Here is a 72,089-nt window from a genome sequence, read left to right on the forward strand (position 1 = left end):
TTCTAGCTCACTTTTAAATTATAGTTTTTCATAGTTATCAAAAGTACCAGGATTCATGTGTGACGTCATGCTGTTTCTAAATTTTATAAATTCAAATGTAGCATAACGTTTGCCTTTTCGCCATCGTATGTGACGTCATATTTTAATTGCGTTAACGCCTGGACTGATTCTGGTGTGTCTATGCTGTATTGAACTTAGCATCATGTATTCGGGTTTAGTTTTCTGTAATAAGCTAATACTTTAGTTTCATTATGAATATATCTTTTACATTCATTTGTTAAAATTTACTGTTTGCAATAGCATGAATCGTTCTATATAATAGTGTTCTTATCCCGGGCATAATACAATGCCGTATTTAACAAAACCTTTTCAACTTTTGATCTTCAGTGCTGTACAACTTTGTACTTTTTTCACTTTCGATCTTGTATATCTGGGCGTTATGTATTCGGGTTTAGTTTTCTGTAATTAGTTTTTACTTCAGTTTCATTATGTATATCTCTTTCATATTCATTTGTTAAAATTTACTGTCTGCAATAGTGTGAATTGTTTTATATAATATTAATGTTCTTGTCCTGGGCATACAAACAATGCCGTATTTGGCAAAACCTTTTCAACTTTTGATCTTCAGTGCTGTACAATTTTGTATTTTTTTCGTCACTGGTGAGTCTCGTGTGGACTAGACGCGTTTTTGGCGTATTGAATTTTAAACCTGATGCTTTTTGTTATCTATTAATCATGCTTTTCTTTGTCTAATATGTTCTGCTTTTTATTTGTATTGTAGTCCTGTAATATTTTGTTTTCATTTCAATGTTATATTTAACTGTGCCATTAAAGTGCGAGGTTTGGCATGCCTTAAAACCAGGTTCAACCCACCACTTTTATTCCCCTTTAAAAGTGTCCTGTACCAAGTCAGGAAGATGGCCATTGTTATAATATTGTTCGTTTCTGTTTTCTCTTATTTTTGAGATAAGACGTGGCACGATACTTGTCTATCCCATATTCATGTATTTGGTTTTGATGTTATATTTGTTATTCTCGTGGTGTATTGTCTGTTGCTTGGTCCGTTTCTGTATGCTGTTGCGTTTCGGTGTTGTGTCGTTGTTCTCCTCTTATATTTAATGCGTTTCCCTCAGTTTTGGTTTGTTGCCCCGATTTTGTTTTTTGTCCATGGATTTATGAGTTTTGAACAGCGGTATACTACTGTTGCCTTTATTTGGATGGGTATCGCCAAAGTTAAAGTTCGAATTAAAGTTCGAGTGGTTGTTCAGAGTTATTTGGTATGAAAAAGGGGAACGGCAGATAATAATAAAAAAAATAAAATCCTAAAACAAACCACTTGGTCCTGTTATTTGATCCGAAGTTCTCAAATAGAAGCAGTATTATAATAAATTTGTAAAATAGTCCACGGAACGCTGTGTCTCGCCTGATATTGCTGCTTTCAGTGTAAAAGCGTAATGTTGATCGGCTGTATATTCATCAGTCAAGAAAAATAAAAAAAATATTTTTCTGTAGATGCTTTTTCTTGATATTGAGGAAAAACTCCTATACAAGTTTTAAAACACTTCATGGAGGTAATAAATTTATCATGTCAAAACAGTTTAATTCGGTTTTATTTAACTAAAACAAAACTGTATCGTTTTTAACAATGAGCAAAACCCATACCCCATAGTAAGCTACAAAAGGTCCCGAAATGACGCCACTTTCGACGACGTTGTTGTGTCTTACTGACGCTACATTGATGTCGCAGGCTCGACACAAATCAAAAGACTAATACTTTTCGTAACAAATGAGACACTTCAAATCAACTCACACTTAGGTCACAGGAAAATCGGGGGATGGGAGATCGGACTAAGCGACAAAGCATAAATACTATAAAATAAGGATTCTCCGATTTTTTAATGATCATTTGAACATATATACGAATATCAATCTTTTACTTTTAATCAATTGTATTCTATGATCTACCTCGCACTAATTGAAAAATAAACTTTTTGGAATATCTGTTTCGCATGTGACGACGACATGTTCAAGTTGTCGTAAACATAATACCTTCATCTTTTACTCGAATGTGAACTTCCAAATAAAACCAAATCACCGGTTTTGAAATTTCGCGAATAACACGATGGGTGCCACACGTTGAGCAGAATCTCCTTACTTTCCATGCGGAACCTGAGATCACCCCGATGGATTTAAATTACCCAGGCATACCGATCTATTGAGTCAGTCAATTGAAACTGTTTTTCAAGCCACCACAACTTTACCGCAACTGACAGTTAGGGGCATAGTGTTTAACCTCTGTCCGTCCGTCCGTCTTTTCGTCCCATTATGGGTATATAGTTATTCCGCATAACTCCTCAAACAGTTTGAATCCTAGTAAGTTTTCTCTTTACTGTCTGTTTGTACATATATTGAGGTTGTGCTGCATGTGGTCAGGGTTTAAATTTTTTATTAATAAGTGCTCTTTCGGGAGAAAGTTGAACTTTGTCATTTTTTGGAAATTTACTTGCATAAGTAGCTATATATAGGGAGTTTCCAGATAACTCCTCCTAAAGTTTGAATGCTAGGAATTTATCACTTTGTTTGTACATGTATTGAAGGTGTGCATGTTGTCAGGGTTTTTTCTTTTTATTATTTTTCCTCTTTTGGGAGAAAAATTGAACTTTGTCCATTTTGGGGTATAAGCGGTTTAATAAATGAGTGGAGTGCGGGGGCTTCACTTTGTCTAGTTAACATTTTTTTCTCGTGTTGTGCTGTTACACTACTGTTACAGTCTGGTGTTCGCTCACATACATACTAAACTCCGCCACGTGCACTTTCTTTATGTGCCTGCCCCAAGTCAGGAGCATGCAGTTCAATTGTTGTCGTTGTATACATATGTGTCATATTTGTTTTTTTTTTGTGACACAACCATATTAAATAATGGTGAAACCACATCGAGTAATGACAAAACCATATTGAGAAATGACAAAACTATATCAAGTCAATACGAAACCATATCGTGTAATATCGAAATATCATTAAGTAATGACTATTCCATATTGAGTTATATTAAAACATCATTACGTAATGTCAAAACCATATTAAGTAAAGACAAAATATTATTAAGTAATAATAAAACAACATAAAGTAATATCAGATTTCCACATAAGACAGCTGAGGCGTTCCATATCAAATGGTCCAAAAATTTATGTATATGTCAATTATCAAATGTTTCAATCGTGCAATTTAGTTTCAACCTTTAGTTAAAACAGCACTATGTTTCGTCAGAGTATTTTTTTTCTACGTCCTCAATGCTAATTGGTTGAATTAGGGATGTGACCCCCCCCCCCCCCCCCCCCCCAAATTTCAAATTTGCGTGTAAAAAGGTCTTAAAAAGGTAAAACAGATAACAATCGTTAAATCAAAGATCAACAGACAACAACATTGTTATTGTTGAGTAACCCTCAGGTAATTTTAATATATGATTGCCTTCTTGCATTATCGATTAAAAAAACACGACTACTGCTTTATAATAATAATGGTAAATTGATAAGTACTATTGACTAAACTTTGTGCTTTTTTTAAGTGGAATATGAAACAAGCAGTCTTATTGTTGCTGGCGGGAAAATGACATTCAAGAAATCCTTTGTTACATTCCAAACGGACAAAGTTAAGAAACGATTTCAACTATCTGGCATATTTGAATTCTCTAACATAGAAGACATTGCCAAATTTCAAAAGACATATTAAGTAAAATGCTCTAGAGATATTATATAGACCAATGAGTCAATAAATAGTAATATAAAAATACAAAATGTGCAATAAAATGACAATTTGTCCTAATCAATACAATTGTGTGTGATATTTTAATATATACTTGTTAAAATTATAAGTATGGTATTTTGTTAATTATCCTGTTATTTTTTAATTGTATTTCAATTTTTGTTTTACATTTAACTTAAAATAAAATTCACTTATTTATCGTTGTCATTAATATGCTCCATTTAAAAAAAAAATAAAATACGGAGTTTACCTTATCCGCGTTGCAAAGGGTTTTAAACATTCAATAGATATATATGAAGATGTGGTTTGAGTGCCAATCAGACAACTCTCCATCCAAATAACAATTTAAAAAAGTAAACTATTATAGGTCAATGTACGGCCTTCAACACAGAGACTTGGCTCACACCGAACAACAAGCTATAAAGGGCTCCGAAATTACTAGTGTAAAACCATTCAAACAGGAAAACCAACGGTCTAATCTATTTAAAAAAAAAACGAGAAACGAAAAACACGTATAAATTACATAAACCAAGGCAACTACTGTACATCAGATTCCTGACTTAGGACAGGTACAAACATTTGCAGCGGGATTAAACGTTTTAATGGTACCAAACCTTCCCCCTGTTTTCTGAAACAATAGCATAACATCACAACATAGAAAAACACACGATAAAATATCAATTGACAGGCTTAGCTCAATCAAAAAACGTAAATTAATACACTATGAACGGATAAATTTGATCTGCGATAAATGTATGTATACGATTCATCCAAGAAAGACAATGTAATGAAACTATGGTACGGAGGAACCTATTCTTTTGCGTTCTATGTGACGTCGTGTGTACTTTTGTTTTTCTGTTTGTCTTATTCTTTTTAGTCATGTGTTGTCAGTTAATTTTTGATCTATGAGTTTGATTGTCCCTCTGGTGTCGTTCGTCTCTCTTCTAGAGCTGTTAAACAATGATTTCTATAGTAATCACTGGTGCTTACTCCGACTTAAAAGCAACAGAGGTAAAGGGATAAGTAAGAATATGTAGCTAGGAATAAAATCCCAATCAACTGATAAAAGTTGATTTTAACATGGTGTACGCATAAAAATGCGTCTTCCAAGAAAAATGGAATTAAGCGTCGCGCTGATAGCTAGTTAAAATAAAACACAAATGAACATACATGTTATTTACTATCTGCATTCTCCGTTCTAATGAAAATAATAAAACACAAATTTTGAACTTGCGCCGATCTGCTCTTCACTTTTTATTCTTTTACTTGCGCCGATTTTGACTTTCATTTGCGCCGATTGTGTACAGGTAAATTATAGGTGAAAGATATTTTTTATTTATCATAATTATAATCCTCTTCCGTTATTTAGTTGTAAATAATTATTAAACCGATACGCAATACGTTTAGAATATTCGATATACTGGCAACGAATGCATGTTGAGATTAACTTATTTCTGGATGATTCTCGTAAAATAATGTCTGATTTTGAATGAGGTTAAATTCTATTTATTCTGCATAATTAATAAAGATTCGTTGTCTTTTGTTATTTGTTTAATTTCATTATGTCTTAAGGAGAGTTAATAATGATTTCGCCTGATCCAAATGAAACTAAAGACAACAAATATAAGAAATCAATACTCGGTGAAAGTGAATTAAAAATAAAAAAAAATACGGGGTGTAGAACTAAACTGGTAGTAAAAAATTTATTATGACAAAAACAATTGCTTAAAGAATAAGATTTAACATACAATTTCTCACTTTCAAAAATCTACAATGATCGGAAAGATTGAAAACAAATTTCTATTTTCAATGCTGGCAATCTATACATGCATCAACCTTGTCTTTGTTTCAATTTCCAAAACGAGCAATTTTGATGCATAATATTTCATCCTGTTTTGAGAAATACTTGATAGTTTTCACGAAAATCATTTCTTAGATTTTAAATTATATTTTAATTAAACACTTAATATTTGGATATTATATTTACTGTCTCGTTTATTCAAACAATATAGTATTAACGGGGATCTATTTAATGATATGTATAACGTTTAAAATCAACAACTTTAATCCATTGAGTATAATAATAATTTACATTCCTTATATTTCAAATATTCAGAAATAATGAATCCACAAACTGAATGAAATAATTTGCATACGCTCCTCTGAGTCGGAACACATACTGAAATAAAGAATTCCGTGCTCATGTCTGTCCGTCTGTCAAAACAAACCTCCACATATGTAGTCTAATATAGTCAAATAGTCTGTTAGTTCGCCATTGTCATCTTTCATTTCTTTTTTAATTTTCAATTAGTTTGCTCATGAGAGGGAGAACACAAAAATAGACTTAGGTGGCATAAAATGTTATTTCGAACAATTTTCCATTCCGACGGACGGTATTTCTGAAGAATAATTTGTGCGGCAACAACATCCTGTGACTCACACTGATACATACATGTGATATTTTATATTACCGGAAAATAAAGTAGGTGCATATAGCTGTTGTTCTTGAAAATTTAAATGTGGGTTTTACACGTCCAATTTGCGATTTTATCAAAAAGTGCGCCAGCAAGGAAAACTTGTTCTATGACGTAAGATTCAATGTTCTGAAGTAAGACAACTCTTTTTTTCAAAACGAACGAAAACACATGAAAATTACTCATAAAGATTTTTGAAAGGTCGGTGACATATTCATTTCTATATTTATTTTGAAGAGTACGCATGGCACTTTCCTTTTCTTGAATTTGTTGTGAAGAAATCACAGGTAGATATTGTTTAATACTGAAAACGTTTTTCATTCTTTTTATTTTGGGCGGGAATGAAATAAATCATGTTTTTTAAGATCAAAACAATAAGGGTCTTAAACTCTTGAACCTGTATTTGATAGATACAAATCTACTGTTTCACGTGAAATAAGAGTTATGCTTGAGGGTTTTAAATAATTGGATTTTTGAGAGTTTAGATATCAAGCAAATATCATGTTAATATTTGAGAAAACACAAAACTGAGGTTGCTATAGTGACAAAACTAAGTCGGTGACCCCAATTGTTTTCATCATATTTTGTTCCTTAAATCACAAAATACCTTGACACAAAATTATAAGGAAAAAACACTGGTAGAACAGAATAGGCTGTTTGGTCTTTAAATACACGTGACAATCGATTCCTTATGTCATTGTCCTCATTTTATAGATTATTCGCAGTCGACATATATATATATATATATATATATATATATATATATATATATATATATATATATATATATATATATATATGATGACCAGTATATCATATACGAAGACTTCCTCTTTTAGACGAAATAGTTGTGAATGATTTATTGTTATGGCAATTTTTACATTGTCTGAATGAAATTTTATAAATAAGGAAATGTTTTAAGATAAATCATGTCAAAAGTTTTGACAACATACATGCGTTAGTATACAAATTAACATGTCAAAACAAACGTATGTTGTATTTCTGTGAATGTGTATTTGAAGGTATATTACACACAGTGCTACAAGTTGTGTATATTCAACTCTAGGTTTATATGACTGTGCAAGCTATAACTTTTACGATGACTTCAATCTCAGTGTATCTGTTTTGTTTTTGTTTCATCAACTTCTCCTTTACGTTAGCTGAAGGAAGACATAAGCGTCAAGCAATAAATTTGACGGAACTTGATATAACCAGTGTCAGAAGTAAGTTATGAGATTATTTTGTTTTACAAACTGCATGCAAATGTTATCTCTCTGTTTGTTGAGATTTAACATGATATACAAAATTCTTTAAAAATAATATGAAGAAAAAGCACTTTCTTAAATATTTTCAAGTAAATTTCTTTTTTCTAATCACCTAGTTTTGCAATTTAAAAATTTTATCATGATGATGATGGAGGACTTCCTGAACGTTAAACTGCAAAGTTAATTTTTGTGGTTAAGATTAAGTATATTTGAAATACTCGTAGGAATAAAATCAAAAGCAAAAAAAAAAAAAAAAATAAGAAAGGAAGTTAACCAGCAGCGGCAACAATTGAGTGGAAGTAATAGACAATGAAACCGATTGTTCTTCTAACAAAACTTGTTTCGTCAATGAATACGCCTTATCATGTAGGCTCGAGGTAAAAGGTTTTGAGCATACAAAAACCTTGAACAGATCAGTCCACATTGGTTCAAAGGTAAACTTAGACGCATGTCGTTGGGGCTTTTGTTTTAGAACAATGATATTATTTACAAACCGAGTGAATGGTCGTAAATGACACTAAATATACAATATGGCAACCTGCGGTTAACCAAGGTATATGCACTTATAATTGATCCTTCCTGTTTCCATTAAATCTACAATAGGCATTAAACGAGGAGCGAAAGATACCAAATTGACAAAGCCATGGCTAAAAATGATAAAAATGATAAAAAGACAAACAGACCAATATTAGCAAACAAGAAACAACATAGAAAACTAAACACGAACCCCACCAAAAACCATTAAAATTTCTACATTGTACGAAGAATGTTAGAAATAGTTAACATTTTTCTTTCAGATATTGACAAGGAAGCCAGGAAACAGCTGATGTTTTTGATAGCAGATCGCTTAAATGATACTGTAGTTACACAATCTGACTTGGCTGGAAGCTGCCAAAGTAAACTAAATCATACAATAGATGGATGTACTACGTGTAAAGCAGATATCTGCGCTAAGTATGTGGATTTTGTACAATTATGAAGAATAATTTTAAAAACAAAAACTTTGTAAGAATTAAAAAGAATATTATCTAAATCAACTTGATTCAAAGGATACTTTTAGATATACACTAACTTCCTACAGTGATATAATGTTCCGTTATAATATACTAATAAGAGTATTATTACGCTGAAATTACTAGTAACAAATGCCAGTTACACATCAGCGGGTTAAGTCGCTCTTCTGATATGTAGGTTCGTTGGTTTTTTCCTAAAAATATTGAGAATGCCTTCGGAATATACAAATATGTCAAACTTGGTAAATAACAGTTAAGTACCAGTCTATTCTTCTTAGCACACGCTATCAAAACCAATAAATAAACTCATCATAGATTCCAGGATTAAAATTTAAGCATATATGACTGTTCAGTCATGAGATCTACACTTGGAACTTCATTTGACTTTTTGTAAATTTTGATCCGAGCGTCACTGGGGTAAATGGAGACGCTCTGGAAAAATACGCAAAATCTCTTTAAACGTTTTTTTTTTATCTGAGCGTCACTGGTTATTCGTGTGTTTTTTGTCCTACATGTTCTCCCATTTATTATATTTGTAGTCCTGTCATGTTATGTTGTCGTTTTAATGTTATATTAAACATTGCCATAAAAACAGGAGGTTTTGCATGCTACAAAACTATGTTCAAACCACTATTTTTTCTTACAATGTCCTGTACCAAGTCAGGAAAATGGCCATTGTTATATTATAGTTGTGTCGTAGTTTTCCTCTTATATTTGATGTGTTTCCCTCAGTTTTAGTTTGTAACCCGGATTTGTTTTTTCTCAATTGATTTATGAATTTCGAACAGCGGTATACTACTGTTGCCTTTATTTACAAATTAAATGACTGTTAAAACGGTAAACAATTGTTTTGAAATATCGTACTTGTAATTATGAGGTAAATTTTATAGTAAAGAAGATCGAATTCAAATCAATATCATTTCTTTTTTATCTATAACATAATATATAATAAGTATATAATATTTGAAATAACAAGGATTTTCTACCTTAGCTGTATTTGCCACATCTGAAGGGAATTTTGGGTTCTCAATGTTTTCAACTTTATACTTGTTTGGCTTTCTAACTGTTTTGATCTGGGCGTCACTCATGAGTCTTATATAAACGAAACGGGCGTCTGTTGTTTTAAATTATACGCATTTTACCATAGATAACTATTTACGGCATTTGTAATAAAAAATAAATGGCAAAATTGACTAACGAATACTGATACCGTATAGCAGGTTATTTTCGCGGATGTAAATTTTCGCGATTTTCATTGAAGAAGATATACGAAATATTTTGGCGGTAGTTATTTGGCGGATTCAAATCTTTTACAATTACTTAATATTTATTACACATCAGGATGTCACATGATGCTAAATGAATGTTTACATTAATTTTGTTTCAGTGTAGAAATTCCATCTTTGTCTGAGGAAGTGTTTAATAGAATTTCAAATGGCAACTACCGTCCGATTACCTATGCCGGGGAGGTTATGAAGGACATTGCTCAATGGGCAGTTGGAGCTAAAGACTTCTTGGGAGATCGAATGGGTCCGTTTCTTAAAAACATAGGAGAAGATCTGCTAGAAGTTGCTAAGGTGCTTATAAAAGGTGGAAAATATATAGCAAAACCTGCAGTTAATGCGTTCCAAACACTTGGAGGAACAATTGCGAATGCAGGAAGGGAGATAATTCAATCGATTAGTGGTGATGTAAACAATGTCATAGGCGATATAAAGGGGCTAGTTGGTAAGCCTTTCGAAGACTTTGAAAATGCATTGAAAACAGTTCGTCAGACAGTATCAGAAAAGGCACCTGTCGTTTTAAATGCCATCAAAGATGCAGTATTACCTGTCTGGGAAAGTAAGTTTTTAATTCAAAAGATATTTTAAATAATATCAATTTTTTATATATAACATTCAGCCAATAAGAAAAGAATTAGTTCTCTAATGTTTCACCAGTCCGGTTGCCTACTGTGCTTCGGAACGTCTTAGTGAAACTTGCTATTATGTAATATTTAAATCTTTTGAAATCCAGGAAGTATCTGACTCTGGTTTTTGGAAACTTTGTTGTATCAGATATTCGTCGTTTTGGTTAAGGTGTTTGATTTTTAATTATTAGTTAAACATAAGGGGCAATGATCAATAATGCTATCATTACTGAAAAAAAATAGATAAGTGACATCATTAAGGAAAACTAAATGGTATGCATATTAAATTTAAGTCATATGGTTTTTCTGAATTGACAAGAAGCCCTGAGAAACGATGTACTGTTAGAACCAGTTCCATAAGTGAAGTTGGAATTTTAACCTTCCAAGCAATTGAGTTCATCGCCATTTTTGTATGGCGCTCGTGATGTTTTTTTCTGTAAAGTATTTGTCTGTTTGCTCTTCCTTTGAAATGATTTTGACATGATGATGCATGTCTCTCTTTAGGTTATGTTATTGATTGCCCTCGATCGTTAATACCCATCGTCGTTTTACACAAACTGACTTTAAAGAAAGGAATGAATACGGCGAATTGTATGGTTCTTAGTCTGATAAATGACTTTATATGAATTCAAAGTAATTAACTTAGAATAGTATTACTGCCTAACAGATGTGTAACATAAGTTCACAAACGGCTATATATATAAAAAAAAAAAGAAGAGGGTGCCAATGAGACAACTGTCCACAAGAGACCAAAATGACACAGACATTTACAACTATGACCATCATATGTACCGTTTAGGAACAATGTTTGGCATTTTTATTCTATTTTCTATGCAAAAAAATTCCTCCGTTAAAAATGTTCAAACACCTAATAGAGAAAAAGTACATAGATAATTAAATATTGACATTTTATTCAAGACTGTGTTGTAAGCGACAGGAACATGCATATTATAAATCAATTAGTTAAATAAAGAATCAACATATCATTATAAATAGTAACCAACGATGTCGAATTGTTTCAAACATAGATTTTAAGTTCAGACATTTAACACCATACTGATTTTTATAGAGTAAACAGCCAAAACATGACACATGAGTTGACGTATTCTTAACATTTATTACAGAGACACTGGGAAAATTGTTCAGGAGAAAACGTTGTGTATCATCTTGTCCGTCTTGTGACAAATTGGACATTAAGAAAAACACAATAAGTCAGATCATCGATTCAGGTGGGTATTTGGTTAAATTAGTCTCCAAGCACAAGGAGAATAGAACTCGTATGAATTCCTTTTTAAATAATATTACCTCATTTAAATCTAAAATGCCCCTACCATTTCTTTTAGGAAAATTCATAAATCATTACTTGCTATTATCATTCTGTTAACTTGTTTTACATTTCTGATAGTGAGGTGTGTCTGTTGAATAAAAATGGGTATTTAGCATTTCGGAACAAGTATGAAAACAGAGTTAACAAGTGTAAAGAAGTACACATCTGAAGAAGTTTAAGTATTCCCGTAATAGATGGGACTGTGTCTTGTAGATTAAGTACAATTTCGATGAATCAAAGCTGACTACCATAAAATATCTTCAAGTTCTGTATCTAATCTATTTATAATAGTGCAGTTTACATGAAATTTGAATTATAATCAGCAAACAATAAACTTTCAGAAGGCACCCAACATAACCATCAGATTTATATCTATCCATTCTGGGGAAGCCTTTATTTACCATAATCAATTCTTCATTATTAAATATAATTGTGTGAACAATTTTGCGATCATATTGAATGTTATATACCTTAGATCAATGACAAGTACTTTTTATCATAGTTTGTGGTGCAGATACAACAAAACAAAAGAAACAAGCAATGACCGAAATCACATACCTCAAAGACCTGTACAATAAAACAAAAGACAACGAACAGATAACAAAGGTATGCACCTATAATGTCTTTCATAAATACAATTTGTATTTTACTCAACTTAACTACACAATATTACAAACTGAAAAGGTAAAGATTTGATTTGTTTTCAAGTAGTTTACTTGATTTAACAGTTTATATATTTTCAACTGCATTTCATGAACATAAAATGAATACTTTGTCGCAAGAGTAACAATATTTGTACTATTTTCTCCTGTAAATGTATGTCGGTCTTGGCTTTAAACAAGACAGTTTTTCCCTGTTCTGTGAATGACTTAAGAGTATGAAAGCTTATGTGGAAGTACAGCAACATATTTTAGATTGTACGCCGGAACGATTTGGCATCATCTGTTGAGTACTTAAATATAAAAAAGGCTACCTGTTCAAGAACTATTATCTTCATTTAAAACGGCATGAGCTTGAGATGGCATTGTTGTGACGCAGTGTTACTTTTGTTTAATAATACAATAATATTATATTACCTCATTTCCCAATTAACTGATCGAGATTTAAAATGGGACGAAATGACGTTAGGTATCTTTTAATGCCATGAAGCACCCTTTCGTGGAAATACTAGTACTACGAAAAGAAGTAAATCCAGCCATGTGTTAAGTAATGACGTTTTACCACCACACATAATTCTTAAAACCAACAAATGAATACATGTCGTTGTATTCTGTCTCCATCTACTTTCAACCTATGACATTGGAATTCATGCTATGTTAACAATTAATAATAGCTTACTTAACGGATACTGACTAATGTCATTTTGTATTTCAGATTGAGTATGATTTGTCCTCAGTTGCACCTGATAGTCCAGATCAGATTTATATGGACTCGTTTTTCACGATCGGAGGATTACAGATGCAATTGTTTGCAGGTGTTCTGAACATTTCATCACCTGAAGAAACAGGAATGTCAATAGCACACCAGTTTTTCGCTACCGAAATAGCTGATAGACAATCACGCACGACAGTCTAGTAAATTGGATGCGTTTCATGTAACTTGGACGAACCATTTGTATCATTTTCTGTCATACAGATTTTTTTAGAATAAAGTATTGATTTTTATCAAAATGGTTTTGGTTACTTTGCCTATTGTAATTATGATCTACTGATAGCTACTGATTGTATTTCATCCGCATGAACTTTAATATATTATAACCTTAACCAAAACTGATAATTGTAAGTTAATTTCTCCCTATATGTGAGAAAAAAAAGGCGATCTAACGGACTTGTCCTCAAATGGGAATTTCACGAAATTCAATTTTAGATGACTTTTAGAGATTATGGTTTTTTCAATCATTTTTTGTTCCTATCATTTTAGTTCGAGTGATTTATAACAACGGGTATGTAGCGTGATGCCATTACACTGATCATTTTGACGCCAATTTCAGTTACCATCTCAAATCAAATGATTTCTACTGACAACAATTATTACAATGACTAAAAATGTTTAATCAGTTAATGGACAAGTAACCATATCATCCGGAAGAGTTTTTCGGAGCTTTCAAAAGAGAGACAAAGATGCGTACATGTAAATAAACTGGTAATGCCATAGCAGAAATACTAAAAATGACAAAAAGACAAACACTATACATAAGACAACATAGAACACCAACAACTGAGAAACATGATCCCAATCGAAAAACGGGAATGCCCTTTCTTGTGTAAACATCGGCGTAAACTAGATAAGGAGAGTAACAAACCTTTGTATTATTATTTGAATAAATTTGTAAAAAACGTGTATATTCGCATGCCACATTAAAAAACTACCTAGAATATTAACAAACACATAACTCTTACGCCCTTTACTTGGATATGAAAAAAACTTCAATAAAATATGTTTACGCACTAGAGGAGAACGCAGATAAGAATGGTATGACGTAAGTGCAACAATAAAGTCATTAAAACAAATTAGAAATTATTCCACATTCACGGCTGTGAACTCTCACAGTCTCAAGTAACAAGTTTTCATAATTTCCATTACAACATCTCAACTGCATGAGCCTCCTCTGGGAAATTGAAGGTTTTTAATATGTTTCACGTCAGTGAAATGGTTTATTCAGATCATTTAAAAGAGAGGTGAAAGATGGGTAAGTGAATTTTCCTCAAAGATCAGTATTTTTGTAATTTTTTCTTCCTAATGACACAAGAAACCTATAAAACTTTGATCAATCTCTAGTAAGTGTGTTCAACTAGCCTTTTCTATTTTTAACAAGCGTACTGACTACAATAGTTTATTAGCGTATTTAAAGATTCATTTCTAAAATTGTTTCTCTTTGGTACGACATAACTTTTCATTGATCATAAAGAGCTAGCAGAAAGAGCACATTTACTATGCATTATGTGTCTCATGTTAAAGTTTTTCAATTATATGAATACATTGAATTAAAAATTTACATTCATGTCTTCATGTCTTCAACTACTGGAAAAGTCTTCCAGTTTTAATGGTAATGATTATATAAATCACAGAAAAGGCTGAATAGATTTACATTTTTGTTAAACAAATTCTCTAAAATGTTATTAACACTACTCAAGTGTCTGAAGTACTCAAAGCGTATCTACTTATAATACTCGAAGATATGAAAAGAGGAAATATTGAAATATTTCCTGAATAATTTCTAAAATACAGACAAGTCAATCTTAAACTACTTTATTGAACTAACTCAATTTGTTTTACTTTATTCACTCTTCAATATTTCTTTAATTACTTTTATTTATTTGTTTTATTTTCATTAATTTTCTTAATTTTATTCATCTTCTTTCATTTTTTAATATCTTTGTTTTCATATTTTTTCAAACAAAATGTCGATGAATATTGTTGCTATTTGTTTATATGATGATAGAATGCAATCATGTTAATAACATTATTAATCACATACTTTTCATTATAATGTATGTGGTCGAGTTAACTGTTGATTAACGACAATACTGAGGAGATAGACATCTAATAAACACGTAGAAGTTTTTTTTTTAAGAAAATAACTTATTAGTACTAGCATCTTTGCAAATAATTCAGAGAAATGAAAACATTTGAAAAAAAATGTGATCGCCGGAAACTACTTCATTGGTAACTGTGATCGGCCTGTTGTCCTGTTTAGTGTGGAGCTGTTTAAAAAGCAATGCGTGATACCGAGGCAAAATTAAGAATGTTGCAAACTTCGACCATTTGTGCCTTCCGTAATACATTAAACGCATACTTACGACGTCTTATCGTCTATGTGTCCTTGATTGTTCATATATCTTCCATATCTGTTTTATTTTCAACCTTTGGTAAAACAATGTTCGTGAAAATGTTGATTGCTTTTCAGCAATACTCAATATTTGTATCAGGAAAATCATGTTCAATTTAAGGTCATTCATGTTTTGTTTTTAAAAGGTTCCACACACGATGTTACAATATGTATCATGCATTGTTAAGGACAATCACAATCTATACATTGGTCTGCATGTTTAAAAAAAAAAATGGTTCATTATGTGTTTTGCTATATCTCAGACAGTGTTCATGTAATGTAAGTTCCCATTTGTTTTATAGAAACTATTATGATTTGCATGTATTTAGCCCATTTAGAGTTATTTACACACTAAACAAAAACAACCAAAAGAAATAAATTGTGAACGTTCTTTTTCTCATATTTTTTTTTATTAGTGGGAGATATTATGGAAATAATTGTGCAAATCGTGATACAAGAATGAAATTTGGTATGAAAGTTGACTTTACGATTATTAAAAAAAATCAGCTGCTGGCCATCAAAAATGTTATTTTTTTCAAGATGGCAACCGCTCATTGTACAAATGGCGTCATATCCAATTGGCTTCATTTTGTTAATCCTTTGAAAGCTTAGTTTAAGGAACAATGCTAAGTAAGTTTTGATATTATGAATTATTTCGAAATTCGTTATGACAATGCCTTTCATAACTTTCTACGGAGTTGGTTTTGCACATTGCTAGAGGTTCAACAATGACATTTTGTTGTTGACGTCTTTTTCAGCTGTTTTATCATGTTTATGGTGGAGAAATGTATCATTTGCAACCACGTCACATTCCTTTTATACTATGTAGAGGTAACAGTTACCTTTTGACTTAACGTTCGCTATATATTTCGTCTTCCAGTTATTAATTCAGACTTCATTGACGTATATCAGTTCATTCTTTAAGACTTAAAACGAATTGGTAGACTACGTACTAGTATGGTACTTTCTGATTGATGGCTTACAATTGTATTCTATATATTAGCAATGAGGTTTGTGATTGTTAAGTTTGAAGGCATGTTGAGGGCTCAGTTATAATGCAAGTTAATTCCAAGAGCATCTAAAAGCAGCATATCAAACTTTCTGTATCTTCTAAATACTGTTTTAGTCATGATTGTCTTATATACAAATGTCAGTTTTATAAATCAGGAGTAATGAGGCTAAAGATAAACTCATCCCTGTGTCATAATGATATGTTTGACATTCTACAGTGTTTTCAACTTTGCGTTGCACCCACCAAACAAAAGTTGATAATAATGCATACTGAAGTCCGAACGTTGACAACAGCAACACATTGTTTCAAACAAAGATTAAGCTACAAAATAAAGCTTTAATAAAATCAAATTGGTCAGAACACATACCGTCAGTATTAAGAATGGAAAACATATTTATTAAATATGAAGTTTAAAGACGTATAATTATAGTTCATAAGTGTTTATTTTTTAAAATAGATTAGACTGTTGGTTTTCCTTTATAGGGACATTTTATAGTTCTAACTGTTTGCTGTGAGTAAAAACTTCGTGCTTTGACTTATAATTGTATTCATTTTTGCAAATTGAGGCTTGAATGGAAAGTGTACTGTTTTTGTTGCAGTTGTAAAAAAAAGAAAATTTAAAAAATTAGCTTACCCGAGCCGCAGTAGGCAATGTTTTATACCTGCGACACTAGAAGAGACACATGCTTTCAATACTGTACGGAGAGTTGTAAACCTGTACTGGCTCTAAATCCGAAACAACTTTTAAGAAAATAACGGATCAATAAAAGTATGTTAGCTAAACATAGGTTTCATAAACTGCTGAAGATTCAATTTCCTTTTTTTTTTCTCAATAAGAACGTATTGGTGATAGAAAATATAAAGTCTATATTGGCTTTTGAATTTGGCTCTAAAGTAGAATCCAAATAATTAGATATACAACATGTTCGTTTTCCTTTACAATTACTTTCAAATTTACAGAAACGATTTGATGACTTAGGAATTATTCCCGCAAATTAGGGATGTTAATTTATTTTTGCAACAAAGTGGTAAAGTTGTAGACGAATTAGTATCTGTTGTTGCTACTGTATTGTATGCCTTAATGAAATGTGACTGGGAATATATATAAAGTGTAAATTTTTTCACGACACGTGCATGTATTTCTTATGAACACAAAGGTGTAAATTACACGTTTAAAGCGATTTAGTTAGTCATTACCTTCACCATTTAGATAGTTCTCAGGCGATCTATTCGAAATTACAAGGATGACCCGAATGACTTGTGAAAACTTCCTCGTTATGCAATCATAATTGTGAATGATTATTTTTTTTCAACAATTCATGTCAAGTTTTACATAGTCTGAAATTTTAAAAACAAGTAAACAAGTTTTAAGGTATATCATGTTAAAAGTTTTGACAGCTCATATGCATAAGTAAACAACTTATCATGCCGAAAAACAACCGCATGTTGTATTTCTGTAAATGCGTATGCATTTTGAAGTTATTAAACACACACAGCTACAAGTTATATACTTTAGTCTCTAGATTCTAATGACTGTACAAGCTATAACTTTTACGATGACTTCAATCTCAGTGTATCTATTTTGTTATTTTCTTTTTAACTTCTCCTTTACTTTCGTAGAAGGAAGAAAAAAGCGCCAAGCAATAAATGTTGCAGAACTTGATGTTACCATTGTCAAAAGTAAGTTTAGATTATATTTTTTCAAACTGCTTTTCAATTTTATTTCACTGTTTGGAGACATTTAACATACAAAATATGTAGAAAAAAAAATCATCAAGAAAACAAGTGTACTTTCAATGTATTTCTTTATCATCTGCTTACAGAATATGTTTTACTTATTTTGCCTTTTTTTAACATGATGACGACAATGATGACAAATGATTATTCAACAACAAATGTTTTGTTACATATATGTTTGTTTTATAGTGATTAATGTCATAACACAATGTTGAATGCTGTACCTGTTTTTTGATAAATTTTTACCTGTTATGTCTGTTTGTTTTGTTCTAAAATAGTTGTCAATAAAAGGAAATTTTATGCCACTGTGAAACAAGTGAGGAGTTTAGCTAGCTATAAAACCAGGTTTTATCCACCTTTTTCTGCATAATAAAATTCAGTAGCAATTCAGGAATATGACAGTTGGTATGGATTCGTATGATGTATTTGAGCTTTGATTTTGGCATTCAATTTTGAACTTGCCGTTTTGAATTTTCCTCGAAGTTCGGTATTTTTGTTATTTTACTTTTTAAATGCATATTTAAGACGATTGTATATGATGCTTTTCACCACTGAGTTAGATTTGTAACTAGTTAGTTCACATTGTGACACGACGCAGGAAGACATGTCACACTACCTTAACTCATTAGTCTGACTCCAAACCGATCATTCTCGGGTAATGTATCTTAATGCTGCGTCCGTACTGACCAATTTAGGTATGTTTTGGTTTGTTGGTGTTATATATTATTTTCCCTAAAAGGAACTCCATAAGAAACCTAATACACACAAACAACACATTTCGGATTAGGTTTTGAGCGACGAACTAAGTATAATATAATAATCGTAGACAGCTGAAACGTTAGAGTTAAAATGCACATATTTATCATGCCAGAACAGAAGTCCTACATCAGCGGCAACAATTTAGTGAAAGTAATGAAAAATTAAACCGATTTTACTTTAATTCGTCGCTCAAAACCTAATCCGAAATGTGTTGTTTGTGTGTATTAGGTTTCTTATGGAGTTCCTTTTAGGGAAAATAATATATAACACCAACAAACCAAAACATACCTAAATTGGTCAGTACGGACGCAGCATTAAGATTCGTTTGTTATTCTCGTGGTGTTTTGTGTGTTGCTTTTCGGTGTTGTGTCGTTGTTCTCCTCTTATATTTAATGCGTTTCCCTCGGTTTTAGTTTGTTACCCCGATTTTGTTTTTTGTCCATGGATTTATGAGTTTTGAACAGCGGTATACTACTGTTGCCTTTATTTACTGTTCGTGAAACTGTTTAATCAATGAAAAACGCTTCATCCTGTACGCTTGAGGCTTAAATAACAGACCACCAACAAAACAAAAAACGGGAACAGATTAGTCAAATTCGGGTTAAACGGTCCACACAGATAATTGAACTATTAGTTTTATAATAACTACATTTTTTACATAGCAAATGATATCCAGTCGTAAATGGCATCCAATACAAAGCATGCACAGTATGGTCATCTGCGATAAGGTATAAGAAGAATATTTGATCTAATCATTACTTCTTTCCTATTACAACTAATTACTGCGTCGATAAGGATTAAGGTAATTTAAAGAGAATGTTAAAACTAGCTTGAATTTTCAGGTATTGACAAGGAAGCTCGGAAACAGCTGTTGTTCCTGATTGCAAATCGCTTAAATGATACTGTATCTACACAATCTGTTTTTGCTGGAAACTGCCAAAATAGACTTAACAGTACAATAGATGGATGTTCTACCTGCAAAACAGATCTTTGTGCTAAGTAAGTTATGTACAATTATAAGTGATCATATTTAAAACATCAGTTCCTTTGAATTTTATCTTTAAATAAGCTTAAGGTATCAATAAAATGATTATATAATGTCTATCGGAAAAATAAATAACATCAAGAGCACCTACAGGAAGTCTGTAAGTGAACCATATTATAATAAAGGCAACAGTGGTATTTGTTGTTCAAAAGTCATAAATCGATTGAGAGAACACAAATTCGGATAACAAACTAAAACTGCGAGAAACACATTCACTCTAAGAGGAAAACAAAGGTAAACATGAACACTGACTTGCAACCAAACAAACACCAAAATACTTAGAAACAACTCTTTGATAACTTTCCTGACTTGATACTTGGTGTGTTGAACCTAATTTGAAAGCTAGCCAAACTTCTCGCGTTATGAGAATGTTAAAAAAAATATACATGTATCGCTAAAACGACAGTACAACGTGAGAGAATTACAGCACAAACACATGCAAGAACATTTTTGCACAATACTCGTATAATATAACTTGATTGATCGTGTTTTGATTTTGTCATTTTTATATAGTTGCATTTCTAGGAATGTTGCCGTTTGTTTTTCTAGCACTTCAGTTTTCCTGTTGTTCTTTTGTTTGCCTCTTATAATCGATGTGTTCCCTTTAGTGTTACTATAAAAAAGAAGATGTGGTATGATTGCCAATGAGACAACTATCCACAAAAGACCAAAATGACACAGACATTAACAACTTTAACCCGTATTTGTTTTCTCTCAATCGAGTTATGACTTTTGAACACTGGTTTACTTCTGTTGCCTTTATTTATGGACTTTATTTTCAGTTAACTTTAATGTCAATAGGTAAATGATATTGTTCTTTCAAATACTGTTCTAATTCTGAAAATGTTAGAGAGCACTGCTAATCGCAAACAGTTTGATAAAAACATTTATCCTTATTCAATAAGTACGCAATTGATAAACGAAAACAGAATGTTCAACAAAGCAGAGACAAAATATACCTAGCAGTCAACCGAAAATCTCATATGAGATAAATTAGCAAACTCTGAAACAGCGACAACAAGAATGATGCTGCCACTGTTTCCGAGTTTAATAATAAGAGGCAATAGTATTTCAAATCTCACAAACACATGCATGGCAATGATACATATCAAGGTTATAAACAAAGCATGCGCAATTAACATAAATTTGTCAACAAAACGTTTAGGCAGACAACGCCTGCCTTGACCAGGATAAAATCCGAATATCACGGTCAAGGCCATGTGTAAATTTTCAACAAATCTATGGCTTCCGTTAATTATTTCTTAATTTTAGCAGCGTTTCCCTGCTAAGTAAGAACTTTAGGGGGTAGTTACGTTTTATGGCATTTTAAATAACTGATACCTATAAGCTACTGCCAGATAATCACTTATATATTACATATCAGGAAGTCACAATTTTACATAAATGCTAAATAGTTATTTAAATTATTTTTGTTTTAGCGTAAAAATTCCATCTTTATCTGAGGAAGTGGTTAGTAAAATTTCAATAGGCAATTACCGTCCGGTTACCTATGCCGGAGAGGTAATGAAGGAAATTGCACAATGGGCCGTCGGAGCTAAAGACTTCTTTGGATATCGGTTGGGCCCGTTTCTTGAAAACATAGGAGAAGATCTGATAAAAGTTGCTAAGGTGCTTATAAAAGGTGGAAAATATATAGCATCACCTGCAGCTGATGCGTTCCGATCACTTGGAGGATCAATTGCGAAAGCCGGAAGAGAGATAATTCAAGCTATTAGTGGGGATGTAAACAATATTATAGGCAATTTAAAGGGGCTTATTGGTAAGCCTTTCGATGACTTTGAAAATGCATTGAAAACAGTTGGTCAGATAGTATCAGAAAAAGCACCTGTCGTTATAAATGCTATAAAAGATGCAGTCTTACCTGTTTGGGAAAGTAAGTTTTCAATTGAAAATATATTCAAATTATCACCTATCTCTTTTTATAATCTTTATACTATTTAAAACAATAAGGCAATAAGGATACTAGATTAAGTTACCGTGTGTATAACCTGCCTTGTTACCAACTGTGCCTTGGTACTGGCATAAACATACGAATACTGTCTTTGTGAAACTTGCTGTTATGGAATATTAAAATCACTGGAAATCTTGGAATCTCACAATGGCTTTAAGTTCCGTTTCATCAGCCTTATCATTGTTTTGATTTCAAACATTAGATAATACATAAAATGCATTACAATGGGTTTCAATAATGACATTATAACTAAAAAATGAGACTAATGACAATCATTAAGGAAAGGTTAGTATGTTTCTTTAGTACGTTTTACCCTTCCTAGGAATTGAGATCATTGCCAGCTTTTTGTGGTGTTCCTACTGTTTATTTCATAGTCTTTGTCTATATGATTTGACTCTATTTTTGACAGGGTGTTGTATGTCCGTCTATGGTTTATGTTACTGATTGCCGTTGTTGACACCAACCTTCATTTAACACATACTGACTTTGCAGAAAGGGATAAAATACATCCTTACATTATTTTGTCTGCCGCCGTCGGCTATGAGGACAATTCCAACAATGTATTAAAAGATAAAGATATTCCACGTGTACACGGTGTTACCTCAAATGCCATTATTAAGATAGAGCAAATGAACACGGTGTTACCTCAAGTGCCATTATTTAGATAAAGCAAATAAACACGGTGTTACCTCAAATGCCATATTTAGATAAAGCAAATGAACACGGTTTTTATATTTCGTTCTTATGTTGTACTGTTATACCACTGTCCCAGGTTAGGGGGAAGGTTGGGATCTCGCTAACATGTTTAACCCCGCCACATTATTTATGTATGCGCCTGTCCAAAGTCAGGAGCCTGTAATTCAGTGGTTGTCGTTTGTTTATGTGTTACATATTTGTTTTTCGTTCATTTTGTTTTACATAAATAAGGCTGTTAGTTTTCTCGTTTGAATTGTTTTACATTGTCTTATCGGGGCCTATTATAGCTGACTATGCGGTATCGGCTTTGCTCATTTTTGAAGGCCGTACGGTGACCTATAGTTGTTAATGTCTGTGTCATCTTGGTCTTTTGTGGATAGTTGTCTCATTGGCAATCATACCACATCTTCTTTTTTTATATTATACGGTGTAACCTCAAATGCCATTATTTAGATAAAGCAAATAAACACGCTGTTATCTCAAATGCCATTGTTTAGATAAAGTAAATGAACACAGTGTTACCTGAAAGGCCATTGTTTAGATAAAGCAAATGAACACGGTGTTACCTCAAATGCCATTATTTAGATAAAGCAAGTGAACACGGTGTTACCTCAAAGGCTATTACTTACATAAAGCAAATGAACACGGTGTTACCTCAATAGATAAAGCAAATGAACACGGTGCTACCTCAAATGCCATTATTTAGATAAAGCAAATGAACACGGTGTTAACTCAAAGGCCATTATTTAGATAAGGCAAATGAACACGGTGTTACCTCAAATGCCATTATTTAGATAAAGCAAATGAACACGGTGTTACCTCAAAGGTCACTATTTAGATAACGCAAATGAACACGGTGTTACCTCAATAGATAAAGCAAATGAACACGGTGCTACTTCAAATGCCATTATTTAGATAAAGCAAATGAACACGGTGTTAACTCAAAGGCCATTATTTAGATAAGGCAAATGAACACGGTTTTACCTCAAATGCCATTATTTAGATAAGGCAAATGAACACGGTGTTACCTCAAATGCCATTCTTTAGATAAAGCAAATGAGCACGGTGTTAACTCAAAGGCCATTATTTAGATAAAGCAAATGAACACGGTGTTACCTCAAAGACCATTATTTAGATAAAGCAAATGAACACGGTGTTACCTCAAATGCCATTATTTAGATAAAGCAAATGAACACAGTGTTATCTCAAAGGCCATTATTTAGATAAAGCAAATGAACACGGTGTTACCTCAAATGCCGTTATTTAGATAAAGCAAATGAACACGGTGTTACCTGAAATGCCATTATTTAGATAAAGCAAATGAACACGGTGTTACCTCAAAGGCCATTATTTAGATAAAGCAAATGAACACGGTGTTACCTCAAATGCCATTATTTAGATAATGCAAATGAACACGGTGTTACCTCAAAGGCCATTATTTAGATAACCCTGGCATTCCTCTGATATAGTAGTATTTGTACATCGACAAATAGACTCCAAACTCACAGGCAGTACTTATTAAATTATATAAAAAAAAAAATACCAAAACATAAATGGATGAATTTTTTTCAGGGACACTTGGAACACTCTTCAGGAGAAAACGTTGTGTATCATCTTGTTTGTCTTGTGACAAATTAGACGCTAAGAAATACACAATAAGTTGGATCATTGAGTCAGGTAGGTCTCTGGTTAGATTAGTCTCCAAATTAATGGAGAAACATATTATATGACTTCCTTTTTCTAAAATTGATTTTACATTTCTTGTAGTTTTCATTTTGAAAATTAATTGTAATTGCTTTTAATATGTGTTTTACATGTCTTAAACTGAAGGTGGTCCATTGAATACAACATGGGAGTTAATCTTATCAGAATCAGTATGAGAACAAGGTTTACATGCGTTAAAAAATACATATCGGACGCATTCTAAGTATTTACTTTACGAGACGTGATATTTGAGTCACGTTCATAGTGTGCAATTTTGAAAAAAGTTATATTGTAGTGTATAAAAAAACACACACTTATATTGTTATATAAAAGTGAAGGAATTTCGAGCTGAGGCTTACATGAAATGTTAACTATAATACAATTAGCAAACAATAAACTTGCACTAAATCTAAATAAAAAAATCGTCATATTTATATCTAGCCTTTTCAATGAAGCCTTTAACTACCAAGTTAAATGCTTATCAGAAAATATAGATTTTTAAATAATTTTGCAATCATATTGAATGTCAAAACCTTCGATCATAAATGTGCTTGTTATCATAGTTTGTGGTTCAGATACTGCAAGACAAAAGAACAAAGCAATGGCTGAAATTACATTCCTAAAAGACATGTACACTAAAATAAAAGACAAAGAACTGATAACAAAGGTATGTACTTACAGTATGTGTTATCATACAATTTGTCTCTTGCTCTATTAACTGCACTGTTTCGTCAAAGAATGTAGATATTGCAATTTCAAAATTTATTATCAAAGACACAACTTTTTAAGGCTTATAATTTAATACGCCAGACTCGCGTTTCGACTACAAAAGACTCATCAATGACGCTCAGATCAAATTAGTTAGAAAGCCAAACAAGTACAAAGATAAAGTGAATTGAGGACCCAAACTTCAACAAAAATTTGGCTAAATACGGCTACGGTATTTAAATCTATGCCTGGGAAGAGAACATCTTTAGTATTTCGAATATTTCCACTTTTGCAAACAGTGAATTTATTAAAAATGACAATATAATTGATATTCATTTCAACACCAAAGTCCTGACTACTGGGCTTGTGATACCCTCGGGGACGAAACGTCCACAAGCAGTGGCATCGACCCAGTGGTGTCAATAATTATCAAAGGTACAAGGCCTATGATTTAATATGCCAGCCGCGCATTTCGTCTACATAAGACTCAATAGTGACGCTCAGATCAAAATAGTTAAAACTATATTTTCCTATATCTATATATTGTGTAGACAAAGAATAAAAGATTTCTAAACAGATGGTAACTCATTTTATTTCAAATTCCAGATTGAGTATGATTTGTCTTCAAATGCATGGAGTGGTCTTATGATTTACATGGACACATTTGCCTCGATCGGAGGGAAACTGGTGCAACAGATAACAGGTGACCTGAACATTTCCGCACCCGTAAGAACAGGGTGGTCAATAGCACAACAAATATTCGATGCAGAATTAGATAATAGACAATCAAGCACGACATTCTGGTGACTGTAACGTATTAAGGACACATTCTTATTATATCCTCTCATATCGCTTTTTAGAATAAAGTTTTGGTTTTTGTTTATATCTATTTTATCAATTTGACTTCTGTCATTGTTATCTATTGATAGCTACAGACTTTTTCATCAATACTATCTTCGACATATCTTAGCCGTAACTAATACTGATAAAGTTGATTTTTCTCGATATGCGCATATACAGTGCGATCTTAAGACATTTTGTATTTGTCGAATTTTAAATTCCAATGTGGCATTATATTTCCAATAGAAATTATTTAAAATTAAGGAATGGATCTCCCTCTTGCAATGCTCTGGTTCATTGCCCACCTTTGGCTGTACCTTTTATACCTTTTCGAATTAAGGCTATTCGTCTTTTTAATTTTTTGATTTTCAAATAATAACTGAAGTTACATTTGCCATGTCATTATGAACTTTCCGAATTGATTTTCCTCTAAGTTCAGTATTTTTGTGATTTTACTTTTTATTGTCGAAATGCGCATCTGGTGCAAAAAAAATATTATCGTAAATGTTATAACTATCACTGGCCCGATGCCTCTCCTGGTGGACTGTTAGTCTCCGAGGGTATCAACAGCCCAGTAACCAGTATTCCAGTACTGCCAGGAAAATACGGATTTTTTTGTTATTAAATTTTGCTTTTCCAAAATATTAGAAATTATTATAAATTAAGAATTGTATCTCTCTCATGCAAAGCTCTGATTCCTTGTCCGGCTTTAACTATAATGTTTGTACCATTTTGGATTATTATATACAATAGATCTTTATCTTTTGAATAAGCTTTTTATTTTCAAATATTTCGACCTCTAGCATCGCCGAAGAGACATTTATTTTCGAAATATGCATCTGGTGCTGAAAAAAAGTGTACTTTTAACGTTATTAATAGTTCTCGTTTACACATTTTATTTAAATCTTTCAAACATTGATACTAAATATTCCGTAAAGTATGTGTTCCTACTATGATGTAATAGTACATGAGACATATTTATTCGATTTGGAGATAAGTCATAACATAGAACTGTATATCACGAGCCACACTACTGATATATTCTATCAACATTTGATCTGACAATACTAGTACTGTACACATGAGGTCGTTGATATTCTTGGCTGTTATAACTGCTGCTGTATTCCAATGTAACTGTTCTAGTATTGCCAAAAGGCAATACTTTGCAAACTTGGACGATGGGAACTTACAAAGTATGTATAAGTTTTTCAAAATTATAAATTGAGCAAACAATAAATAACATGATACCTTATGTTAGGACAATATAAAGTTGGTTCACAGTGATTGAAATGAAAAAGCGAGATCGTTCAAAATGTGCATTTAAAACATCGTACAACTTCAGGAGAAGAACACATACTCCCGGTTTATTACATTAAAAATTGCTAGTCATCACTTCTAACTAGTTGATCCCGGTTCAGTTATGATATCGATGTTTAAAATTTGACGTAGTCAGTTAGTCTCCTAGTCGAAACGATAGTCCGTAGGTAAAATAACAATGTATATGACGACTTTATTAAGACAAGGTTAGCACGTAAAATGAAGCTATTAAACCAAGGAGATGAAGTTAAAGTCATCCTTTCGAAAAAAAAATATATGTCTCACTGATGACGACGAGTATATTCAATTTTCTCTTGACATCTCGTAGTTAATAGTCATATCACCAAAACGATACGCAGATGATCAACACGACGATTGCCACATCTGAAGCAGGAATTGCTTACTCTTCTGGGGAACCTGAGATTACGCCCGGTTTTTGATGGAGCTTCCGGTTTGTTGTGGCATTGTTCAATCTGAAGGCCTTTGTGTATTTGTGTGAATTATGTTCGTCTTTATCTTGTGTTCGTTTGAGTGGACGGTGTTGCTTGTATTTATGAATAAAAAGTAGTGGATTGAATGAAAACGAGACAATTTTCCTTCAAAGTCAAAACTTATAAAAGTTAACAATTATAGTTGGCTCACACAAAACCGCAAGTTTAAGCCCAACACGAATAGGTATTGTAAAGCAAACAGAAATACCAACGGTCAAATCTATATGAAAAAAGGAGAAATAAGAAACACCTATAAACCATTCCAACAAACGACTACTACAGAACAACAGGCTCCTGACTTAGGACAGGTGCATACAAATGCAGCGGGTTATAACGTGTTTCAAAACACGTTCGCCCTAACCCAAGACAGTAGTGTAAAAAAACATAAAAAGACACACTATAAAATATAAATTAAAATAGTTTAACACGATCAAAAAGACATTTAAACAACAACAAATAAAAATACACAAATCGAATAAGTTTGATCTATGACATAATATAAATACAACATTAAAACATAGGTGTCTATATAAATAAAGGCAACAGTACAAAGCTGCTGTTCGAAAGTCATCAATCGATTGAGAGAAAATGAATCCGAGTTACAAACTTAAACCGAGGGAAACACATAATACACAGAAACACTGAAGCGCAACAAAAACAAACGCCAACTACGTGACAGGAATACAGCACAAACAAGTATAGAAGTGACTATGATTACTGTATGATAACATTGGTATGTTATTACTTTTACCTCGCTCACAATGAATCATTAATACAACTTACGCATTACATGTAGCATGTATCATTCTGGTAAAATGCCATTTAACCACAAAATGTTTTAATTTTTCAGAGCTTGATATTGAAGTTAGACGGGAAATTCTCATAATGATCGTAGAACAAATCAACAAAACAGCAGAACAACAAAAACAGTTGTCCAAGACTTGTGAAGTGAAAATCAACGGCTCTATTGACAGCTGTAAAGCTTGCAATCAAGACTTGTGTGTCCCGTGAGTTGGTTTTATCATTTCATGACATAAAGTTATTAAATATTACAAAATTAGAACACGTCGAGCTCCTATCATCGCTGTAAAACATGGAATCAAATTTAGAATGCAAATGGGGAATGAGTCAAAGCGACAACAACCCCGACCATAGAGCAAACAACAGCCGAAGGCCAACAATGAGTCTTCAATGTAGCGAGAAACTCCCGCACCCAGAGGCGTCCTTCAGCTGGCCCCTAAACAAATATGTATACTAATTCAGTAATAATAAACGTCATAATTAACTCCTAATTATAAACAATAAACTAAAATTAAAAATCCTACAAGACTAACAAAGGCCAGAGGCTCCTGACTTGGGACAGGCGCAAAATTGCGCAAAGAATTGTTAACAACATAAAATGCAACGAAAACATTAATAGATAAAGAAAATATTTCCTTTTAAAGTTATTACATGTATATATCGTAGTCTTTTCACAATTTCATTACAATCTGGTTATATGAGGTATATATCTAAAGGTTGTTGTTGTGGTTAGTTTACTGGAAAGATATATGACCCTTAAGAAGAATGAATTAAAATTAATTATAATTTTAAACACACAAAACGTCACGCTTTATCATGACTTATAATACTTATAACTTTAAAAAAATAACTTAATGCGTATAGAGTTTATGGTCAATATTTTGGTAAATATTAGACTGTTTGTTTACTTGATTCTTCAAAATTAAAAAAACTTATTACAATTACTTATGTGTAAGGTTGCTTTGTTTTTAGTGATTCATCTATTTAGTCTATGAGTGTAGAATATATACAGTAGATGAATTATATTTTTAAGGGTTTGTTTTATAAATACAATATAATGTTGTTAAAATTCCACTCACGTAAATGAGACATACATGTACTAGTATTTGATTTTTTTAAGTAAATTTCTGTTATTTTTTGTATTTTTCAAATTCTATGATATCTTGTCAATCTCTTAGGCAGCCACCTCCTGTTTATGAAGCTATTTTGATAGCTGTTGGGACAGAGGCCCTTAAACCAGTCCTTGCAGCAGGAGAATTTGTAAAATCTATTGGATCACAATTGTCATCCACTACTAAATTTCTAGGAGGCGAAGCAGGCGAATTTGTAAAAGACCTTGGAAGCGTTTCTAAGAACATTGGCAATGGTTTAAAAGATGGCGTAAATAAAGCTTTGGATACGATAGGATCTGGATTTGAAAGTCTTGGTCATAAATTCGCAGATCTCGGTAACAGCTTGGCTTCTGGCGCAACTGATCTAGCAAACGGTCTAGGAAGTGGTACAACAGATTTGTTGAATGGTCTTGGGTCCGAATTTACAGGTCTATCCGGCCAGCTTGGTGGGGGGCTAGACTCACTAGGTGGCTCTCTTACGGATCTTGGAAACAAACTCGTAGATGGAGTCAAGAATGTAGGAAATTCGATTGGAAATACATTTGGTCGTGAGTTATACTAGGTTAAGAATACTAGATTTCTATACCATGTAATAATTTCTCAAGAGCGGGCAGTTTACTTTTATATGACTGCTTTTGTTTCTGTAGCGAAAACCTTTTTTGACAAAACAATAATGAATTAATTAATATTAGATATATAATCATCATATACATACATAAGTTCATTTACAATACGACAATGTGACATTCTTTACTTATTGGTTTCATAGACAATTAATTGTTCCCATGATTGTATCAAGTTGTTTAAGACACATGTTGAAAATCTATTAACCAATTAGTGACAAAATGATTAAAATGTGTCAAATTTAAGATTAAAAGAACATTTGAAATATTTTCCTGTCCATTTTACAGATATTTTCGGTAAACGTTGTGTACAGACATGCCCAGTATGTGCAAAACTTGATATAAAGAAACACACAAAAGAAGAAGTTTTACAATCAGGTATTTCATTTCATTATATACTGGTCCGAAAATTAGTTTAAGTTGAAACTATAGATTTCTACCTTTCTTATCTTGTAAATAGTTATCAAAGGTACCAGGATTATAATTTAGTACGCCAGAGGCGCGTTTCGTCTACATAAGACTCATCAGTGACGCTCATATCAAAATATTTTTTAAGCCAAACAAGTAAATTGTTGAAGAGCATTGAGGATCCAAAATTCCAAAAAGTTGTGCCAAATATGTCTAATCTATGCCTGGGATAAGAAAGTTTTGTTAACAGTAAATTTGTAAAAATGACCACATTATTGATATTCATGTCAACACCGAAGTGTTGACTACTGGGCTGGTGATACCCTCGGGGACGAAACGTCCACCAGCAGTGACATCGACCCAGTGGTGTAAATAGTTATCAAAGGTACCAGGATTATAATTTAATACGCCAGACGAAGTGTTGGATTTGCGTATTGTTATGTATTAGGGTTAAATTCTGTTCGAGGTCGGGGCTATTCCAGGTAAGGGTGTAAGGTCAGACCCGTAATGCTGTTTTTGATGTCTTTAGTATGAACGTGCTTATGGAGAATAAAGACGTGTTTTTGTAATGATGTCTTGTCCAGTTATTTAGTCCCCGTAAAAGGCAAGAACATCTCATGGTGGAGGACTTCAAATGGATTAATTTGTTTTGTAAACCGCTTTTGACAATTTGTTTCAATTTTATACTGTGTAACTGAAATAATTTTGTGAATTACCATGAGGATCGATTTGCGTGCACTGAAGCGTGACACTACATGTAGGCGGCAAGCACATGGTTTTTACACAGAGACAATTTTTATTTCCGTTGGTTGTTGAAATTTTTGTACCCGAATGAGTCTAAGTTATTTCTAAAGCCGAGAAAAATCTCACCAACTTAAGTCCGAGGTTAGAAAATGTGGGAACTTTGAAAAATATACCTGTCGTTTTATCTGACAGTAAGGGAAGGTATTTAAAGGATCAGACTGTAGATAAACACCCTGAACGGAAAATTGTATGGTGGATACATCCCGGCACGACAGTACAACAGAATTTACAATGGTTGAAAGAAAAAGCTGTGAAGACATTTCAGAACTTAGGGCAGATACACATTACTCTTTTTATATGGTTGGGCACCTGTGACTTAACATTCAAGACTGGTAAATATTTTTTTTTGAAATCATCTGATTTTCAAGTGGTAACAGATCTTTGCCAGGATTTACGGGATATCTACACCTTTATACACAAGTTCCCAACAGTGCGACTTATTTTTCTTCAAGTTCCGTTTTATTCTATTTACTGGTGGAACAAGTTTCATAACCACCCTGACCCCGACCAGTTCTTAAAGAAGGACGATATTCTACATGAGCAGTTATTAGAAGTGAATAAGTACATCATCACTTTAAACGAATTTTGAGGACAAAACTCACCGGATTTCAATTTGGACATTTTGGCATCCAAAAAGCGGCACTACGATCTGCAAACGAGTTATAGTACATCGTTCGCTCTGTACTTGGATGGGATTCATCCGTCACCTACACTAGCGAAGCTTTGGCTTCTCAGACTTTGTTTAAGGCTTAATAAAGATTTTAATTAAAACATTTACCTAACTGATTGGTATGTTTTTCGCAGATTTTCAGTTTTGTATATGAGAATTTATCTCGCTGCTCTTTGTATTGATACACGAACATGGTTGTATGTATAGTGGTTCAGTGTATGTGAGAATTAACTCGCTACACAAGGCATTAAACAAAGCGTAATACATTTAGACTGAAGTATACATATAAAAGCGTAATATCATTCTAGCTCGATAGACCCACTACTGTTGATTTTTGCTCTTTATATTAAAATGGCATCTTATGAATGTGTATGTGAGAATTTACTCGCTACATGTATAGGGTAATCCTGATCGTTGGTAACATAATTTTGTAAATGACTTCAAATCAACTCTCGGCAAATTTTTCTGATGACGAGTACGACAGTGAGGTCGAATTTGGATTGATATCAATTAAGTCGCCTGAAACCCCACTACTGCCTTTACCCGTTTCTATATCACAATTGTCCCAGTACTCTGACGATTCCCTAGAATTTGAACTTGAACAACCAAACTCTGTTCTATCAGACGAATTTTTGTCGATAAATCATCTTCGGGGACCAGATATTAATTATTTACTTACTCCGTCCCCAAAACTACCTTTAAACTTTTCAACATGTAATTCAAATCTTGCCATTTCAGACACGATGGAAAAACTAGCAAACTGTCGGAAATTTGGCGGCTATCCCCATGAAAATGATGCATTATTTATTGCTGAGTTTGAATCATATGCAACCCTACATAACATTTCACCACTGGACGACAACCGCATAATAGCGGCGCTTCATTTACATTTGACTGGTCCAGCATTAACCTGGTTTAATTCACTATCGTCTGAAAATAAGGCATCATGGGAAGCTATAGTACATTTGTTCAAAGATAAATATGTTGATTTAGACTGGCAAAATCCTACAGTTATGCTTGATAGTGAAATCTTTGAAAACATGTCTTTATCGTCAGGCCAGTCAATTGATGATTTTTATTGCCAACTTGTGGAAAAAGCAAATACATTGAAAACACCTGATCACGAAATTTTAGTTAAATTCATTAAAGGGTTACCCGAACAACTAGCATTTTTTGTAAGAGCCGTTCACCATAGACACAGTCCATCGGCATTAGCAGCCGCTAAAATGGACGAAGCTTATGGGTATAGGAAGGCTGAGCTACAAGTAGCTGCGGCAAGTAAACAGGAAAAACCTAGTGATAAACGTGACTCCGAGTTCGCCTCCTTACAGTCACAAATAGACACTCTCACTAAGGCAGTCCAAAATTTAACTGCATCTAAAACTGATGAAAGTACAAAACATAACAGACGTACCGATCGATTTGCTTAAAGTCGTCAGCAGGCAACTTACCCCCTCAGGCAACAAACAGTCGTCAGCAGGCAACCAACCCCCTCAGGCAACCAACAGTCGTCAGCAGGCAACCTACCTCCCTCAGGCAACAAACAATCTTTGTTTCAATTGTAATTCGCCAAATCATATTAAACGTTATTGCAACTGGAACTGACAAGGAGTTAGCAGTTCAGATATCACATGTCAGTTGTGTGACCAAATTGGTCATTCAGCGGTTAATTGTAAGAGACTTTCGGGAAACTGAACAGTCCCGGGGGACACCAGGCACGGTCTTTCGTTAATTAATTCTGTTAACATTATTGGTGTTTCACGAATTAAAATACAAATTCCACAAGGAAAACATTGGATTTTAGTACATGTATTTTCACAAACATCACATCCGTTATTATTAGGCACATACTATTTGGTCTCGAAGAAAATAATGCTAGATTTTTCAAAGTTGACCGTATGTTCCCGTTTCTGTAAAGTGAAAAATTAAAAGCGTTTGTCAGTTTTGCCAAATTCTGAGATGATAGTATGGGGCAAAGTTCATAATGATATTTTACATGGTATGCAAGGAATATGCACGAACCATAATTATTTGTTTAAATTAGGTGTTTTGACAGCGAAATCGGTAGTTTCTGTAAATAAAGATAAACTGGTGCCTGTCAAACTGTTTAATTCTACAAATGAAATAGTTGATATTCCAAGGGGTCAGATTGTTGCGAAATTTGAGATACTTGACAATGACTCTGATTTAATAGCTACATGTATAGGAAATAGAGAAAATCCAGAGGTTAATAATGTACAGTTTTCGACCGAAAAGTGTGAAGATGGGGAACTTAGTGGGACAAAATTTTTCTCCTATTTTGATATTCCAAAACATTTATCTGAGTCTGAACAAGGACAATTGAAAGGGTTTTTAAAATCGCATGACAACATATTTGTAACAGATGAAAATCCTGCTTTAGGTTTCACGGACGTAGTGCAACACAAGATTATACTAAAACCGGATTTCAAGCCAAAATATCAGCGATCGTATCGCCTTACCCCAGATAAAAAACAAGTACTTCGGGATCATCTCGATCATTTGCTAAAACAAGGAATAATTTCCCCGGTTGGTGAAACCGAAGATATACCCATCACAAGTCCCATAGTGTTAGTTTCAAAAAGAGCCAAGGAGTCCCGAAATAGCCAAAATAGCGATTTCAATCAGTCTTCAAACAGTCTCTCTCAGTTCAGATTTTGTTGCGATTTCCGTTATTTAAATTCTCAGTCTCAGCAGTTTTTTTATGGACTACCAGAATTACAGGATTTAACAGAGTCTTTCTCAAACAGGACCCCGAATTTCATAACTCATATCGATTTAAGGTCAGGATTTTTTCAGATGCCTATATCTCCAGACAGCCAACGATATACCGCATTCAACACTTGTTACGGTATATATAAATTTCTCCGCCTACCAATGGGTTTAAGTTCATCGCCAGGATCATTTCAACTTTTAATGGACAAAGTGCTCCATGGGTTAACATTCAATTCTTGTCTGTGTTATTTAGATGACGTTTTGATAACATCAGAAACCTTTGAGCAACACCTTAGTGATTTACATGAGGTATTTAATCGTTTACAAGCCGCTGGCCTAAAATTGGGCCCTAAGAAATGTCATTTTGCACAGAAATCTTGTTTGTTTCTTGGCCACCTTATTTCTAAAGACGATATACAACCACCGCCTGATCGAATTACAGCAGTTCAAGAATATCCGTCACCCCGATCAGTACGTGAACTTCGCCGTGCACTAGGTCTTTTGAACTGGTTCAAGAAATTTATTCCAAATTTTAGCGCTGAAATAGAACCTCTAACCAAACTTCTTCGGAAAAACGCCAAATTTCGTTGGACATCAGAACAAGAAAATGCATTTACCAAGTTGAAATCTTTATTGACAAATTCTCCGATCTTAGCATTTCCAAATTTTCATACTGAGTTTTATTTAGCAGTGGATATAAGTTCTAAAGGTAAAGGATACAATTTGTACCAGTATCAGGAGACAGCTAGCGATAGTAAGGAGGTCAGTGTAATTCGTTTTGGTTCTAAGTCATTAAGCAAATGGCAAAGATCGTACGGACCTACAAAATTAGAATTACTAGGGATGGTAACAGCTATTTTAGATTGTGCAATGTATTTGAGGGGTCGTAAATTTATTGTCGAGTGCGACCACCAGGCCCTTCGGCCTATATTTCAAAAACAACTTAAAGGGGCCATATATGAACGCTGGGTAGCAATATTGCAACAGTTCAATTTTGAACTAGATATAAACCGGCAAAAGATATGCAGGTTGCAGACGCTTTATCTCGGTCAACTCGATTGACTAGTTGTGAAGGTATTGATAGTCCTGATCAAGAGGACCCATTTTTCCGTACGTTCCCGAACATGTTGGTGATATACAATTTGAAGGAAAGCGTGTTAAATTTCCGAATTTTATGGATTCTGAAAGTACTGATTTTCAAGAACACAATCTTCCGGAAGTTAACAACGTAATGCAAAGTTACGACTCCATTAGGAATTTAAAACATTTTAAGCGCAGTAAACAATTTCAAAACAAACAATTAGATTTTGGATATGACGCTGATACAGAAGATTACGATGTAGCAGATCAAACAATTTCCAAAATAAAAAGTCAGTTACCAGATTACATAAAATATCAACAATTCACGGACAAATGTGACTCTGAAGACCGTTATATAACAGCAGATACAGGAAACCGTGATATACCGGAAACTTCATCTCAAAATATTGACACTGAAAATCAGTCAGAATCAGTCGATCACAAAACAAGTGCTAAAAATCAGGATACAGAAATTTCTACGGAAAAGGAAGATCATTCAAATTTTACAACGTTAAATACCGATGGTGACGAAACCCAAACTAATCTTAGTACAGAAACGGCTACAAGTGAGAACAATACTCAAGTTAAATTCACTGATTCAATTGAAATTTTTAGACATGGTGATTTTAGTAAGGACACTTTTCAAAAACTGCAAGTGCGGGACCCAAACTTTGGACCTTTTATATCATATTTTGAACAGAATAAATTACCCTCTTCACAGAAAGCTGCTAGAAAACTTCTACTCGAAACTCCAAATTATGACATGGTGGATGGATTGCTTTTTCGTACTCGTACAGCAAAGTGTAAACGGACAAAACTTTTCACTCCGTATCAACTAGCTTTACCAGAGTCGCTATTAAAACCGTTCTTCGATTGTACCATGACTCACCGTTAGGTGGACACGGTGGCATTCAATATACAGCGGACATGTTAAAAGAACATTATTATTTCCCGAAATTATTACAGAGTGTGACGGATTATGTTAGAAGTTGTCACGATTGTCAGAGCCGAAAAGTTACTCAAGTTAAAACAAAAGCAGGTATCGTCGCTTTTAAGACACCTGAAGCGCCTTTTCAGGTTTGGCAAATGGACAAATACGGACCTGTACCAGTGTCAGCAAAAGGAAAATCTTATATATTTACAACCGTCGATGCGTTCACAAAATTTTTAGTTGCAGAGCCTATACCAAACAAAGATGCGTTGACAGTTGCGGAAGTCTTGTTTAAACTTGTATCTCAATATGGAGTTTGCGATACTATGATCAGTGACCGTGGTTCGGAAGCCACCGCATGTGCAATTAAGGAAGTGTGTCGATTACTGGAGATAAATCAGCAATACACACCGAGTTTTACTCACCACTGTCTTGGTTTGTGTGAAAGAACGCATAGAACGTTTGCAGAACGCATGACGCCTTACATTCAACAGGGAAAACATTGGGAGGATATATGTAGTACCATCTATTTTATTTTCATTAAATTCAACTGCCAATGACAGTGTAAAATATTCACCTTTTGAAATTCTCTACGACAGTCGTCCTAAATTTCCTTTGTCGGGACACGTTCGTGATTTGAATTTAGCATCAATCCCAAAAGATTATCATGACTATCTTAAACAATTTTCCGAAAGATTAGATATTATTCGGAATGAAGTAAAGGATAACGCACTAAAGTCGCATACAGCAATGATGGAACGCGCTAATCAAAAAGTTCATAACTTAACATTAAGACTTGGCGACTTTGTATACATGAGTAAAGACCCGACAGGTCCAGGACATAAATTTAAATTCAAATTTGCAGGACCATATGTTGTTGAAAATTGTGAAAGTCCACACTTATATACATTAAAAGACCAGACTACATCTAAAATTTTCCCGTCAATCCATATTAACAGACTAAAGCCGGCATATGTTCGCAAACCTAATCAGTGTAACTATTTCATGGATCCAGTTATTACAAATATCAATCAGTTCACAGTAGAACACGATTTACTATCAGATGAACATTCGGAACACAGTGAGAACGATAGTCCATGCAATGATCTTGTTTCATCCGAAAATGAATTATCCAAGGTCCCGGATGTAAGCACATCAGAAATAATTTACCCGTGCGACGTTCTAAAAGGACACACAGAAAACCCATGCGTTTCCGAGACACTAATTTTACGACACCTGAATCGTCCACAGATAGTCATATCAAAGACAATGTTAAAATCAAACGTATACTTGCTTGTAAAATAGTGAACGGAACACATAAATATTTAGTTCATCTTTGTGGCGAACCTGCAAAGAACGCACGTTGGATGGATATTTCTGACCTCAACGTTAAAGCCAAAGAGATTATTTGTAAAAGGCCCCCGCCTATAATAAATTAAGTGTATTATAGCATTGGCAATACTGCCACATCTCTTTAAATTTATATTTATAATGATACACTAGAAAATCTATAATTTAAGTGGAAAATCATAATACATATTTTAATAACAGTTATTTCTTTTTGTCTTGGATAATAATTATCTTTTATAAAGTAACACCGCGTAACCTTTAAGGAATGACTGTAATATTTTTTTCTGTCTTTGAAGAAATGACATAAAAAATTTGGTGCACACTGAATAACGCGCGTAGCGGATTATTTAACAGTGTGCACCACATTTTATTTTATGTTATTTCGAATAGACAGAAAAAATGTTACAGTCATTTCTTATAATTTAATTCTAAATTCCATTTTAATCCGTAGAAAACCACGAAAAAACGTTGATGACGTCACGGTCACATGACTAAATTATGTCTATGGGCTGATAGCAAAATAACGTCAGCCAATCAGAAGACGCGTTACATCCAAAATTAAATTATTTAAGAATTAAATGCTTCTTTTTGTAAATTTATTGGGGTGTAAAAGCGTTGACCGAAGTACATTTTGTATGAAGCGCGGAAGCGCTTCATTCTAAAAATGTACGCACGGTCAACGCTTTTACAACCCTATAAAGTTACAAAAAGAAGCATTCAATACTTATAATTACATTTTTTAGCTATGATCATGAAAACACGAATTTTATATATTTTATTATTTAATTCACCTGTGCACTTTGTTGTTGGAGCACGTGTCATCATGAATGAAAAGTTGTATTGAGCAATGCAACTGCTTACGGAATAACACGTGATGTGCAGTTAGCCAATCAGAATAACATATTATAATGAAACATACATCTAATGTAATTATTACCAAATGTAGAAAACAAAAGTGAAATATATTCCAAATATATTCAGTGATTCTACGAATAAGCAGAGGTGTTTTTGTTTATCCAGTGGACATGGTGTAATACCATTATAACATTATCTTTTTTTCAGTGTGTGGAGCAAATACAATTTCTAGTCAAAAGAATGCTATTGAAACTATAGCATATCTCAGGTCTCTATACAACACTACACTCACAAACCATATCGTATCTAAGGTAAATAATAATAAAAGATTCTTAAACAAAAAATATACAATATGTTCACGTTGACGTTACGCACGGTGTATTGCGTCAATACCGTGTAATCAACCAGTCCACACTAATAAACAGCATAAGTTACATGTATATACAATTTATATCCATAGACTAGACAGGTAAATACTATTCCGAAAAAAAAACTACAAATTGTTTTAAAATATTCTATTATGGTCTAAAACAAGGACAACATATTGACAAAACGTCAAAAATATGCGTGTCAAGTGTAACAGACTTTACGCATAATAACTTTAGCAGGAGTGTTTGTGTTCTTCAAAACAGTGTTATATCCACGAAAATTTGAAGGAATGATATGCTTATATATAAAGTATTACGATATTACTGAGTATGCGTCCCTGTAACGACCAACGCTATTTTTTTGCAAAAACAAATAGTGTTCATTATGGTCAGATTTTGGAAAATGTTAAGTTATCAAAATTTATGGGTTTTGAAATATAAGATTAAATGATATTCCGTTTGTGTAAATTATGCTTACAAAAGTACATGGTATTACATAGACCATATTAAAATCGAATTTTTGCAGCACACACACTATATATAAAATGCAACGGCTTCTGGTAAATATCTTGCAAGATGTCCAATGTCGGATGTCGCCGCTTTTTACAAATAAATTGATATTGCGACGTTATTTATCGAAGATTTAGATTTGTTGCATGCGAAATAGTGCTTTTTTGCGTAATTGTACTTTAACTTTACAAAACCGCTACATACTTTTTGATTAATTGCGTAGTCAAATCGACTTCGTTTTCAAAGAAATGAAATGTCTTGTAAGTTTGTCTACTGGACGATTTTCATGCGTTTTCAACGTTGTCGATTCGGTGTACGCTATTTATGGTGGATCATCTGTATATATTTCCTCAGATAGAATTTTCTGGATCGTCAAATACTATCAGCAAGACCACAAAATATAAAAAAAAATCCAATTACTGGGGTTGTTAGTTTAGATGAGGTTTTTAAGTTGTGAAAAAGTTTTTTATCACGGGAGGATGAAAAATAATCTTTTTCAAATTTTCAAAGGAGTAGCGGCATTAAGGCCTAGTTTTGGCCCAAGAAAATAAAATGTTAGATAACCATTTCAAATTGGCACATAATGTTAAAAAAACGCATCGGGTCAAGAAATATAAATGAAAAACAGAAAGATTTTTATCTTATGACGTCACAATTACGTTATAATACTATGTACTGTTTTCACAAAAAACGATGAAAAAATACAGAATTTATGCAGTTTTCTATCTTTATTTCCGTTGTGGAAACATCCTGCGCAGCCAAGAAATTACAAAATAATTTAACAGAAGTTTATTATAACTATTGACATAATCTCACCAAATATAAAGGTGTGCACATACTTTCTCAATCTAAAATATTATACTTATTATAAAATTTGATGAAAAACAAGGGAAATCACGAAATTTAACATAACATGCAAATTAAGTCATGATTTGTTGACATGGTAACTTGTTCGATGTCAAATTTGCTTTGAGCCAAATAAAACTTCATTTTTTTTTTTTTTTTATTTCTCTGCAATAAGATTCATGAGTATAGAGCTTGAAAGTGAAAATAAAATTGGGCCTGAAAGGTGACTATATACTTCTCCACATCATACAAAGCTTGTAAACAAATGAGATGAATTATGATTAACCTTATCTGACACTCGTTTCATTTTTTTATCTAATTGTACCGTTATTAAAGAAAGTAAAGTGAATTTTATAAGCAAGACCCGTTTAACTTGTAATTCCCGATAAACTTTTATTAAAGCAAAATATATAATATTCCTCCTTTTCGGATCAAAATGAGGAAACAAATGCATTTTATTACGTTTTATGTCAATTTGTCTTTGGTAGAGAGTTGCCCTATTGGCACTCATCATACAATATATATATCTTCTCATTTCATATAGACTAATGCTTTACAATTTCTGCTTTTTTTTGCAGGTTGAGTATGATCCAACTTCAATTAAAACAGTTGGTGGTGTCTCCTTTACAAATAATTTTGTAACATACACACTGTACGGACAAACCGTCCGTCTTCATTCTAGCACAGACTTGAAAATAACAGACATAACAGCAACCGCAAAGACTGTTGCGCATCAAATATTAAAGAAGTAAAACATCAGAATTTCTAGCAATTCGTTATTTTTTTCAATTGCAGCCCAAATAGCATAGTTCTGTAAGAAAAACTAAACAGACAGCCGGTCATTTTAATCCTCTTTTATCTTACTTTCCTGGCATTTGATTATATTTTCCTTTGAACTTTTAAATTACTTAAACTCACGCATCAGTCGAATTCATGAGTTTAAAGTCCCGTTATAGGAATACATGTAACAAATAGTTAAGTATTCTATTTGCTATTTCCAAAATGCCAGAAACCACTCATGTTTTTTTTTATTTTTGTGGTTTGGATGACATTTTCGTTTTCCGATACATTTGATATTATTTGTTAGAAAATACCGCATTTGTTTTGCGTTTACATGCCGTTTGTGTTCCTAGTGTTAATATATTGGATGTGTCATAATGTTTGATCGTTTGTATGTGGAGGTATTCATACTGCTTTTAGAATTTTCGACGTATCTCAACCAATATTTGTAAATTCTAAATGCATACATTAATTATGCATCTTTGATATTCAGTTTCTAAATTCAGGATAATTTCACTATGTATAATTATACTTTCATAAAATCAATATGTAATTTTCTTGTAGGATACACTTTTGACAATTCACGTACAAAATGAATCTTGTCAAACAACTGTATTGCCAGGGATGACGTGTATGGCAAGCCGTTTTGCTATTTATTCTTACTTCAAGATATCTCATAAACTTTATATTTGACTATTTTCGAGATGACAACAAAATGAAGAATTCATTATTACGGGGTATACATGTAGTGTAAAAGTAAAAACAAAAATCTATTTCACTATTCACCTAACTTGAATACTGAAATATAAACTATAAATTTCATTATTCATTATTGAATTTTGAATGAAAATAAAATAAAATGGACTTACATGTACATTGTACTTCAGCGCGATCACTTATGATGAATGTAGAGTATCATTTTTGTTTCGAGTTGCCACTGATACCTTTTCATTCGAATCACAGATAAATACACAATCAAAACAACATGTACTCATGATGCAGTAGATGTTTTCCATTCCTGTTGAAAAGGACACAACAACTTTACATTTTTATCCTTAATTTCTCATGATCTAGCATGATCAATGTGTTCAAAGCAGACCTATGTAAAATATCAAGTAACTTTAGTTTAAACATATTTATTTACAAGATTGATCGTTTATATAAATATACAGTGTTAATTTCCATTGTTTAACGCAAGCACCTACATTTTAGATAAATGAAATGAATGAAAACTACGGTTCCTTATTTGTGCATTGTGATTAAAAATCAGTATGTATCATTACTTTCATTTGTTTACAACTCTGTCTCCTATTGTTCTGGTCGTACTATTGCAACTATTCAATTTCATGACTGTATCATGTGTTTCCATCAGTTTACTATAGTACTATCACATAGTTAGGCTAAAATTAATGGTAAACCCTAGCTTTTAGTGTTTTGATGTCTAATCTTACCGTTTTAATTTATTGACACAACTGCACGACTCTCAATTAACAGTGGTAAGATAATCGTTGCAAAGAATCCTGCTAAAACTTTTGTGAAAGACGGTTTTAACTTTGCAGTGTTGCGAGAGTTTATGTTCTATGTTGAAGGCAATTTTAGGGATCTGCAATACAAGTACCGTTCAATTTAGTTTAGGTATATAGATATAGGAAGATGTGATGTGAGTGCCAATGTCTTGTATTTCTGTCTGTGACCTATGTTTTCTGTATTTGGCATGTGTAGTGCATCATGACATAAGACATTGTAACGTGTACCATGATGAACGTTCGTGCAGGACTGTTGTGTGATTGATTGATTGATTGATTGATTGATTGATTCTCTTTATTTCCTCCAATATACTGAAGATTTACATTTTTAAACACAAGTATACTAATTACAAGAAATGAACAACATATAAATACAAACTACAATTAAAGCACACACACGTGCACACAAAAAAAAAACATAAAGAAAAAACCATTTTACATATATATACAATATATATGTATAATATATATATCTACCTGCTACATTTGTTTGATGCAAATATTTTAGTGACCAAAATTAAACCTATGCTCAGATAATTCGCTTTTAAATTTTCCATACAGATGGAATATATGATCTGCTAAGCAACACATCATGTTTCTCCAGTTGTCAGAGTTCACAGAATGCATAAAATCTGTAATGCCACCAAGTAAAGCTACGATTATATCACTATCATCTTTCTGAAAAAAGCGTACAGATTCCTGGACCGGTAAAACGTCAACAATTCCGTAAAACATGTTATTTCTTAAATCCAAAAGTTTTTCACAGTACAGAATTAAGTGTTGAACAATATCTGTGGAATAACATCCACATAAAGAGCACTGACCATCCTTTATTGCTATTGAGCCCAGTTTTACCATGACTAATAATTTAGTATTCAAATGCGGATAGACAACGGCAAGACGTAAAAGTCTGTGAATAGATAGTCTGTTTTGTATTCCATAGTAACGACAAAGTTCTGGTCGACTCTGTATAGATGATTTCCAAACATTTTCTTCTCTGATTTCAATTGATTGATTAACAATTTTGGACCATAGTTTTTTATCTGGGATATACAAATCATCCATGTAACTCTCAAGAAAGGAATGCATATCATATTTAATCAGAGTTTTTATAAAGTCATATGTTATTGAACGTTTATCGGATTGGCCAAGCAACAGTTGACTGAGACGTAGAGTAAAAACTTGTTTATGAGTTGTATTGGATTTAGCTCTGAACAACCGTCCGAGGAACAATAATTTGAATTTATCGACGAGTCCTTGTATAGACCATAGCCCGACAGAACTTGTACATGCATCAGTTGGCGACCGTTTATCTAGGCCTAATACAAATCGCACGAAGTATCTTTGCGTTTGCTCTAACATTCTAGATTCAGCAAATGTTAACTGACCCCAAAGCTCACACGAGTAAAGTGCAGTTGGTAACACAATACGTTTCCAAATAGTAGTATTTGTAATTGAGTTCATGCCATTCCGATTAAGTCCTATACCGTATAGAGAATGTAAATTCATTTTCATCTTTTTGCACGCCTTTTCAGTACAGTCGTATGATTTCATATTGCTATCAATCAAAGTTCCAGCATAAATAATACTTTGCTTCAAAGGAACCTTTGTTTCACCCAGACAAAATTCATACTTTGTCTCATTATGTTCTATAGAAGATTTTGATGGTTTGTAAAGAAGGTGACTGCTCTTAGTTGCGTTGTATTTCAACCGCCATGTATATGCATATTTATTCACAACATTCAACATTTGTTGTAAACCAGATTTTGTGCCACTAAGTAAATTGGTATCGTCCGCTAGTAAAATTGTAGGTATATGTATGTGTCCAATCATTAACTCACAGTTTGTTTCTAATAGTTGAGTTATTAAATCGTTGATAAATAACGCAAATAGCCACGTTGACATCACTCGACCTTGACCTACACCTTGTTTTATTTGAAACACCTGACTATTCAAACGGTTATATTGTACATGTGCAGTTGCTGTCTTATATGACAAATGTATTATTTTCCACATTTTACCGGTAATTCCAGCATTCCACAATTTAAACAAAAGTCCGTCTTGCCATATACGATCAAATGCCTTTTCGTTGTCTAAGAATGAAAACACATATGAGTAACGTTCGATATAGTACCTAATTAATTCTTTTAATGTATAAATAGTAGGAATTGATCCATGTTCTTTGACGAAACCAAATTGTAAGCCATGAGGTATAACATTGTTAATATTTTCCAAAAGCTTTTGAATACGAGTCAAAAATATCTTTTCTAAAAGTTTTCCTAAGACTGATGTTAATGTCACAGCTCTGTAACTGTTCGGTTTAGTTTTATCTTTGTTACTTCCTTTATACAGTGGAATAATAATACCATGTCGAAAAGAGACTGGTAGATATTCTGTTTTCAAGATCATATTAAAAAGTTTACACAAATATTTGATCACTTGATCCCCGCCATATAGTATATGTTCGTTAGTAATGCGATCCGGACCCGGTGCTTTCCCACACTTTAACGTATTAATTTGTTCACGAATTTCTTCTAAAGTAATTTGTTTTTCAAGTTCTGGAATAGATGCTTTTTCACTGTTTTGAAAGTATGTTTGCACTTTTGACGATATTTCATGGAAAAGAGTTTCATCAAAACAGCCAGTTGGTTGTTCAGAGTATAAATCACGGAAATATTCACCCCATAATTCACATATACTACTATCGTTTGTAGCTTCAGTGCCATTGTATGACAGCTTTGTAGTTGATGGACCACTTTTTCGCATACGGCGTACACGTTGATAAAATTCACCAATATCCATTTCAGCAGCAAGTTTTATATCCTCGAATTTTTCCTCCTGCCAAAGTTTTTCAGCGATTCGTTTTCGTTTACGAAATTCTCGTTTTTTATTTTTATATTCAACATAACTGAGATCAGTTTTTTCTCTTGTTTTATTGTTGTTTATCCATTCACGTCTTGCATTTCTTTGCTCGAAATGACTGTTATTTAGATTTTGATTTTTCCAATAAGGTTTTAAGTATGGTCGGAATATTCCAGTAGGAATACAAGAAATTGACGCCATATGTAGAGCATTTATTAGAAGAGAGGAGAATCTCTCAACATCACCTTTTGATAAGTTATCAGAGTTTGTCTCAAAGTTTAAAAGTTTGCCGATTTCGGTTTGATACATCTTAAGTTCAAAATCATCTGCTTTTGACCATTTCAATGTCTTTTTATTTATGTTGTATGCGTTTGACGTCCTACTTAGCAGATCAATATTCAACTGTACAAAGACTGGAAAATGATCAGAAACTTCATATGGACAATTTGTGTAATGGTCTGACCATTAAGTATAACCACGATTGGGCTCAAGCAATAAGAATATCAGGTGCTGACAATTTATTCTTAAACCAATCTAACAAATGGTAAAAAGCTGAAAAACAAATAAAATACAATTTTACAATGTGTTCAATTAATGTTATTAAAACGAAATGTCAAAGGTAATAGATAGCACAGTCCGTTGAATCTGAGAAAATGTTGTACTTTCGAGAGCAGTTAAGTTTCAAGTGTTTCACAGAGAGAATGTTCAAATATGTATAGAGTAATTTGAAGGCTTCAAAAACAATGTTGTAAAGTTAACTCACTCTGTGGTTAGCCACGAATTGTGTCCTAGATGACGTTTGAAATGAAATGTTCCTCGTGATCGTTATGACCTTGCAGTTTTCATGTAACGGATCCGTGTGAGAGAGGGAAAGGTAGCGACGGTACGATGTTTTAACGTTAAAGATGAATAATCCTCCTAGACTGGAACAGATAAATAGATTAAGAATATAATCAAACGAACTATATAAACTACGGAACGGTGTAACAGAATACTCCCAGTCTGAGGTCTATCTGACATCACTATTCCATTATCGAAAACAAATAAATGTTAAATATATAACAACAGTACAAATATTCACTTACAAGTAGTCCAACGGGAGGCTGGGTATTTCACAGCTTCTATCCTAGATATGGCGGTGTTTCCGACGAGATCGCGGCGATCTAAGATCCAACTCGATGGCTGTAGTTCTGATGGAAGAATCTCCTTTCGACACGGATATGCGATCTAACGAAGACGTCTTGTGAGACGGATGCTTTCCTTGACGTTTACGGCGTACAGTAGACCATCCGGTACCATGTTCTTTTTCTCTGTGACTTAAGTTGGAATTGGTTATTCTGCTTTCCTCTTGTCCTTGAGTATCCAAAGGCGAATTGAAGCTTTCCATGGGAATTGAATGTTTTCGGATGTACTTTTCTTTGTCGGCATTCACTTTTGGTGGCGTTGTTTCCGAAGTGAACTTTTCGGCTTCTGCAAATCTGACGATAGAAGTCGCTGATTTCGTTTTCGGTTGCCCATGTAAACGGGGATAAAGTTTAGACGAATCATTTTGAATTTCATTTGACTGGGTGTTGGTTTTATTACACTCAGGTAATTTCTTTGTCTGTGGTTTCACAACACTGCAAGTTGGATTTGTTTCCTTTGTAGTGAGTTCAAGGTGAACATGTTGCTTATCGGAGCGTATTTCTCCAACGATAATCCAACCAAGGTTTAACTTTTGCGCAAATGGAGCCTTTGGTGGTCCTAGACGTTGATCAAGGACATGATGTGCCTCTATAAGGTCTCTTCCAATGAGCAATAGGATTTTGCATTTTCCATCAATCGGGAGGATATGTTTTTGTAGTTCTTGCAAGTGTTGATATTGCAATATATCCTCAGGTGTAGCAATTTCGTTCCGATTATTGGGAATGTTATCGCATTCAATCAGTTCAGGCAGATTGAATCTAGTATTGTCTTGTACAGACTTCACGACAAAGCCGTTTCCTCGTTTACCGGAAGTAACCTTGCTGCCGGAGCATGTGGATAACAAATAATCTTTTGTTTCTGCCTGTACGTTGAATAGGCTGAAGAATTCAGGAGCCACGAGAGACCGGTTGCTTTGGTCGTCAATAATTGCATACATGCGAATTACTTTGTCCTGATTATCTTTGTGAAAGACATTCACAGGAAGTATCTTGGCACAAGATTTACTACTGTTGCCGTCTTTGGAGATATCTGTGCAAGTTGAACTAACAGAGGTTAGCTTGGTTTCAGCTAACTCAAGTTGCTCCCCGCCGTCGACTGATCTAGGCGGTGAAGGCGGTGCACCTTTGGTTTGGTACACTCGATTAGTGTGTAATGCGGTGGTGTGTTGTTTACTTCCGCATTCATTGCAACTGATACTCGCGTTGCAATCACAATTTCTGTGCATAGTCGAATCACAGCATTTGTAACAAAGATTGTTTTGCCTCAACAGTTCCTTGCGTTCCTCTATAGTTTTGGCTCGGAATGCTCGGCATTCATTCAAGGTATGCTTTGTATTGTGTAGGATACACAGACCTTGTTGTTGACTGCTGTCTTCAGTTTGACGTTCAACAGCCGTCTTATGAACGTTGACTTTAGAGTACGTCTGAGGTGTGAACCTTGGCGTAGCGTCTTTTGTATTTGATGTTACCTTTGAACCAAAGATGAACCCAGGATCGTTCTTAATTTTGCTCATTTCCCTGATGAAGGCAGAGAATTCTGTAAAAGGTGGAAAGGCAACTTCATATTTAGACTTGTATCTTGAAGCCCTTGTTATCCACTTTTCTTGGAGTCCGTATGGTAGTTTTTCCACAATAGGATTTACCCCCTTTGACGAGTCGAAGTAAGCTAGCAAACATCCCAGCTTGGGATTTTCTTTGTGATACTCTATTTCTGAGATAATGTCTGACAAATCGTAAAGGAGTGAGTTGTCTTTATTTGTCAGTGTTGGAAAGTTGTCAAGTTTGTTGACGAGAGACGTCTGCAACATTATTGGTGCACCATATCGATCGTCCAGTCTTTCCCATAATCTGTGTAGGCCTCTTGTTGGGTTGTTGGCATTTGATGTCCTTATACTCATGGCATGTTTACCTGACTCTGGTCCAAGCCATTTAATAAGTAGGTCTATCTGTTCCGAGTCTGAAACTTGTAGTTCGTCTATGACATTTTAAAAGCTGGCTTTCCATGTATGAAATGATTCTGCCTGGTCGTTAAAGCTTGTTAGCCGGGAGAACAGCAAGTCCTTGCATTTGCGAAGGAGAAATCTGGTTATCTCTAACGTAGGAGTGTTTTGCTGCAGGTGTGCAGAAGGGGTCTCTTCTATTATAACTCCTTGTCTTAGGTGTGAGACAGGGATCTCTTCTATAATGCCTTGATTTTGCTGTGAGACAGGGATCTTTGCTGAAACGCCCTGTTTTCCTATTCCAGTTACTGCTCCCAGATCTGGGATTAAGGTAATTTCCGGGGACTTAATATCGGAAGGCAAGACAGCAGATGTCTGTGGCGGCAAGTTCAGTGCCACGGATGGCACGAACGCTGGTGCTTTATGACTCAGCTCAATCTTAACAGGACTTCGTCTTATCTTTTGAGTTCCTGTTACTTCCTTTACATCAGTTGACACAGGAAGTGTATTGACGAAATCTTGCACACGCTGGAGCGGGTCTTCCTTTTCGCTAGGAAGATCGCTAAATGCTTGGCTTCCGTCGTCTTCCAGGATACGAGCCTCGGCTTCGGCGGCTGCAGCTTCTCTTTTTGCTTCGAGAATGTTCCTAGCGGCCTTAAGTTCGGCTTTTTCTCGAACCGCACGTGCGGCTTCCTGTTCCATTTGAGTTTTCCTGCGAACTGCCTCCTGTTCTTTTTTAGCTTTGATGTGCTCTTCCTCCTGTTCGATTCGAGCTTTCAGGTTAGCAGCCTCAGCAATTTTACGTGTTACCTCTTGTTCCGCTTCGGCTTTTCTTTGTGTGGCCTCTTATTTAGCACGGATGGCTTCTTGTTCTATTTCGGCCTTGATTTCTGTTTGTCTGTATAGGGTCTGTTCCTGTAATACGGCTTCCTGCTTTAGGAGGGCAGCTTCTTGCTCGGCAAAGGCTATCTTCGATCTAGCCGACTCTGCCTTGGCACGCTTTCTCCGTGCTAGGCTCGACATGTCGGAGGCGTGTGAGCTCCCACTGTGCGAGGTGGTCTTGCCCTTAGATGTCCTCGTTTTTGTAGATTTAGCCTTTGTCAAGGTAAGGCGATGCTCGTGCAAAGTTTCAATTGCCAGTTCGACTTTAGACATTCGGATATCCGTTGAGAATTTGCACGTATCAATGTCTTGAAGGCTGTCTAATGTTTTTGTATTTTTCAGAAATGTCAAGTACTCGTCTGTGAGCCTGCGATACTTAGTACAGGCTTGTACAATTTTATCTTGTGCTGTTAACAATTGCTGGAGGTCGTTAGGAGGCTTGGCCGTTTCTAATAACTGAGAATCTAGGTTTGACCATAGGGCCTCTAAGTCGTGATAGAACTTGTCACGTTTTTCTATAAAGGCTCCATGTCCCTTTTCGGTAAGTTCACGCACTCGCCTAGTCTCGGCATTTTCATCTATATTTGTTGTTTTAGACGGATTTTCTTCTGGTTCTTCAGTGACATCTCCCTCTGGGGGCTGAACCTCTTCTTGCTATTCCGCGTGACTTGGATCTATGATGTAAATCAACTATTTGTAGGCAATGTTTGTTCAACGTTGTTGGTTTGCTGCCTAGGACGCACAAGCTGTGTTGCATAGTGTCAAGGTAACAGCTACGAACGATGCTCCGTTGTATTTCCTGTTCAGATGTGTAGACAAGTTGTTGTCAATTTACTGTACGTCAAGGGATGACGCGTACATGCAGGGCTCAACAGGTAGGTTGTCATGTAGCTGTATAACTAACGTGGAGTGGCGTTATCTGTGAGACACAACAGGCAAGTTGTAGACTTTTTACTGTAATGGCCTGACCATTAAGTATAACCACGATTGGGCTCAAGCAATAAGAATATCAGGTGCTGACAATTTATTCTTAAACCAATCTAACAAATGGTAAAAAGCTTAAAAACAAATAAAATACAATTTTACAATGTGTTCAATTTATGTTATTAAAACGAAATGTCAAAGGTAATAGATAGCACAGTCCGTTGAATCTGAGAAAATGTTGTACTTTCGAGAGCAGTTAAGTTTCAAGTGTTTCACAGAGAGAATGTTCAAATATGTATAGAGTAATTTGAAGGCTTCAAAAACAATGTTGTAAAGTTAACTCACTCTGTGGTTAGCCACGAATTGTGTCCTAGATGACGTTTGAAATGAAATGTTCCTCGTGATCGTTATGACCTTGCAGTTTTCATGTAACGGATCCGTGTGAGAGAGGGAAAGGTAGCGACGGTACGATGTTTTAACGTTAAAGATGAATAATCCTCCTAGACTGGAACAGATAAATAGATTAAGAATATAATCAAACGAACTATATAAACTACGGAACGGTGTAACAGAATAATTTGATTTAAGAAAAACTAAACAGACAGCCGGTCATTTTAATCCTCTTTTATCTTACTTTTCTGGCATTTGATTATATTTTCCTTTGAACTTTTAAATTACTTAAACTCACGCATCAGTCGAATTCATGAGTTTAAAGTCCCGTTATAGGAATACATGTAACAAATAGTTAAGTATTATATTTGCTATTTCCAAAATGCCAGAAACCACTCATGTTTTTTTTTTATTTTTGTGGTTTGGATGACATTTTCGTTTTCCGATACATTTGATATTATTTGTTAGAAAATACCGCATTTGTTTTACGTTTACATGCCGTTTGTGTTCCTAGTGTTAATATATTGGATGTGTCATAATGTTTGATCGTTTGTATGTGGAGGTATTCATATTGCTTTTAGAATTTTCGACGTATCTCAACCAATATTTGTAAATTCTAAATGCATACATTAATTATGCATCTTTGATATTCAGTTTCTAAATTCAGGATAATTTCACTATGTATAATTATACTTTCATAAAATCAATATGTAATTTTCTTGTAGGATACACTTTTGACAATTCACGTACAAAATGAATCTTGTCAAACAACTGTATTGCCAGGGATGACGTGTATGGCAAGCCGTTTTGCTATTTATTCTTACTTCAAGATATCTCATAAACTTTATATTTGACTATTTTCGAGATGACAACAAAATGAAGAATTCATTATTACGGGGTATACATGTAGTGTAAAAGTAAAAACAAAAATCTATTTCACTATTCACCTAACTTGAATACTGAAATATAAACTATAAATTTCATTATTCATTATTGAATTTTGAATGAAAATAAAATAAAATGGACTTACATGTACATTGTACTTCAGCGCGATCACTTATGATGAATGTAGAGTATCATTTTTGTTTCGAGTTGCCACTGATACTTTTTCATTCGAATCACAGATAAATACACAATCAAAACAACATGTACTCATGATGCAGTAGATGTTTTCCATTCCTGTTGAAAAGGACACAACAACTTTACATTTTTATCCTTAATTTCTCATGATCTAGCATGATCAATGTGTTCAAAGCAGACCTATGTAAAATATCAAGTAACTTTAGTTTAAACATATTTATTTACAAGATTGATCGTTTATATAAATATACAGTGTTAATTTCCATTGTTTAACGCAAGCACCTACATTTTAGATAAATGAAATGAATGAAAACTACGGTTCCTTATTTGTGCATTGTGATTAAAAATCAGTATGTATCATTACTTTCATTTGTTTACAACTCTGTCTCCTATTGTTCTGGTCGTACTATTGCAACTATTCAATTTCATGACTGTATCATGTGTTTCCATCAGTTTACTATAGTACTATCACATAGTTAGGCTAAAATTAATGGTAAACCCTAGCTTTTAGTGTTTTGATGTCTAATCTTACCGTTTTAATTTATTGACACAACTGCACGACTCTCAATTAACAGTGGTAAGATAATCGTTGCAGAGAATCCTGCTAAAACTTTTGTGAAAGACGGTTTTAACTTTGCAGTGTTGCGAGAGTTTATGTTCTATGTTGAAGGCAATTGTAGGGATCTGCAATACAAGTACCGTTCAATTTAGTTTAGGTATATAGATATAGGAAGATGTGATGTGAGTGCCAATGTCTGGTATTTCTGTCTGTGACCTATGTTTTCTGTATTTGGCATGTGTAGTGCATCATGACATAAGACATTGTAACGTGTACCATGATGAACGTTCGTGCAGGACTGTTGTGTGTATTTTTGACATGGAACACTTGACCAGAGTATGACTTGTTGACTCTTGACCTATATACGTTGGGTGTGTCATCATGATACAGTGTGTTCCTTGGAATATAACTTGACCTCAAAACATAATTTTCAATTGACCTTGCTTCTGAATATGTGGCATGTAGATGTATTGTCATAAGATGGTGAGTCTAGTGGCACGAGAAATTGCATGTGAGCTTGACCTTTGCCGTCAATTTACAACTTGTATACTTTTTTTGAATTAAATGGAGAATTGTCTGATTGGCACTCATACTTTATCTTCTTATATCTATATTAGATATATAGATATATCTATATTTGTTAGTTTTCTGTACCACGATGACCCTTTCCTCAAAATGTGCTTTGTGTTTTTTTGACAAGGAACTCTTGACCAGACTATGACTTTTTAACTCTTGACCTATGCATATTTGGTGTGTCTCTTGGTATGATTTCCTTGACGTCAAGTCAGGAGTATCTGGTTTTTGTTAGTCTTGTATGTTTTTAATTGTAAGTTTATTTCTATGTTTTGGAGTTTGAACTAGTAAACAATTTGTTAAGGGGCCATCTGAAGCCCGCCTGCGAGCGAGGGATTTTCTCGCTTTGTTAAAGACCCATTGGTGGCCTTCGACTGCATTCTGCTCTTTTGACATGTTCCTGTCACTTTTACATATTTCACATTTCCATTCTCAATGTTTAAGAATGTTTGTTTCAAATTAAAACTAAACTTTAATTTCTGTGAAAGTCAAGAGAAAACATTTACTGCTTCAGTAGCACCATGTGCTACAAGTTTTGATAGATAAAGCAAAATGTTTCAATCAGTTTACCTTAAATTTTATTTCATGGCCATGTAGATATGGATAGTCTGTTTTTACATCTTAAAAATTCACACCGAAGGTATACGCATATCAATAAACCGAACTCAGTGCAAAGAACCTTTAACGTACACTTATACAGAGAGCTCAATCTAGTGAAACACTTTGTTATGCTGGTCAAATGTAACTTGAATTATCACTGTCTGTTACAAAATTGCACCCAGATCCTGAAAAAAATTCCTAGTTAATTCTAATAGAAGTAGAATTTAATTGAAGTAAATACGCTATTTACTGAAATGAATGTAGAATGTGTCTATTTGCCACAGATGCCCCTGCTTGTGAACAAAAATATGAGTAAACTTCCACATGTAGATGCAGGATTCACGTAATTTTCAAAACACTTGATTGAGGCAAACTAAAGTTAAAGAACGGAAACAACAGAATTAGTATGTTTCCTATCTTCAGGTTCCATGTTGACATTTGTATCATTGGTACTCGCACCACATCTTCTGACATCTATTTAAGTCGTGAACAGTGACACCACCCAATATCGAACTTAATAGATCTGTGTTATGGGGTAATAAGCATTGTGTGTAAGGTTTATAACATTTGTTTGAGTCAAACATATATGACCGGACTATTTGGACAGTGCAAGGAAATTAGTTTTTAATCAACATTTTAGTATTTCAATTATTTTAATTTATATTTACGTTTTGCATTTATTTAATTATTCTATACTTTGTCGTAAATTCAGGCATAAGTGTTTTACACGGATTATGTGTCATAATCTTGGACAAAGGTCTTAAATGCATTTACTCTATTTATCTCATTATTTATTCTCTGTGACAGTTTGGACTATAATAATTTACAAATACGTGTCGGACACTAATTACTCTTTTAATCTATTGTTGTTTCTAATTTGTCATCTGTTAATCTGCTTAATCCTTTAATTGCTTGTGCTTATATATATATATATTGTTATTGTTTGTATGTTACTTTACATTTAGTTTGGAGTTTGTTGTTCGGTCTTGCCGGACTGCTAAAATAAAAGTTTAAGGAGCGAAATTTTCCTTCTTGGTTTACATATAGTCGAATAACCATTTTACCCGGCTATACATATTTAAGAGAACGGAAACGAAAAATTCAGTATTTTTTTTTATGTTTTTAAAGGGACATGTTAACTCATGAACTGTAAAATTGACGCAACCAAATTTCAAATTTGATTTTGTGTTGTGTGGAAATAAGCATTGTCCCAGGTTAAGGGGATGGTGTGAATCCCGCTAACATGTTCAATTCCGCATTATTTGGTATGTATGTGCCTGTCGCAAGTCAGGAGCCTGTAATTCAGTGTGTCGTTTGTTTATGTGTTACATATTTGTTTTCCGTTCATTTTTTGTACATAAACTTGTCCGTTTCTTTTCTCGTTTGAATATTTTTTTACATTGTCATTTATGTGCCTTTTATAGCTGACTATGCGGTATGGACTTTGCTCATTGTTGAAGGCCGTATATGACCTATTGTTGTTAATTTCTGTGTAATCTGGTCTCTTGTTGAGAGTTCTCATTGGCACTCATGCCACATTAGATTGAGGGTGGGGATCCCGATAACATGTTTAACCCCACCTTATTCTGTATGTATGTTCCTGTCTCGTTTGTTTATGTGTTACATATTTGTTTTCCGTTCATTTTTTGTACATAAATCGGGCCGTAAATTTTCTCGTTTGAACTGTTTTACATTGTCATGTCGGTGCCTTTTAGACTTGTAGCTGACTATGCAGTATGGACTTTGCGCATTGTTGAAGGCCGTATGGTGACCTATAGTTGTTAATTTGTGTGTCATTTGCTCTCTTGTGGAGAGTTTTCATGGGCACTCATGCTCATGCCACATCTTCTTTTTTATATTGTGTATAAGTTGTATTTGGTTGAGGCAAACTAAAGTCAATTTAAACATATCTATTTATAGTGGATTGGGGAAACAAGTTATTGCAACTTATATTAATTATATAATCCCTTTCCACTTTGTGGGTGCGCCGGGAGTTTTGTCTTGTAGCGGTATTAGCCTGCTCTTTTTCGAAACCAACAAGGGTGTCTTTTACGTGCAATAGATATAAGTTACTTTATTCACCAATACTAAAAGTCTTGGAGGATATATAAAAAAAGACGATGTGGAATGATTTCTAATGAGACAACTATCCACGACAGACAAAATGTAATAGAAGTTAACAACTAAATGTCATCGTACGGACAAAAAAAAAATCAGCAAGCCCATATAACATAATCAGCTATAAAATGCATCGAAATGGCAAATGTAAAACAATTCAAACGAGAAAACTTACGGCCTAATTTTTGTACAAAATTATGAACGAGAAACTAATATGTACCACAAGAAACGATAACCACTGAATTATAGGTGCAACAAAGGATAAGCAGATCATACTCCACAAATGGCACCTGTTGTGTTGTGTTCGTTCCTCATATCATTCAAGTACAAAATAAAAGATAAGTCTAATTCCGTAGGTAAACACCCGAGAAAACGTTATTTGGGCGAAATTCAAAAGGAACATATTAAAAGAAGATTTGTGATTGTTTAAGATTACTCATTAGTGCTTTTACGAGGACTATATTATGCTCAGATTCAAAGTGGATAATCAGTACTGTATTCCTTTATAAATTGATTTACAGAAACAGATGATATTTTATGGGTCTTTTGTCTGCAGGGACATATGAGGAGCAATAGTTATATAAGAGAAGTGTAAGATATAGAAAAGATAGTCAAACAAGAAAACAAAAGGACAATGCCATGGAACCTTCTCTCGATTTCTTCGTCCTTCATTTTGAAGTCTTCCTTTTCTTCTTCCTAAGAAAATTTTTAACGGAGTTACGACGTGCTTTTGTTATTACTATTGAACTACATATGGAATCTATCTGGTATTGATTGGTGTTTGCATGATGTTACCATTTTGTTTGGCAACTAGTCCAAACAGATCTGGAGAAGTTGTAAGAGTAAAAGTAAAACCGAACTCATCCCGTCGCCAAGTTGTATTCACTAAAGTCTAATGATAAAAACTAGCATTTCTAAACTGAGTTTCCATACCACTACATGTAGTTCTATACATTAATTATATCGAGAAATTACTTCAATGAAAATGTATTGATACGAGAAATAGTTCACAAACATTTAATAATTTTGCCGGTTTGTTTATCATTATTTTTGTTCATTAGAACCAAGATTAACATACAAAAATAAGGAGATGTGACATGATGCCAACAGGACAACTATCCACTAAAGTTCATCGACAATTACAGAAAACTTACTACCTAATGTATATCTAAACAATTGCTCTAAACAAAAATGACAGACACGAACCAACGACAACCACTGAACTACGGGCTCTTCACTTTGGACAGACAAATAAACAAAAAATTGCGGAATTAACATGTTTGCAGGAGGACAGGACAAGTTGTATTGACACCCCTCCCCAACCACGATTGTTTAACCCTATTCCAGCAACCCAACTTTATAGATCACAAAGTGTTTCGAACATTTATTCAGACCAACTAGAATAAACTTGACCTTAACCATGTGCATCGTCAGGAGAACAAGCCATTGCATGGTGACATTGTGACACTAAATCTTAAAAATACTGTAATTTTTATAAGGGGCTCCCAAGATAACTCTTCAGAACAAACGTTATGAAAGTACAGTTTGTACTTGCATTAATACTGGTCATCACCTTATTGTGTAATTGCCACCTCAGCAAATTTTTCAAATGTCTATAGAATTATCGATTATGTTCGTCACTAACTGACCACATGTAATTTCCCTGATAGATTGTTATATTCAAGAGAGTCCGAAGAGATAAGAATTATTACTGTCTTCTTATCTTATGTACAATTACTGTATACAACTTTTAAAATGGCGTTTACTATTTTATTAGTTTTTCTTTGTACATCATTAACCGCTCTATGTGAGGGAAGACAAAAAGTCCTAACACTTGCAACTTTGGACACAAATAGTACACAAAGTAAGGTATTGTAGCACTTTCGTATTATCGAAAACAAATTCAACAAACTCAACAAATTTATTATTACAGATGACTTTTGTTCGGTTCTCTGTGTCTAATGCAATGTTGAAAGCTATTTGAAAGATTTTTATGAATTGATAATACATAAGTAATGGTCTGGAAACCGTAAAAAGGGTTCCTTGGCATAAGTCATTGAAAATATGGCGGGAAATGGTTCTCTCTAGATTTTTGTTACATTTAACATTGACACCCTTTTCTGTCAAAAACTCGAAGTATAACAAAAAAAATTATAAAATTTTCTAGAATAGCTTTTTAAACTGTACGTAATAAAACTATGAAATGAAAAAAAATCAAATGTGAGCAGGCAAATTTTTAATGGCACTACATGGATAAAACCAGAGGATTCCGAATATTTGCCAAAAAGTGAAGAAGAAAAAAACAAGAAAACATCGTCAATCCTAAAATTCTACTCTCCAACAAAACCTTTCGACATTGATCAAAATCTTACTTGTTTTATTTTTAATTGAAGCTTTTAATCAATTAATTGTTCTTTTATATGTAGAATTTGATACCTATGTGAGAAGAGAGATACTGTTTTATATACTTAGCAAAATAAATGAGACAAACTTTGCCCAGCTCTCATCATCCACAGAGTGTGAAATGAAGATAAACAGCACTGGTGAACAGTGCCAACAATGTCTCGCTGGAGTTTGTCGAAAGTAAGTTAATTGTATAATTACACATTTTGTTAACATATACATATGTGTGTGTGTGTGTATGTGTGTAATAATATGTTTTTAATGAACATTTTAAGCATTCAAATTCGCTCTATCTTTTCCGAGTTTAAACTCCTAGACACATGCACAGGCGTTTTTTGTTTCGGTAATTATTTAGATTTAAGATAGACTAGAAGATAACCGCGAAATTGCGGTACAAAAAGTCAAGTGTTGAAACGAATAGTTTTAAAATCGCTCGCAGTACGTTTCAACTGAGCATGCACAAAAGCTTATAAGACACGAATCGATAACGGTCTCCGAATTGGGATACTTTTTCAAAATTTCGCATTTTCTGTGGAAGATAGATTGCTTCAAAGACAAATTTATGAAATACAAAACACTCCATTTATACATTATATCCCAAATATTTCCTAGTTTTAGAGGAGTTTAGGCTCAATGATATTGGTCTGTTCCTTAAGTAGTATAGATTTTAGGTATACAAATGTGAAGATGTGGTATTGCTGTTAATTCAACAACTATCATCCATTATAGACCAATTGCCGCCGATTTAAAAATCTACAGGTTATTCGGCCTTCAACAATGAACAAAACCCATACCGTAAAGAAAGCAAAAAGATTTTTCGATATGTCAAGACAGCTCAAAGGAGAAAACCAACAGCCTGATCTTTGTACAAAACAATAAACGAAAATCAAATATGATAGACACTAACCAACGACAAAAGGTTCACTTTTACACTATATACTGTACCATGTAATATGTATAATTATTATGATATATCTTAATTTAGAAAAAGCATGCGTTGACCTTGCAATAAAAAAACCCGAACTTTTGTACTTTTTAGCAATACGCAAATGTTATATTATCAAAGTTCGATAAAACAGATTATGCCAACTATCTTTAAACCAGTATTTGAAGTGAGTAATTTTGTGGACAAAATGGGGAAATCTCTACCAGCTGCTCTTGGCTTATTAGGAGAAGAATCCGGATTGTTCCTTGAAGGACTTGGTCAAATATCTTCTCATCTTGGTTCGGGTTTGACAGGTTTGCAAGAATTCTCTGGAATCGCTTCTAATTTACAGTCTTTGGGAGGCAAATTAACATCCCTCTCAAAAGATGTGGTAAGTGTTAATATCAACAAATTACCAGACTTTAGTAGTCAGGGACACATTTTAGAAACACTGGTCCAGCTTGGAGCTCAAAGTTTACTTGATCAAGTCAAAAATGGCTTTTCAAGTATCGGCGATGCATTAACAGATCTTGGTAACAAAGTTGTTGGTGGTATTACAGTCGCTGGGAATGCTGTTATAGATACCGGCAACACTATTGGAAACGCCTTTCATAGTGAGTATACACTTTATTAATTAAGATATTTAGAGCTATTATGATGTTGATAAAGGGTTGGTATTTAACTACGTCCAGCGGTAAATTAAAGGGATATTCAGGACGAGAACACGTTAATCGATATGAATATACATTGTACACCCTGCTTCGTACTAGACCGACACGCTGAGACAAAATACGGAGGACGACATGGCAGTAATGTCATCATACCCGAACTTATTCAGAGTATGAATCCAAGCCGACCAGTCTTTGCTTTTACTATTTGATGATGCTTGCTTAGCGGAGTAGTAGCAAGTGCCAACTTTAATGTCTTTGATTTGACCTGACTTGGTTCGAACCAAAGACAAACCTCACTCGAGGCGAATACTCAGGCTACGACAAAACAACGTGGGCGGTTATCTAGGATACAGGATATTGATACAATTATGTACAAAATAAAGTCTTGTTCATTTTAAGTTCTTGCTTTTACCAATACAGAGATACAATAGTGATAATGATTAACACCAAGTTATGCAACAATAAATACGATTTCTTCCATATGTATAGGCTTCAATGAAAAATATGACAAATGCAAAATGGCAGTCGTAACAATTAGGAGATAACTGTATTGTATGTTAAGCTCCGACGGCATCAATTGATGATTTGATGGTCAAAAATTAATCATTTTGGTGTTGGTGTAGTTTAACATTCTAGTGTGTTAACAATATAACATGCCCGAATTGTATGCATTAACTTTCGTCACATGCACTTACACTTTTAATGCACTTAACTGTTGACATTTTCGCGATAATGCAAATGTGAAGATTTCTTTTCTTTGATGAGAAAGACGTTAGAGTATGATTAAGCATTTACTATGTGTGTAGTTGAAAAGAAGACCATATCACACTTGAACTATCAAACTGATCATGATATTTTCTTGCTTATAAAGTTCATTTAAACTTCGAAAAGAAATTACTTCTAGGTTGCATTTGTTAGTCTTAAGTTTTTTTGCGAAATAAAAATTAACTTTAATATATTCTGTTGAAAACATAAGCTGAATTATGCAAAATGGCTACCTATTTATGTATCTTAGGTATATTTGGAAAGCGGGCTGTGTCTGTCGAGAAACGAGACTGTGACAACCAGTGTGCAGTTTGTGGTAAAATTGATCAATTGTCACACGACACAATGACTATTTTAGCAATAGGTAAATACTTTATGTGAATCTAACATAGTACACTAAGTTAAGTCATCGCACTCAAAAACTTTATGGATGCATTGCTGTAGCATTTGGTCCAGGAACACAGTTATTGTCCTTTTCAAAATCTGTGGCTTCATTTTTATTTCTCAAATAGAAAGTAGGGGGAGTAAATTTACACTCTAAAAAAATGGGTCATGAATAATAAAGTTAAGTAGTGATTTGGTCCAGCTAATATTTAAAGATTAGTATTCTGGAAACTGTCAAAAGAATTCAAGACCCCCTTAACATAAAATAGACCCTATCTTAAGTTAGAGCTGATGAAGAGTTCTATAATTTTGAATGGGATATAAAAAAAAAACGTTACTTAGGAAAACAGTAATTCAACCTTTATTTACGTAACTATCATGATGAAATGCTAACTATGTATTTACTGAGAAATTGCAGTTATATAACCGTGACTAGTATTGTTCGTAATACTATTATTGACTCTTGTGCAATTACTATCCCCAAGATATTCAGGCACAAGGGATCTCATATAAGTTTTAAACTATCAGGATCTGTGAAGAAAATGTCTATATTTTTTATTACAGTTTGTGGCGAAGGAATAATATACAATCAACGAAATACTCTTGAGCAAGTCAAATACCTACAAGGAATATACAACAATACCATCCAAAACCAACTCATAACAAAAGTAAGTAATACTATGTTGTTTATCTTATGTTTTTTACATATCAATTTTTATAAAATCATTGTTTCAAATAGAAATTTAGGTTAAACTAGAACACACCCGTGATATCGCGGGTCCGTGACTGAATTAAAGTATAGAACTATGTATGTTATCTGATAAAGTCATGTCGATTATAAGATGTACAGTTTTCTCTGCTTTAAAAAGCTTTCTGTTTGAACCCGTCGACCTTGAACTTATCAATTATTGGTAATATTAATTATTTGGAAAACAAAAGTGCCTGGAATGGAGTATTTTTTAATCAACAGCATTGTCCTATATTAGTTATAAATAAAGTTGAATTCTTTGATTCGCTGTTTTACGTCATGCCGGCTAACAAATTGAAAACTGTACCTATACGCCTTAATTTAAGTCCAAATTTTTAGTATTCGTATTGTCATCTTAGAAAGTCATACTGATTAAAATACTACAATAGGGAACAATGTGACAATGGTTGAATTTAGTAGTGTCAACCCTGTGGTTATGACCCGTGTATATAGCAAAATTTTAAATACACCGTATGGTGGTGCGCCTGTTAGATGCGGAACGTACAGATAAGGTGATAGGTAACAGGTGAATACACAATTGGTATCGGTATCGGGTTAATTATTGGCAATATTAATTATGTGGACTGCAAAAGGGTCTGGAGTGGTGTAATTTTTAATCAACACTAATGTCCTATATTAGCTAAATATAAAGTTGAATTCTTTGATTTGCCGTTTTTACCTGATGACGGCTGACAAATTGGACCTCGTCATTTTAGTATTATAGATAAGTTACCAAAATTTAAAACACCGTCTTCAGTTTGTAAGTAATATTTCTAATAAAGAACCTTGGAAATCAACCAGTTCACTTGTGCATCATGCTACTAGCCTAAGGATAAAAAAATACAGCTTGGCATCAAGACAAGGTGGAATTTATTATAGCTTCAAGATCATCAACACATATAGCGTTCATTTCACAGGCAATTTATTCATCATATTTTGAGGGTTTTATTTTTATAAGGATATGTCAGACGGACCAAATATACTCCTGCTAATTCATGTGTCTCGGTTTATGGTATTATTTATAACAAATTGACAACTTGCTTCAACAGCAATGAGTAAATCTGAGTAAATTTCTTTTTATGGAATCCAATATACTCGCAAAGATATTTAAAAAACGTGACGATAGTAACATACACAGGAAAAAATCGCTCTGCAAAAATTTCTCCAATATGGCATGCACATATATATGGTATTGTAAATCACTTGGTTATCCTGATTCTTAGGCGACCATGGTATATTGTACCATGCAATGCTGAATATTCCGGATATATGGAGCAAAAACTAATTGCCTCGTCAAGTTTATTTTTAAATGATAATTATTATGCATATAAATATAATTACAGGTTGAGTACGATCCTTTGTCAATTAAAACAGACCACCGAATTGCCTTTTCACGTGCATTTATGACCTACAGTGTCCAGGGAAGTGTGGATAGATTTCAGGCTGATAATGACTTTGAAATAAGCGATCTGAAGAAGTCTGCAAAAGATGTCGCTAAACATATTTGGCAGCTGATGAATTAAATGATTATATTTTGCTATTATCTTAAATTTTTACTATAAATCAAGCATTTTGATGCATGTTTATGTATATACTGGTTTGTGAAGCCACACATTTGCATTTAAAACATACACGTATTTTATTTGAATGTACTAGCCATAGCAGAGCTCTGACATTTAAGATAGATCTCATCTTTCTTTTAACACTTGAACTCCATTCTGATATTTCACTAAGCATCTTCATTCAAATCAAAAACTCCAATATACAATGTCTTAGACTAGTGTACGTATATAACATACGTAGAATAATGACTTAGGGATTTATCAATTTTTCTTCCGGAAAGGATGATAAGGTTGTTTTGATAATGTGCTTTGCATTTCGGGGCAATGCAAGCTGACAATGCGGTATGGGCTTTGCTCATTGTTGAGGGCTGTACGTTGATTTTGAGTTGTTCATTTCTGTGTCATTTTGTCTCTTGGTGAGAGTTATCTCATTGGCAATCATATCACATCTTGTTTTTTATAGTTAAAATTATTTTGATTCCTTCAATTAAGCAGTTCCTACGAAATTTTTCATTACCCTTTTACCTTTTCACCGTTTTTTTTTATTATTAATTATGGCTATGCTGATATTATGAATATGTGTAACATCCAAGATTGCTATAAAGTTTAAGAGGTTAAGATCTAAAGTATATATCTAAAATATATTTAAAATCTTTGAATATTTAGACAACCAAAACTTTATTACTAATAAATGCACTAGGCAATACGTGTCACTTAATAACTTAGATAATATGATTTAAGCTTTATTTTTTTTGCAAATATTCCAAAACACTTTATAAATATTGCCGAAAAACAGGCGTATCATGCCCTCATCGCACAGCCGTTTACTATAAAGATAATTATTTTAATAACATTCTAGTTTAAATGTCATTATACAAATATTTGATCGGATTTATCCTCAAAAGCATTGTTCCACCTTTTCAACGTATAGTTCAACTTAAGAAAATCTTAAGCAAACAAATGATCCCCTCAATTGAATTAAAAAAAAAAACAAATTCATTGATTACTCGCCATGACGAAGTCGCATACTGTAGAACTTGGTCGTGGTCTTTCTGACAACGGCGGGGTTAACAATAATTTGTTATGGTCTGTGATTTGGCAGTTAAAGGGTAATCATTTATGGGAGAGATGAATCTTTATATGCTATTTGCAGTTGAATAAGACGCCATGACTAATTAAAGAACCTTAGTGAGCACGCTCACATACCCCACGTCCCCACATTGTCATTGGAGAAATTAAATAAGTATAAGAAAAAAAAATTGTATAAGAAAAAATATTGAATAATAATTTCCTGTCAATATACATAGTATGTCCTTATTATCTACAAAATTTCATGAAATTCTGTTGTGTGTTTTCAGAGGAGTTGAGATGACAAACTGTTGCAGAAGTAGATTGAAGCAAATAAGTTCAAAGGGGCATAACTCCTAGAAAAAAATTGAACCGTAATTTCCTGTTGATATGCACATCTACATAGTATGTCCTTATTATCTACAAAGTTTCATGAAATTCTGTTGTGTGGTTTGAGAGGAGTTGCGATGACAAACTGTTGCAGTAGTACATTAAAGTAAATAAGTTCAAAGGGGCGTAACTCCTAGAAAAAAAATTGAATCGCAATTTCCCGTTGATATGCACAACTACATAGTATGTCCTTATTATCTGAAAAGGTTTAGTGAAATTCTGTTGTGTGGTTTGAGAGGAGTTGTGATGACAAACTGTTGCAGTAATACATTAAAGTAAATAAGTTCAAAGGGGCGTAACTCCTAGAAAAAAATTGAATCGCAATTTCCTGTCGATATGCACAACTACATAGTATGTCCTTATTATCTGAAAAGGTTTCGTGAAATTCTGTTGTGTGGTTTGAGAGGAGTTGCGATGACAAACTGTTGCAGTAGTACATTAAAGTAAATAAGTTCAAAGGGGCGTAACTCCTAGAAAAAAAAATTGAATCGCAATTTCCCGTCGATATGCACAACTACATAGTATGTCCTTATTATCTGAAAAGGTTTCGTGAAATTCTGTTGTGTGGTTTGAGAGGAGTTGCGATGACAAGAAACAGGACTGACGGACTGACGGACGGACGGACTGACGGACGGACGGACGGACGGGTCAAAAACATTATACCCTCCGCAACTTCGTTGCGTGGGGTATAATAAGTTAATATAAATTTGCGCCCCCTTGTTTCCACTCATGGTTTATAGACTCATTAATTTTTTCTTAGTTCAGGTGTTTAAAAATTGTAATTATATCAGTTTAGGTACACTAGAGGTAAGCTAGTAATAGTTGATGCATAAGTTCATTTCAATGAATAATTCTTTCTTCCGCTCCATGGTCATGGTACACTCAGTCATTGAAAGGGGGACCACTATGATAGATCAATAGTATTTGGTATGCAGTTGCATTGATCTAAGCACGATTATTATGTGGCGCTGCAACTTTGGTCATTGTTCCCATATTACGGTATTGCAAAAGCGAAACGTGTTATCTGTCAATTAGTTAATTGTTATGATTGTGAATGGCGTCATATCATAGTTGTCCACCCTCGCTTTTAAAATATGTCTCTTGTCACAAAAACTCCTACGATCGGCAATATTGATCGTATCCATTATAAACATCAATATTGTATTATAATCAATTGGGATTTTAAAAGTTTGTGTTTACTTAGATCGCATTAATAAATATCTCTTATATAAAACAGCATTAATTTAAATAGAATTTTGGAATTACCGTGTAACACTCTAGCTCGAAAGTGTGACACTTAAAACCCAGGAATGATTTTTTTACTTAAAGATTTCAAGAATAATGTAAATAAATTATAGCCACTTAGAAAGAAATTCATAAATTCATAATCTTATCAAATTAAGAATCAATAAAATGCGATTTCATATAGAAAAATCACGCTATTATATGTAATCGAAATATTTTTCCGTAAAAAAGGGGGAATGAGGTAGATAGTTATAGTTAAGTTAGATGTGTGCATGACAACACCGTATGGTGTTCATGAAGTGATATGTATGACAACTGCAAATTCGAATCTTTATGAAAATCTATAAATTTACAAGTGCACACATTTTTAATAGAGATTTTAAGCTATATCCTAACACATTTTAAGTTTTGAACCATAAACTAACCATACCGAACACTTTTAAAAAGACGCATTTATTCAAACATCAAAATCGTGCATAAATAATTCTTATACTTGTTTAAATATTATGTCTAGCAAACTACACATACAATGTATTTACTCTGAATTAATAATGATTAAATTTCCGAAATAAATTTCTCGTCAAAATAGCGATTTCCACAATTTGAATGAGAACCGAAAGTAAAATTCATGGATTCTGGATTTTTTTTTTAGAATATTTCAAACAATCGACACTTCACATTATCATGTCATCAAGAACATACATGTACACGTAGTGGTCGTTTTCAAGTTTAAGTATAATTATTGATTATCACAAAAGGTCAAGATCTATTAACCTTGACATATTCAGAAAATAAGACAGTCTATAAAAATTACAATTAAGTTATTTGAATTTGAATTTGAATTAAGTTAGTCCTTTGAAACACTCCTTGCTAACCAATTTTGCAAGTTTTGGTTATTATTTAAACTACAACATAATCATCAAAACAACATATATTACCCAAAATGTTATCATGCTCAAATTTTTTGGGGGAATACCAGAGGTTGGGGGTCTTAGGGAGGGGGTGGTTTGACGCCAGAATACATGTTTAACCTGTCACATTCTTTATGTGTCTGTCTCAAGTCAGGAGTCTATTATTGAGCTGTTGTCGTGTATTACTGTTTCTCATATTTGTTTTTATTGTTCCATTACAGTTTGTTCTTGTGTTGTGTCGTTACACCACTGTCTCAGATTTAAGAGAACTGGCGCCTTCAAATATGATTTATCCCTTCCACATTATTTAAGTGCCCGTCCTAAGCCAGGAGCATGTACATGTAGTTCAGTAATTGTCGTTGGTTCAGGTCAGTCATATTTGTTTTTGGTAATTTTTTTTTTTGTTATAAATAAGGCCGTTAATTCTGTCTTTTGAATTTTTGCACATTTGTATTGACGCGGCGGGGCATTTTATAGCCAGTGACTATACGGTATATTCCAATTGTTGAAGGCCATCCGATTGCCTCTAAATGTGTACCGTTGGTTTTCCCGTTTGAATGGTTTTACACTAGTAATTTTGGGGCACTTTATAGCTTGTTGTTCGATGTGAGCCAAGGCTCCGTGTTGAAGGCCTTACATTGACCTATAATGGTTTACTTTTATAAATTGTTACTTGGATGGAGAGTTGTCTCATTGACACTCAAACCACATCTTCCTATATCTACATCTACTTCATTTGAACATTGGATAGTTGTTACGTTGGCAATATCTGCTTTCTATATTGGTATATCTGCTTTCTATATTAACTATCGGCAGTGATATCAAATGAAAATTAATTTTTAAATTGAAAGACACATAAAAGCCTTTATCTTATAAATAAATTAAAGAATTTGAACACAATGACTTGTTTATATCGGTGTAATTATGATATATGACTATTTCTTCGTTTTCCAACAAGTGTGTTATTATTTTTTAACGTCACCAGTACAAAAATTATTGCTGCTAATATTATCAATTTTAAAAATAATGGTCCGTGGTTATAAAACCACCAAATTAGTTCTCCGTCCCAGCTATGCCAGCTGCCACCGTGATAATGCTTAAAATATTTCCCTTCATACAACGCGGGACTCACAATATGTATTTCATGCTTATTTTTGTATAATCCATATTTTGCGGTGAAATATAATGGACCTGCAGATAGCAACACTGTTAGGTATGGAATTGGATGTCTTGCCTGCGCTGGTATCAAACCAGATATCACAGATTTCATAAATGGATGACCTTTCGCAGAAATAAGCACCTCTAAAGAAAATCCGTATGGTCTAACTTCCATGACCCCGACCCCTTGATGACCTTCTATACTGGACAATATCTTTCTTATCGATTGATTATTACAACCTATATCCAAATCGGAATAAACGCCGCCATAATGGTACAACAAAAAATATCTTCCCGCGTCTGTCCGTGATATAGGAAAATGATAACTATGAAAAGCATTGTAAAACCATGGATACTTCTCCTTTATGAAAGTGTCTAACATTTTATCGGTCCATAACATGTACACGAAATCGTTGTATTTGCGTTTTAATGGATATATCACCGACTGATTTGTCCAAGAGGCCTGGGCATCTTTCCACTTGTCTGGAACATTTTTAGATTTCCAAGTTTGATGTATGATTAGAGGTATTCCATTAACAGTTGTCTCTGAAAGTGGATGTACACTCAATTGTTTTGGTGCCTCTGACATTTTTACCTTCCAGTTGAATCTTAAAATCGATGATATGATTAACATAAGTAGAGTTATAGCTATACAGATGAGTATTCCAATGAAAATCTTTAGTCTTTTCAGTATTCTAGTCACGGAAGCTTTCCTCATCATATCTGAAAAAAGAAGTGAAGTCGTGAAACGATTATATAATATTATCATATACCAAAAGAAGATGCAGTATGGTTGCCAATGAGACAACGCCACAAGAGACCAAAATGACACAGAAAATAACAACTATAAGTCACCGTAACATTGGGTAACATACCGCATAACGCATTTCGATCCTAGACATGATCGTTTGTTTCTCAATGTTAATACTAACTTGTTTATAAAGTTATATTTGTTTAATTTTAAGTTATTAACAAGTATATCAACTTCATTTGAACTTTGATGGATAGTTGGCGGATAGGTAATCATGCCACATCCTCCATTTATATATCAACAGTAAACAAATTTATTTTTACCAATGGTCTCTCTCAACTCTCCATTTCTTATATTTTGAGAGAAAAAATAATTGGATTTCATACCAGATCAGTTTTACTCCAGATGTTATTCATTTGTTTATTTTATTTAGTAACATCAGAGACATATAACACATTATATACGGTCTCTGGTAACACTAGTAACAATAAACTAGTAATGAGTTAATTTAATCAATATTTGGTGGGATTTGTGTTGCATAATTTGTAGTTTTCTGTGAACTTTTGTTTAAAAAAATTAAGAAGATATTTATGTGATTGGTAATGAGCACACAAATGACAAAATGACATAAATTAACATCTATATACATTTGTATATAGGTCACCACACGGCCTTCAACAATAAGCAAACCCTTAAGCATAGTCAGCTGTTAAAGGCTCCGAAATGCCAAATGTAGAACAATTCAAATGATAAAACTAACGGTCTGGTTAATGAACAAAATAATGAACGAAAAACAAATGACATAAAGCACCAAACGACAACCACTGAATTACAGGCTCTTGACTTGTGACGGGCATATACAGAATGTGGCGGCGTTAAACATGTTAGCGAACGCCAGACCTTCTATCCCCACCTATCATGTGAAAGTGGTTTGTTTGTAAGTGAAATGTCAAAATATGTGACAAGTTTTAATCCGTTTAAATGACACTCAAAACTAAATATTAATAATAAAATGACCTAAAGTGATTTAGGTCAAACTCGTAAATCGAAAAGAATTTGCGAAAAACAACCTGATTTTCTTTTTATGCGCTTTCTTTTTCTTTTTTTAATTTAATTTATTTTATCGCAATTTCTCTCAAAAATGGTTAACCATGAATACTGTAGCAAATAATAGCGGTTTAATCGACAAAATGATGCACTTAGGATAATATTATTTACAGAAATGTAGGACGAATCTTCGGATGGGGTCTGGATGCGCAATGAAGTAAATAAACATGCAATAAGAGCTTATGTGGGTAAAATGAAATAAATCCTAGAGTTTTCCATATAATTCCATCAACTTAGTACAATTAAATCAGATTTTAACACATAAGGAAATATTAATTTTTCACTACTTGTAAATTTAGTAAAGTTTTTACCTGGTTCAAGATGTCCGCCATGTTGCTGCGAAGGATTTTTTTTCATTTGAATGTCATTTCGAACAGTTATACACTTAATTTCTATATTAAATTGTTTTATTACTTTCCGCTGTACTACTATTAAATGGTCTCCCGCAATTCGTCATTCTATATGTATGTAAAAATATTTAGATTGTACATTTAGAGCGTTAGAGCAAGGATTTGTATACACTTTGTCCATACCAAATAAGTTTTACTCCTCTGTGTGTCTATACGTTTAGTTTATACAGTAACAATAAATTAATACAAGTACTCCTCAGAGTCCTGTCCGATTATATTTATGTACAACTCGTACAACGGAAATGCTTGAATAAAACTAGTAAGTACATCTAACTTTTAATCTATATTTAGTGGGATTCGTGTTGCTTAATCTGTAGTTTTCTGTGAACTGTTATTTTGTTTAATAAAAAAAGCCAGGACCGAATAGATTGGAAAATAGAAAAAAGTAGGACAGAGATTAAAACTAATACATAAAGACAGAACAAAATTCCAATCATAGCCACCCCACCTCTTTTCCCACATGCAAATGAAATGGTAGCTCCCTAACGACTTATTTTACATACATTGTCATCCTGCCTTTATTTTGCAAAGTTGCTCATCCTGCCTTTTTTTTTTTTAACTCAAATCTCTTGTCCGGCTTTTTTCAAATTTTATCATAGCCCCTCACCCCTCCCCCCTCCTATATAAATCAAAAGGTAGCTCCCTTAATCAAATGTCAAAGTATGCAAATTTGAGTCCGTCTTTGCTTTTTTTTTTAGAATGAATGGCACTCTGCAATAAACAAAAATTAAATGACACACAAGGAGTGATATCAGACAAAAGACATAATCTATTCAATTAGAGGAGCATTAACATGATGTGTTTTGTTCAATCTTTAATAAAAGTGAAATAATTATTCGCTTTTAGTAGCCAGTTTAACTGGTTCAATTCGGTCAAAATAAGCTAAGAAACATCGCTGGTGAATTATTCAATTGCAAGTTAATAATTCAACCTAATTGAATCCGTATTCATGTGACAGCTTCAATTTAACTTGTGACCAAGCATTATTTGTAATTTTTCTGCGCTTTATATTTGTTTTTATTTTATTTTTTAATCGCTTTTGTTTTCAAATGGTTAATCATGAATGTTACGTCGAATTATTATTGCAGAAAATAAAAGCACGAGTATCGACACAGTGATGCAATAAGATTACAATAATTTTCTATTGATCATGTTTATAAAAAAATTGAAAAGTTTTTACCTGCTTCGAGATTACCGTCCGCCATATTGCCGTGTAGGATTT

The 72,089-nt window shown here is 33.6% G+C and overlaps 4 protein-coding genes and 1 long non-coding RNA gene across 6 annotated transcripts in view; 4 read left to right on the plus strand and 1 right to left on the minus strand.

Annotated features, from left to right (window-relative positions):
* Nucleotides 1-7,230: 7,230 nt before the first annotated feature.
* On the plus strand, nucleotides 7,231-13,420 carry LOC143045218 (uncharacterized). Its single transcript, XM_076217571.1, has 6 exons — nucleotides 7,231-7,459; nucleotides 8,299-8,455; nucleotides 9,902-10,356; nucleotides 11,548-11,652; nucleotides 12,253-12,356; nucleotides 13,125-13,420. Exons 1-6 carry the CDS (start codon nucleotides 7,309-7,311, stop codon nucleotides 13,323-13,325), a joined length of 1,173 nt encoding a protein of 390 aa, XP_076073686.1. The 5' UTR covers nucleotides 7,231-7,308; the 3' UTR covers nucleotides 13,326-13,420.
* A 4,631-nt stretch (nucleotides 13,421-18,051) lies between these two features.
* LOC143046951 (uncharacterized) lies at nucleotides 18,052-26,095 on the plus strand. The gene is made up of 6 exons (XM_076219987.1): nucleotides 18,052-18,271; nucleotides 19,930-20,086; nucleotides 21,572-22,026; nucleotides 24,373-24,477; nucleotides 25,068-25,171; nucleotides 25,819-26,095. Exons 1-6 carry the CDS (start codon nucleotides 18,121-18,123, stop codon nucleotides 26,017-26,019), a joined length of 1,173 nt encoding a protein of 390 aa, XP_076076102.1. The 5' UTR covers nucleotides 18,052-18,120; the 3' UTR covers nucleotides 26,020-26,095.
* Nucleotides 26,096-27,061: 966 nt separating this feature from the next.
* Nucleotides 27,062-41,719, plus strand: LOC143045219 (uncharacterized). Its single transcript, XM_076217572.1, has 6 exons — nucleotides 27,062-27,245; nucleotides 28,711-28,867; nucleotides 29,840-30,321; nucleotides 30,685-30,774; nucleotides 39,435-39,538; nucleotides 41,530-41,719. Exons 1-6 carry the CDS (start codon nucleotides 27,134-27,136, stop codon nucleotides 41,701-41,703), a joined length of 1,119 nt encoding a protein of 372 aa, XP_076073687.1. The 5' UTR covers nucleotides 27,062-27,133; the 3' UTR covers nucleotides 41,704-41,719.
* A 16,354-nt stretch (nucleotides 41,720-58,073) lies between these two features.
* LOC143045220 (uncharacterized) lies at nucleotides 58,074-63,802 on the plus strand. Of its 2 annotated transcripts, none has more exons than XM_076217573.1 (6): nucleotides 58,074-58,233; nucleotides 58,796-58,952; nucleotides 59,812-60,311; nucleotides 61,384-61,497; nucleotides 62,082-62,185; nucleotides 63,609-63,802. In XM_076217573.1, exons 1-6 carry the CDS (start codon nucleotides 58,125-58,127, stop codon nucleotides 63,786-63,788), a joined length of 1,164 nt encoding a protein of 387 aa, XP_076073688.1. In that variant the 5' UTR covers nucleotides 58,074-58,124; the 3' UTR covers nucleotides 63,789-63,802. The 2 variants fall into 2 exon arrangements, with proteins under 2 accessions (XP_076073688.1, XP_076073689.1); XM_076217574.1 differs by having other exon boundaries at nucleotides 58,079-58,238.
* A 4,483-nt stretch (nucleotides 63,803-68,285) lies between these two features.
* Nucleotides 68,286-72,089, minus strand: part of LOC143045221 (uncharacterized) — a 9,973-nt gene continuing 6,169 nt past the window's right edge. The window contains exon 2 of the long non-coding RNA XR_012968908.1: nucleotides 68,286-69,322. This is a non-coding gene — a long non-coding RNA (uncharacterized LOC143045221). The remainder of the gene's footprint in view (nucleotides 69,323-72,089) is intronic.

Source organism: Mytilus galloprovincialis, chromosome 9 (genome assembly GCF_965363235.1).
Source record: "Mytilus galloprovincialis chromosome 9, xbMytGall1.hap1.1, whole genome shotgun sequence".
In the NCBI taxonomy this organism is placed as follows: Eukaryota; Metazoa; Mollusca; class Bivalvia; order Mytilida; family Mytilidae; genus Mytilus; species Mytilus galloprovincialis.

Coding starts and splice junctions, on each gene's coding strand:
- LOC143045218 (XM_076217571.1), top strand. CDS start 7,309: ATGACTGTGCAAGCTATAACTTTTACGATGACTTCAATCTCAGTGTAT. Junction 7,460..8,298: donor TGATATAACCAGTGTCAGAA/GTAAGTTATGAG, acceptor TTTTTCTTTCAG/ATATTGACAAGGAAGCCAGG. Junction 11,653..12,252: donor AAGTCAGATCATCGATTCAG/GTGGGTATTTGG, acceptor TTTTTATCATAG/TTTGTGGTGCAGATACAACA.
- LOC143045219 (XM_076217572.1), top strand. CDS start 27,134: ATGAGGTCGTTGATATTCTTGGCTGTTATAACTGCTGCTGTATTCCAA. Junction 28,868..29,839: donor AATCAAGACTTGTGTGTCCC/GTGAGTTGGTTT, acceptor TCAATCTCTTAG/GCAGCCACCTCCTGTTTATG. Junction 30,775..39,434: donor AGAAGAAGTTTTACAATCAG/GTATTTCATTTC, acceptor TCTTTTTTTCAG/TGTGTGGAGCAAATACAATT.
- LOC143045220 (XM_076217573.1), top strand. CDS start 58,125: ATGGCGTTTACTATTTTATTAGTTTTTCTTTGTACATCATTAACCGCT. Junction 60,312..61,383: donor TATTGGAAACGCCTTTCATA/GTGAGTATACAC, acceptor TATGTATCTTAG/GTATATTTGGAAAGCGGGCT. Junction 62,186..63,608: donor AAAACCAACTCATAACAAAA/GTAAGTAATACT, acceptor ATATAATTACAG/GTTGAGTACGATCCTTTGTC.
- LOC143046951 (XM_076219987.1), top strand. CDS start 18,121: ATGACTGTACAAGCTATAACTTTTACGATGACTTCAATCTCAGTGTAT. Junction 20,087..21,571: donor AAAACAGATCTTTGTGCTAA/GTAAGTTATGTA, acceptor TTTTTGTTTTAG/CGTAAAAATTCCATCTTTAT. Junction 22,027..24,372: donor AGTCTTACCTGTTTGGGAAA/GTAAGTTTTCAA, acceptor AATTTTTTTCAG/GGACACTTGGAACACTCTTC.